At 50.2% G+C, this 66809-nt stretch overlaps 7 protein-coding genes across 12 annotated transcripts in view; 3 read left to right on the top strand and 4 right to left on the bottom strand.

The window, feature by feature from the left end:
• The window catches only part of LOC131919992 (interferon regulatory factor 9-like), a 7387-nt gene extending 3660 nt beyond the window's left edge, over nucleotides 1-3727 (top strand). Inside the window, exons 7-11 of the mRNA XM_059274417.1 lie at nucleotides 224-356; nucleotides 450-524; nucleotides 1820-2161; nucleotides 3150-3265; nucleotides 3394-3727. Of these exons, the coding sequence (XP_059130400.1) occupies nucleotides 224-356; nucleotides 450-524; nucleotides 1820-2161; nucleotides 3150-3265; nucleotides 3394-3507 (780 nt within the window). The 3' untranslated portion in view covers nucleotides 3508-3727. The remainder of the gene's footprint in view (nucleotides 1-223; nucleotides 357-449; nucleotides 525-1819; nucleotides 2162-3149; nucleotides 3266-3393) is intronic.
• Nucleotides 3728-6717: 2990 nt separating this feature from the next.
• On the top strand, nucleotides 6718-14325 carry Rec8 (REC8 meiotic recombination protein). Its single transcript, XM_059273608.1, has 20 exons — nucleotides 6718-7018; nucleotides 7209-7317; nucleotides 7402-7470; nucleotides 7553-7695; nucleotides 7776-7851; nucleotides 8017-8137; nucleotides 9597-9636; nucleotides 10744-10823; nucleotides 10986-11118; nucleotides 11201-11273; nucleotides 11351-11442; nucleotides 12033-12082; nucleotides 12384-12521; nucleotides 12814-12877; nucleotides 12964-13130; nucleotides 13271-13319; nucleotides 13634-13700; nucleotides 13810-13929; nucleotides 14001-14107; nucleotides 14211-14325. The coding sequence occupies exons 2-20, from the start codon at nucleotides 7262-7264 to the stop codon at nucleotides 14294-14296; spliced, it is 1731 nt and encodes a 576-aa protein (XP_059129591.1). The 5' UTR covers nucleotides 6718-7018; nucleotides 7209-7261; the 3' UTR covers nucleotides 14297-14325.
• A 265-nt stretch (nucleotides 14326-14590) lies between these two features.
• Nucleotides 14591-24432, bottom strand: Ipo4 (importin 4). Its single transcript, XM_059273609.1, has 30 exons — nucleotides 24300-24432; nucleotides 24133-24219; nucleotides 23907-23986; nucleotides 23780-23821; nucleotides 23237-23366; nucleotides 22969-23148; nucleotides 22634-22699; nucleotides 22446-22547; nucleotides 22277-22360; nucleotides 22004-22168; nucleotides 21357-21410; nucleotides 21096-21205; nucleotides 20560-20668; nucleotides 20252-20381; nucleotides 19868-19981; nucleotides 19660-19773; nucleotides 19323-19443; nucleotides 19062-19173; nucleotides 18832-18950; nucleotides 18309-18386; nucleotides 18171-18228; nucleotides 17977-18082; nucleotides 17706-17899; nucleotides 17498-17548; nucleotides 17007-17132; nucleotides 16688-16896; nucleotides 16442-16574; nucleotides 16251-16355; nucleotides 15030-15099; nucleotides 14591-14934 (listed from the first exon to the last, which is right to left on the bottom strand). Exons 1-30 carry the CDS (start codon nucleotides 24366-24368, stop codon nucleotides 14804-14806), a joined length of 3249 nt encoding a protein of 1082 aa, XP_059129592.1. The 5' UTR covers nucleotides 24369-24432; the 3' UTR covers nucleotides 14591-14803.
• Nucleotides 24433-24831: 399 nt separating this feature from the next.
• On the bottom strand, nucleotides 24832-31652 carry Tm9sf1 (transmembrane 9 superfamily member 1). Of its 3 annotated transcripts, none has more exons than XM_059273606.1 (6): nucleotides 31528-31652; nucleotides 30516-30877; nucleotides 28872-29493; nucleotides 28433-28618; nucleotides 26505-26778; nucleotides 24832-25398 (listed from the first exon to the last, which is right to left on the bottom strand). In XM_059273606.1, exons 2-6 carry the CDS (start codon nucleotides 30858-30860, stop codon nucleotides 25005-25007), a joined length of 1821 nt encoding a protein of 606 aa, XP_059129589.1. In that variant the 5' UTR covers nucleotides 30861-30877; nucleotides 31528-31652; the 3' UTR covers nucleotides 24832-25004. The 3 variants fall into 3 exon arrangements, with proteins under 3 accessions (XP_059129589.1, XP_059129587.1, XP_059129588.1); XM_059273604.1 differs by lacking the exon at nucleotides 31528-31652 and adding an exon at nucleotides 31052-31276; XM_059273605.1 differs by lacking the exon at nucleotides 31528-31652 and adding an exon at nucleotides 31111-31276.
• Nucleotides 31653-43352: 11700 nt separating this feature from the next.
• On the top strand, nucleotides 43353-45926 carry Tssk4 (testis specific serine kinase 4). Of its 4 annotated transcripts, none has more exons than XM_059274415.1 (4): nucleotides 43353-43809; nucleotides 44185-44354; nucleotides 44869-45262; nucleotides 45699-45926. In XM_059274415.1, the coding sequence occupies exons 1-4, from the start codon at nucleotides 43585-43587 to the stop codon at nucleotides 45879-45881; spliced, it is 972 nt and encodes a 323-aa protein (XP_059130398.1). In that variant the 5' UTR covers nucleotides 43353-43584; the 3' UTR covers nucleotides 45882-45926. The 4 variants fall into 4 exon arrangements, with proteins under 4 accessions (XP_059130398.1, XP_059130399.1, XP_059130397.1 ...); XM_059274416.1 differs by having other exon boundaries at nucleotides 44140-44354; nucleotides 45625-45816; XM_059274414.1 differs by having other exon boundaries at nucleotides 43354-43809; nucleotides 44140-44354; nucleotides 44899-45262.
• A 5783-nt stretch (nucleotides 45927-51709) lies between these two features.
• Mdp1 (magnesium dependent phosphatase 1) lies at nucleotides 51710-53095 on the bottom strand. The gene is made up of 6 exons (XM_059273602.1): nucleotides 52950-53095; nucleotides 52779-52839; nucleotides 52599-52709; nucleotides 52262-52369; nucleotides 52080-52165; nucleotides 51710-51926 (listed from the first exon to the last, which is right to left on the bottom strand). The coding sequence occupies exons 1-6, from the start codon at nucleotides 52984-52986 to the stop codon at nucleotides 51835-51837; spliced, it is 495 nt and encodes a 164-aa protein (XP_059129585.1). The 5' UTR covers nucleotides 52987-53095; the 3' UTR covers nucleotides 51710-51834.
• A 2106-nt stretch (nucleotides 53096-55201) lies between these two features.
• The window catches only part of Nedd8 (NEDD8 ubiquitin like modifier), a 12945-nt gene continuing 1337 nt past the window's right edge, over nucleotides 55202-66809 (bottom strand). Inside the window, exons 2-4 of the mRNA XM_059273603.1 lie at nucleotides 56401-56448; nucleotides 56173-56255; nucleotides 55202-55389 (exon numbers count right to left, since the gene is read on the bottom strand). Coding sequence (XP_059129586.1) covers nucleotides 55293-55389; nucleotides 56173-56255; nucleotides 56401-56448 — 228 coding nt within the window. The 3' untranslated portion in view covers nucleotides 55202-55292. The remainder of the gene's footprint in view (nucleotides 55390-56172; nucleotides 56256-56400; nucleotides 56449-66809) is intronic.

The raw sequence follows: 66809 nt of genomic DNA, 5'->3' as shown, positions 1-66809 counted from the left end.
TCTGGCACCTTCACACAGACATATTTGCAGGGAAAACCCTGGTGTACATAAAAACTAAATCTTAAAAACAAAAAACAACTACAATAGAAGAACTTGATGCTCACTTATTCTTGTCTTCAAGACTCCTTTGATAAAGTGAGTGCTGGGAAGGGGAACAGGAGGCCGGAGAGCGGGATAGTAATCAAAGGAAGAGGTGTGCCAGTGATAGATGTTGTATCTATAGGAGAAAGGGAGGACCAACTGGATTGTAAACCACTCAGACAGTGGCTGTGGTGGAAGCAGCATCGTTGACTGCAGAGGCGGCGGCAGCAGCAGCAGCAGCAGCAGCAGCGGGGGCAGCCCAGAGCCAGAGGAAGGTACTGTCTCTCCTGCCTCTGTCTCTGCCCCACCTTCTGTCTCAGGCTCTTGGGTCCCACTCTGAGTGACCAGAGTCTTTGCCTCTCCTCCAGGTGCCTGCATTCAAGAGGAAGCCTCCATTCAAGAGGACCCAGTGTTCATGGAGCATCAGCTTCCTCTGAACTCAGGTGCTTGGCCTCTCTGACCCTTCCCTCTCCCCTTCCTGCCAGGTCTGCTTCCTCTGACCTCGCCTACATTGTCTGCTCAGCTAGTGCTCACAACAAACTGGGTCCACTTTATCCTAGAGACAACACTTGTATGAACTGAGTATTCCATGTGGCAGGCTGATCATACTCAGAGCTTTTTTCTCCCTCAGGGAAATACACAAAACACCTTAAATACTCTGTTCCTTGGAGAGCTACACTGAGACATTTGTTTTTCTTTTTTCTTTTTGGTGTTTGACAGGGTTTCTCTGTGTATCTCTGTCTGGCCTGGAACTCACTCTGTAGACCAGGCTGGCCTCAAATTCACAGGGATCTGCCTGCCTCTGCCTCCTGAGTACTGGGATTAAAGGCATGCACCTCCACCACCACCTAGTGTGATGTTTATTTCTTTATTGTCCAGAAAAGTCCAGTCTCTGAGACCTTTGCTTAAACTGCACAGCCATGAGTGTTAAGCTCTGATAGGAGGGACCCCTTCAGTGACAGGAAAGCTTTGCCAGAAAACCCTGTTTGCAGGAAGGCATGCACATGGAGAAGGGGACACCTTTTCTTTTGTTTCTTTGTTCCTTCCTTCCTTCCTTCCTTCCTCCCTTCCTTCCTTCCTCCCTCCCTCCCTCCCTCCCTCCCTCCCTCCCTCCCTCCCTTCCTTCCTTCCTTTTTTTTTGGAGACAGTCTCACATTGCCCAGATTGACCTCAGACTCACTGTGCAGGTTAAGATGACCTGAGTCCCTGATCCTCCTGAGTGATGGGCTTACAGATGTGTGCTGCCACGTCAGGTCTAAGGGCTTATGCAGTGCTGGGGATTGAACCCAGGGCTTTGTGCATGGTAGGCAACCATTCTTTTAAAAGAGCCACATTACCCGGGCAGTGGTGGCACTCGCCTTTAATCCCAGCACTTGGGAGGCAGAGCCAGGCGGATCTCTGTGAGTTCGAGGCCAGCCTGGACTACCAAGTGAGTCCCAGGAAAGGCTCAAAGCTACACAGAGAAACCCTGTCTCGAAAAACCAAAAAAAAAAAAAAAAAAAAAAAAGAGCCGCATTATCAGCCCAAAGGTATCTTCTCTAACTCAGAAGGAGCTGCCTGAGCCCTGCAACCTTGTCTTTCCCAGTGCTTGCTTGGATTCCTGCTTTGGACCTCAGTTTTCCCATTATCAAAACGGGGACACTGGACCACACAGAACCTCATGCACCATGGAAGAAGGCCTCTTCTCAGCCTTCAGGCTCCTGCTGCACCTAGTAAAGCTAGACTTTTCTGTCCCCAGACTACTCGCTGCTGCTCACCTTCATCTACAATGGGAATGTGGTGGGTGAGGTCCGGGTGACAAACCTAGACTGTCGCCTTGTGGCTGAGCCCTTACTCTCGGAGAGTGAGATGCTGCAGGTGACCTTTCCCAAACCTGATCCACTGGAGCCTATCCAGCGCCTGCTGAGTCAGCTCGAGAGAGGGATCCTGGTGGCCAGCAATTCCAGAGGCCTCTTTGTTCAGCGCCTCTGTCCCATCCCCATCTCCTGGAATGCACCTAAGGCCCCACCTGGGCCTGGTCCACATCTGCTGCCCAGCAATAAGTGTGTGGAGCTCTTCAGCACCAACTACTTCTATAGAGGTAAGGGTGTCCTAGCTGGGCGTCTTAGCACCTACCCCTTTCTCACTAGTCCTGGGCCTGACCTGGGTTCTCCCACTGCCCTGTCCACCCGCAGATTGTCACTACATCCTGTGCATGGGGCCCCTGCACTTGTGTGGTGCACATTCCGTGTAGCCATATGTTTAGCTCTGGCAGCATTTCCCTAGCCAAGGTGGGGGTAGATGAGCTTCAGCTGGAGTTCAGCACAAGCGTGTTGTTACTCTTGGGAAGCACTGTAGCACTGAAACATGGTTATGTGAATGTGTACAAGTGAGTTAACACAGATTTAAGCCTTGTTACCATCTCTACACACATGGGAACACACAACTCTGTGGAAGAGCCAAGCCATGTTCCACACACTTGCCCCACGCCACCATCTCTACCACACTGTAGGCATGTCCCAGACTGTCCCTTCCTTCTGTCCACTCTTGAAATTCTAGGTACAGCCTCAGACTGAGCACAGGAGCAGAGTGAGGAGCATAGAGGATAGATGTAGATGTCCCTGGGCTCATGTACCCTGGTGTTGGGAGAGTCTAAACAAACAACAGAGGTTGGTAGCCAGGGCTGCTGCTTCTGAGGATGCCAAGGTGCCCTTCCTCCAGCATAAGGGAGGAGAGAGAGAGAGAGAGCTTTGTTCCCAGCATCTCTATCCCATGGCTTCTGCCCGTGCCTCGGTGTCCATGTTAGCCCATTCCCAGCTTTATCTGCCTCCGGCATCCCACAGCTTCACTTTACTCATGGTCCTCTCCATATATTGGTTTTTGTTTTTTGTTTTTGTTTTTGAGAGAAGTCCTCCCACCACTCCAGGTGGTCTGGAACTCACTAAATAGACAGGGCCACTTCAAACACATGGTAACTCTTCTGCCCCAGCCTGAGTGCGGGGGTTACAGGCATACACCACCATGCCTGGCCATGCTGCCATGAGTGTCTTCCTCTTTCTTTCTCCAATCCTTGACCCTCTTTCTTTCAGACTTGGCCCAGTATTACCAGGGCCAGGGCCCCCCACCCAAGTTCCAGGCCTCACTGCATTTCTGGGAGGAGAAGCCTGACTCTAAGCACACCCAGGAGAATCTTATCACAGTGAGGGTGAGTTCCACTCCAGGAAGAGACCCATGTTGGTTTGTCTCAAAAGAATTTTTCCTGAGGGGAGGGGCTCCGGGTAGTGATGTCCCTGCACTGCTCATTAGGTCTGGTCCTCATTCCTTCCCATACAGATGGAGCAGGCCTTTGCCCGACATTTGCTGGAGACAATTCCAGAGGAGCAGAGAGCTGCTTTGTTCCTGGTGCAGAACCCAGAACTCCCGTCCGCTGCTGTATCACTCCATTGAAATGGACTTGTTCTCCACTCCGCTGGTCGGCCTGCTTTTGTGATGGCTCTATCACTGTGATTATACATCATGGCTGGTAGTGCAAGGATCATGTTCATCCAGAAAGTAATTACATTGAGAGCCAGGCTTGTTGGTGAATATTTGTAATCTCAGCACTTGGGAGACAGACTGAATGATTATGAGTTCATGGACAGACCCTGAAGAGACTTTTATTTACTATTTTTTTAAAATGACATACCCTCTTTCATCTCTGAGGAACTAAAAGTTCTTGAATGTGTGATCTCAGAGGGAATTTTGCTCTCTTCCCAATCCCTAACTCTAAATCCAAGCACTTTATATTTCCTTACTAGATCCTTATTAGAATTTAAAATAAAATTTAACTGGGTGGGGTAGAGCACACCTATAACCTTGGCACATGGGAGGCAGAGGCAGGAAGACTGTGAATTCAAGGCCAGCCTTGGTGACATATTGTGACCCTGTCTCCAAAAAATAAAAAAAAAGCTTTATAAAAGAGATCAGTCTGTGATATATTGGGAGAAGGTAGCAGGAGTTGCAGGGGAATTGTAAAGATGTAGACTTGGGTCCCCATTACCTGGGTTCTCTTCCTGATGACACCTTCAGGTTCCTTTGCTTTCCTTTGCCAGTAGGACCAGCTGGAATGCTATCTGGGCCTAGTCTCAAACACAAGGTGATTCTCCTGCCCCAGTCTTCTAAGTGCTGGGGTGACAGACACAGACCACCATGCTGGCCATACCGCCATGCTTGTGTTCTCTCTTTCCTGTAATCCTTGACCCTGCTATTTTGTTTTTCAGACTTGGCCTAGTTTTTGCAGGGCCATCGGCCTCCATCCAAGTGTCAAGGCAACCAAGACTGGGGAAAGGACTGGGAGTCAGTCTCTAGGACAGGCTTACAGACCAGCAGCACGATAGCCACTGAGGTAGTTTGAATGAGAACGGCCTCCATGTGCTCAGACATTGAACACTTTATTTTTTCCTGAGACAGGGTTTCTTTGTAGCCTTGGCTGTCCTGGAACTAACTCTGTAGCCCAGGCTCGCCTTAAACTCCTGGAGATCTGCCTGCCTCTACCTCCTGAGTGCTGGTATTAAAGGCATGGGCTATCACCGTCTAGCACAGTTAGTGGAACTGTTTGGGAATGATTAGGAGGTGTGGCCTTGCTGGATGAGTTGTGTCACTTGGCAGTGGGCTTTGATGTTTCAAAGGACTCATTAGGACAAGGGCTCCACTAACCCAAGCTGAACTTACTGTATGGCCCTGGGTGGCCTTGAACTCTGGCAGTCTTCCTGCCTCAGCCTCCCCTCAGTGTTGGGATAATATGTATGAGTCACTCTACTCCACTTCTCGATCTCTTTTGGTTTTGACCATGCATAGTTGTAAATATAGGGCAACTGCACATCCACTTGACAAATACTGTACTTCTGTAGCTAGAAGTCAGACACAGACTGGAAACATGCAACCCTGCTCCCAAGAGTGCCGGACTGAAGGGGACAGAGAGGGTCAGTTCAACTGCCACAGAACTGGGTCTTAATATCAGAGCCTACCCTGGAGTCAAGGCGGCAAGTCTAAGGCAAAGAAATGGCTTTATGAAGGCAGAGAACCAGGGCAAAAGGTTTTTATGACTTCGATACCATAGTAACCATATGCTTAATTTATATAAAAAGTTATTTGAGGGGCTGACAATATGGCACACCTGCTACAAAGCATAAGGGCCGGGTTCAATCTCTAGGCCTCACATGATAGAAGGATGAAACTGACTCCAGTGAGCTGTCCTCTGATGATCAGATGTGCCCTAGGGGCGCGCGCACGCACATGCACGCGCACACACACACACACACACACACACACACGCACACGCACACGCACACGCGCGCTCACACACACACACACACACACACGCACACAAATAAATATGAAAAAAAAAGTTAAATTTCTGTTTTTTAAAAAAAATGCCTTGAGCCAGGCATGGCACTCAGGAGGCAGAGGCAGGTGGATCTCTGAGTTCAGGGACAGCCTGGTCTACAGAGAGAGTTCCAGACAGCCAGGGCTACACAGAGAAACCCTTCTCAACAACAACAACAACAACAAAAAGAAAGAAAGGAAGGAAGGAAGGAAGAGAGAGAGAGAGAGAGAGAGAGAGAGAGAGAGAGAGAGAGAGAGAGAAAGAAAGAAAGAAAGAAAGAAAGAAAGAAAGAAAGAAAGAAAGAAAGAAAACAAAACAGCAAAACAAAAACCCATGTACTTTGTTAATTCTGAGGTTTTTGAGCTGGGTCTCCGGATGACCCAGGCTGGTGTTAAACTCACTGTCAAGTGAAGGCTTTTCTTCAACTCCCGCCTTTCCTCCCAAGAACTGAGGTTACAGGCATGCACACACCTTGGTTTTTTGTTTTGCTGCTCGCCTGGGAGTCACTGTGTAGACCTTTATGGCCTCAGACTCAGGCTTTGCCTGACTCTGCCTCCTGAGTGCTTGGATCAAAGGCTCTTTTCTTCCGATTTTGCAGTCCTGAGAGTCCAGCTCGGGGCCTTGCAGATGCCCAGCAAGCTCTCTCCTACTGAGCTACACTCCAGCCCTGTTTCATTTTTTATTTTTTTTCTGAGACAGGGTTTCGCTCTCGCTTCCTAACTGGCCTGTAGACCCGGCTAGTCTCAAACTCATAGAGCTCCCCCTGTTACTGAGATAAAAGGTGCGCACTACCACTCCTGGCCTCTGTTTTTGCTTTTTGATTAGAGATATTGTCTAAATTGCCTCGGCTGAACGTGCCTCCCTGCCAAGTGGCAGGTGAGATTTCGGGAGTTTGTAGTTACAGCTCTTGTGGCTGTTTTCTTCCTTGTCGACATGTGGTGATTACAAGGCCACCTCACACTTAGTGCAACACAGACCCTTCCTGGACACAAAATCAGGTTGGTAGAGTTTAGGAGTAAGAACAGGGCTCATGCACAGGCAAGGTACGGTGCCTTGCATCTCTGTATTATAAGCAGCGCCAGGGCATTTGCCCTTGACATGACCCCATCTCCCATTCTAGTAGCTACCCTGCTAGCAAGCTGTCTCCAGGGAGAAGCTGGGTTTTCTTCCCGTTCATTGGCCAGTGGAACCCCTTGGAGAAATCCTTGTTACTACCCGAAAGAACGAGAGCCCATTGGCCAGGACACCTCACAATGCCGCGCTAGCGCTCAGGGTTCTCCTGATTGGCTCCGCATCAGTCTCCAAGAGCCTATGGCCTGGAACTGAGTTTTGCTGCCAGGCACCGGGAGTCAGAGCTTCGCCTCCGCGGCTCCCCATTGGCTGTCCTGGCGCAAAGCCTTGGAGAGCGTGCTCCTGGTCCCGCTGGAGGGAGACTGGACCCAGACCCAGGTCCAGACGCTCGACGCCGTCTCTGTGCTTGGAGACGAAGAAGGCCTGCTGACGAGGACTCCGTCTTCCCTGAAGACTGTCTTTTGTCGCTGCCAGGCTTCCGCTTGGAGCTCCCCATCTCTGTCCAGGACGCCAATCCTGAAGGTAAGTTCCACGTCCTCGAGTGATGTGCAGACCTACTCAGGAATGGCAGGATGCGGGGTGCCCAGCGCCTGCGGCTCTGTTGGGATATCTCCTAATTCAATTAACTGGGCTTTTTGCATCCATATCCACCATGCCCCCTGTCCAAATTCCTACTGCTCTTCAATGGTGCTGGGAATCCCGCGTCCTAAAGAATTCGGATTGCGATCCAAACGGGATTGGTGCCGGGCGTGAAACCGAGAGAAGATGTTCTACTATCCCAACGTGCTTCAGCGCCACACAGGCTGCTTCTCCACTATCTGGTGAGCCAGGGCTGATGGCTGGCGCCAGGAGCCACGTAGCGGGAATCTCAGTTTGACAGGCCATACCCGTCCCCACCCCTCCAGGCTGGCGGCAACCCGAGGCAGCCGGTTGGTGAAGCGCGAATACCTGAAAGTAAACGTAGTAAAGACCTGGTAAGACCCGAAAAGAGGGAGGGGCCTCTGGTTTGGGAGCTCCTGTGAGTGCCGCATTGATCGGAGTCTGTTGTTCTCCCAGTGAGGAAATCCTCAACTATGTGCTGGTGCGGGTACAACCTCCAATGCCCGGGCTGCCCCGGCCCCGCTTCTCCCTCTACCTCTCCGCCCAGCTGCAGATTGGTGTGATAAGGGTCTACTCACAGCAGTGCCAGTACCTTGTGGGTAAGGCTGGGGACCCTGGAGGTGGGCGAGAGCTGAATGGCCCGTGGCTAAGCTGGTTCTGTCACCCTCCCTGCCCACAGAAGACATCCAGCACATCCTGGAGCACCTCCACCGGGCCCAGCTGCGGATTCGGATTGATATGGAGGAGGCTGACCTGTGAGTCCCTGGAACTGGGGCCATCCAGACCTGCTTGGTCTCAGCCTCTTTTTTTGGGGTGTGTGTGTGTGTGTGTGTGTGTGTGTGTGTGTGTGTGTGGCAGCACCTGCTGGGCCATCCCACCCACTCCCAGCCTTGTCCTTGACATCTCACATTCTCTCCCAGACCTAGCTTGCTTCTTCCCAACTGCCTGGCCATGATGGAGACACTGGAAGATGCCCCAGAACCGTTTTTTGGGACGATGTCTGTGGATCCCAGACTTCCCAGTCCATTTGATATTCCTCAGGTAGGGCTCACTTCTCTAGATCACCTCAGGAGTCACAAGATGACAATAAGAAGGGAGAGTTGGTGTCCTTGTGTCCACCTGACACTAAGGTTTGGGGTGGGACCCCGCTAGAGGTTTCCGTAAGAGGCCATGGAGCAAGGGGATTGGTGGGTGTAAACACGTAAGCACGCGCTTACTTAGAGTCAACCTGAGAGAACGGTTTCCCCGGAGAGGCATTCTTCCCGTCTCCACTGTCCCCACCCCTGAGACCCAAATCTAGATGGTAGTTTTTCTTCCCTGTCCTCTCCCATCATCCCCACAGCTTAGACAGTACTCCAGACCCCACTGTCTCATTCAAGCAGTTGGTCCTGAATGCAGAGTATCAGCACCGAGGGATCTTGGTGCCTGGGTTTAGTGGTACCCAGCCCCATTCTTTGCTCTTCTCTAGGCATCCTTAGCTACCAAACACCAGCCCATTTCCCATGTCCCCAAAGTGCCACATCTGCTTGTGAAAATACGTTTCTCAACCCACCAAGAATGGCTTTTCATTCTCTGCAAGTCAGGGCCTACTACTGATCCTTACAGACTTAGTCTAACGCCGCCCTTTCCATGAACTCATTATCCCACTCGAAGCCAGAAGCAAATGATGGTTGGAATCTGAGCGTCCAGCCTGCTCTGTCCTTTTCATTGACTCTGCTGGCATCACACACAGACTGTCCCCACCACCATCTACCCAAGAGGCTTTTCTCTTCATCTCTGTCCACAACGACAGTTGATACATGGATGTTGCGGTACTTTTTGCACAAATTGACAAGGTGACAAATTGGGGGGGAGGCTAGGACAGGAGGGACAACAAACAGGTAGGCTGGTGACTTTATGGCATACTGATGTCAAATGGCACAAAGGTTTGGTTTAGGGCTTGGTGTAGCCCAGTATTTGCTTAACATGCACAAAGCCGTAGATTTGATTCCCAGTTCTGAAAACTCTGGAACACACATGCACACACACACACACACACACACACACATATGCTGGATGTAGTGATATAAGCTAATTTAAGAACTCAAGAGTTTCAAGGAGGACTATTTAAAGCAGGGGTGGGGATTGGGTTGGAGCATGGCCCAGTGGTTACGAGTATCCTGCTCGTACAGAGGACAGGACTTCACCACCAGCTTTCAGCCACCCCTAACTCCAGCTCCAGGGATCCAACATCCAACCCTGTCTTCTGGCCTCCAAGGATGCATGCATACACACATGGATAAATAAAATCTTTAAAAAAAAATTTTTTTTAGGCCAACCTGAGTTACACAGTGAGAACTGTCTCAAAAATAAATAAATAAGAAGAAAGCAAAATTTCTAAAATAAAAAAAAAATAGAGAGACTGCCAGATTGGTGTCCAGTGTCCACTGAATGTTTTGAAAATGAGGACTTAGAGGACTGAAGCTGACACCTATCTTTTGTTCCCAATTTCTTCCCAAAGATTCGACACCTTTTAGAGGCTGTGACCCCAGAGAAAATTGGTAAGGAGACTCCTCCTGAAGTCACCGCAGAGCCCGGTCAGCTGGGAGGGTGGTTCTGATGAAAGGCACAGGGAGCTGAGTAGATAACTCTTTAAGAGGCAGGCCCAGTCAGGCCCAGGGACACATGTCTATAATTCCACTTCCTTGGGAGGCTGAGGTGGGAAAACTGCAAGTTTATATAACTTAGATACATAGTTTATATGAACTGCAAATTTTATAACCTGCCTGGGTTATAGACTGAGTTCAAGGCCAGCCTAGACTGGTTAAGGAAACCGTTTCAACATTTCCTTTTTGGGGGGAGAAAAAACAAAAACAAAAACAAAAAAACAAAAACAGGTGGACACCTGTTATCCCAGCACTCAGAAAGTAGAGGCAGGAAGACAAGAGTTCAAAGCCAGGGGCTGGCAAACTGGCTCAGTGGGTAAGAGTACTGACTGCTCAGGCAGAGGACCCAGGTTCAGTTCCCAGCATCCACACAGCTGCTCACAACTACCTATAACTGCCTCCAGAGGATCTGATACGCTGGCACCCATGTACCCACATAGAGACATATACACATTTACATAATTAACAATTAAGATAAATCTTTAAAAAAGAGTCCAAATGAGGTCAGAATTATCATCTCCATTTTAAGGATAAGGGAAGCAAGGCTCACACGGGTTAAGAAATGAACTTGGAGCCGGGCGGTGGTGGCGCACGCCTTTAATCCCAGCACTTGGGAGGCAGAGCCAGGCGGATCTCTGTGAGTTCGAGGCCAGCCTGGTCTACAGAGTGAGTTCCAGGAAAGGCACAAAGCTACACAGAGAAACCCTGTCTCGAAACCCGCCCCCCCCCCAAAAAAAAAGAAATGAACTTGGAGGCCGGGTGTGGTGATTGCACACCTTTAATCTCAGCAGTGGCAGAGGCAGGCAAGGTCTCTTAGCTTGAGGCCAACCTGGTCTACGTAGTGAGACATGTCTCAAAAACAACAAAAAAAGAAATGCACTCGGAGTATTTGCTGGTAACTAGCCTAGCCTGGGTCTGGCCCGCGGTCTCCAAAGTCCATGCTTTTGCCCCAACAACTTGGAAAGACGTAGTAGCGCTGCTGTGACTTTGCCACCCCTCCAGACAAGGCCTTAGCCACTGTGCAGTCTCCCGAGATCATCACCCTACAGGAGGCAGAGCCCATACGCATGCTGCGGATCGAGGTGAGTTCCCCCTGAGACACAGGGCTCCAGTGCAGCCCCACTGCATCCCTGTAGTTCTGCCTTCTGTTTCCACTTCCCCTCCTCCCACACCCCGGCCCCTGAGTACCCACTGGGCTTCCTTGGGCTCAACCTCAAAAATCCACTCCTTTCCTCTGTCCGTAGGGGGAGCAGGATCTCCCAGAGGTCAGTCGAGGAGATTTGGACCTGCTGATCGCCGAGGAAGACGACGCCATACTGCTGGAGGAACTGCGGCGGCGGCGAGGCCGGCCGCGGAGGGCTTCCCCGGCACTGGAGGGTCAGGTCCCCGCACAGCCAGCCTGGGAGTGGACAGTGCCCCGTTCTTCTGTCTCCTAAGTGTTCTGATCCTCTCTCCGCAGAATCCAAGGAAGAACCCCGGGCCCCGGAGGGAGATGGTGTGGTCCCCTCACTCTCACCTCCAGCCCCTGCACAGTAAGGGCAGGAATCCCTGTACCAGGTAAGGGGGTCCTTGCTGGGAAGGGTTTCCTTATCTGCCTGTTTCCTCGCAGGGTTGAAGGGATACCAGAAGCACTTCCAGGCCGGGTCTTCCCTCCTGAGGTACAGAAGTTGACAGGCTGGGAGCCTGGAGCCCTCCTCACGGGTGAGTGTCCATCACCTGGTGATTCCTTGGGAAGAGACTTGGACACGCGCAGAGACCAAAGTCCTTACTCCTACCTTCTGAGGAAGACACTGTCTGTAGCTGCAAGAATGTAGGGGCTAGCCGGGCGGCGGCGGTGGTGGTGGTGGTGGTGGTGGTGGTGGTGGTGGTGGTGCAGGCCTTTAATCCCAGGGCTTGGGATCTCTGTGAGTTCAAGGCCAGCCTGGTCTACAAAGTGAGTTCCAGGACATCCAGGGCTACATAAAGAAACCCTCTCTCTGAAAACAAAAAACAAACAAAGAGTGAAGGGACTAATGAAGTGCGGAGATTAGACATCGGTAGCCCAGTCACTCCAGAAACGGGTTGGGGCAGGACTGCCAACAACCGTCCCGGGCTAGAGTGCCAGACCTTGTGTTGGTGTTTTGCCATGGGTGTTTCGTCCCCTGGAACTGGAGTTACAGACAGTTGTGAACTGCCATGTGGGTGCTGGGAATTGAACCCGGGTCCTCTGGAAGGGCAGTCGGTGCTCTTAACCTCTCAGCCATCTCTCCAGCCCCACCAGACCAATGAGGGGCTTATGGGTGTTGTTGCAGAGGTGACCCCGCCTCGGGAGCTGCGTCTACCTGCCCCACCTAGTCCAGAGGTGAGTAGGTTCTTCCCAGAGCTGCATCCTCCTTATCTTCCCTTCCTAAATCTCTGTCCTGAAGCCCATGGCCATCGCTGGTTTCACAGTGAGGATTTTGCTTACACAGTAAAAGGTGTCCCTTCCATACCTCATGGTGTGGCTTCTCTTCCCAATGGGAACCTTTGAGTAAGCTAGGAGTTACAAAAGGACCTTACCCAAGCTTCCCTAGACAACTGACAGGGGCAGAGTGTGGGGCCACTGGGAGTCCACTGGAAAGGGGAGACGGACAGCCTGACCCTTGCCTCTCCTTCTACTCCAGAAGAGGCTCCCGTCTCCTCTGAGGCGACCTGGCCGACGCCGCCGACGCCGCCAGCTACTATTCTGGGACAAGGAGACTCAGATCTCCCGGGAGAAATTTGAGGAACAATTACAGCCCGGGGTTCACTGCTCGGAGTATGTGAGTGCGGCTCAAGTTCCCCCTAGGGACGCAGGTCTGGCTGGACTTCTGAACTCCCAAGCAGCCCTGGGCGTTCAACAGAAGGCCCTACTTCCTAGAAAGTGCGTGTGTGTGGGACTGCAAATACCCAGCTTATCCACGGACACCAGGTTACCATCTACCCTTTTAGCCACAAGCACTATGGGCCTGGTCACGAGCCTGCAAAGAGGCGTGGGCCCTGGGAACAGCGGACAGAGGGGCAGTGAGGAGTGACGCTCTCATAAAGGGCCCCTGGCCTTTCACCCTCTTGCAGCCCGTGGTCCAGCCCGAAAGGATGATCACAAGCCCAGCGGAGCTCTTCAGGACCCCGACTGTCTGTAAGAACGGTGACCGTGGGGCAGGTGGGATCTTCAGAACTTGGACTCCTCAGTCTTATGATTTAAACCTTTCTCTTCGTCGTCAGCTGGCTGGCTGGCCCCAGAACTACTAGCCTTATGGACCCACTGTGCCCAGGTGCCCCCAAGAATGCTCAGACAAAGACCACCACTGGAGCCTGTAGAGGCAGCTGAGGAGAGGGGCGTGGCAGAGGAGGAGGAACGAAGAAAGACCGAAGGGCTGAGTGAGATTGAGGTAACCACCTCCACCGCGCCCTGGAAGCCCCTGGGCTCCGGCAAGCTCTAGCCGACTTCCTCCTGGTGTGCACCAGCTGGCTTACCAGACCAAGACCCTGACTGGTGCTTGGGTCTCAGTTCTTGCTCTCCCACCCGCAGGTTCTGAGGGAGGCCCAGGAGCCCAGTGGTCCCCTCATGCTCTCTTCAGGTAGGCGCTTGCACAAGAGGGGCAGGTGGGAACTGCCCCTAACCAGCCCCGGGAAGCGAGCACCCCAGCTGCTGAGGCTGTTTCTGACGGGGAGGGGCATGCTGAACATTAAGGGGGCACAGACTTGATTCTCCAGGGCTCCCACTTTGCACAAGTCTATACTAGGCTGCGGAATGTGGGGAGGGGAGCTCTGTAGTCTTGAGGACTGAACCCAAGGCCTTGTGCATGTCAGGCAAATGCCTCACCACTGAACTACATCCCCAGCGTGGCCCCTTAGAGCCAAGCAGACTCCCCGGTGCTCTCTCCCTCGACAGAGCTCTCCCTGGAAGCAGCTGAGGAGGAAAAGTCCCGTACTAGCCTCATCCCCCCTGAAGAACGGTGGTAAGCAGCCAGGTGGTGGTAGCGCCAGCTCAAACCCGCAGCGGCCCTGCCTGTTGTCACTGCCGAGGCTACCCGCCCCTTCCCTGAGCTGCCTCCCTTGGTCCCCTAGGGCCTGGATGGAAGAGGGGCAGCCAGAGGCCCCTGCACTGCCCATGCTGCCTGAACTCCCTGAAGCGCCCGTGGAGATGCCTCCAGAGCCTGAGCTGCTCACTTCCGAGGCTGTATTTAGGTACTAGAGAGGGGCCCCTCAGGGGGTAGGGCTAGTCTGTCAACCCCAGCTGACAGTCCTCAACCCCGCAGGGCCGTAGCCCTGGAGCTGCAGGCCAACAGGGTGCCTGACTTCAGCAGCCTGGTGCCCCCTCTCAGCCCCCGGAAGTTGGCTTCTCGGGTCTTCTACCTGCTCCTGGGTGAGTGTAGGCCAAGAAAGACAGGGGCAGGCAGGCCAGACACTGCTACAGCACACTCGTCACCATAGTGACAGTGTGACCTGCCTTCTCCTTTCCCAACTAGTACTGTCTGCACAGAAGATCCTTCGTGTGGAACAAGAGAAGCCATATGGGCGCCTCCTGATTCATCTGGGACCCAGAGTCCAATGAGAAAGTTCATTAAACCATATCCTACCTCACTGGACTTTGCCTGACATTTTTTTTTTTTTTAGAGATTTATTTTTAAATTATGAGTGTATGTTGAACGTGCAAATGAGTGCAGTTGTCTGGGAAGGCCACAAGAGGGCAGTGAACCCCTGGAGCTGGAATTAAAGACAGTTTGGCGCCATCTAGTGTGGGTTCTAGGAACTCCAGTCCCGTCTTCTGCAGGAACAGTATGCCGCCTTCAGTGCTGAGACACGCCAGCCCCTTGCCTGTCTCCTTTCTGAACACACACCTCTAGCCTTCGCGCTCTCAGAGCTAGTGTCCAAGCAGGAAACAAGCTGCCTTTATTACAGTATGATGTCACAGCTCTGCTTGTATAGCTCCAGCCCCAGAGACACCCGGTAAGACAGCAAGCAGGATTGACTTCCATGATGATACAGTCTTTGGTGAGATGAGCTGGGCCTGGGCTGACTGGTAGTCTTGGGGCGCGAGGGCCCGGCGGGAGCCCGCAGTCTAAGTGAGGCCCAGCATGGCCTGGAGTTCCTCAGCTTTGTTAGCGGGCAGTGAGCCCAGGGCTGCGTGGAAACTGTCGGCGTGCTGTTTGGCCAGGAAGGTCAGGAGCAGCAGCAGCGCCGCCTTGGTGTCTGGGTAGAGTGTGGAGAGGGGGCCGATGAGGGTCGGGGTCCCGCCGCCCTCCGTCCCCATTTCCCCTTGCCCTTAGCTGTGCCTGTCACCTCACCTGGCGGGATCCTGTTGTCCGCCAGAATCAGGCTGCAGATGCGCAAGAGCTCGGGAGCCACGTCTAGAACCTGTGGAAAAGGGCTGGTCAACTCTGGCAGTGACAGCCTTGGCCCCAGGGCTTAGAGCAGGTGGGTGGAACCAAGGCGAGAAGAAGTTTGAGCTGCCACCCAACCCAACTGAGAACTCAAGAAGGAATAAGGAAACATGGTTAACAATCTCTTTTCGGAGGTAATAACATGTGTGACCAAAGATTAAAGTCAGACCCTCAAAACCAACAGAAATCCAGCATCCAAATACTCACCCCCCCACACAAAAAGATTTAAGACAAAAGGTGACACAAGAATACTGGAGCAAGCCAGGTGGTGGGGGCACACGCCTTTACCCCAGCACTCAGGAGGCAGAGCCAGGCGGATCTCTGTGAGTTCGAGGCCAGCCTGGGCTACAGAGCGATATCCAGAAAAGGCACAAAGCTACACAGAGAAACCCTGTCTCGAAAAAACCAAACCAAACAAACAAAAAGAATACTGGAGCATGTGTCCAAACGCAGGCAGTTGATATACGCAGAATCGTTTCGGAAGCAGATTCCAGTATATGGCAGGGTGGTGATTGATTTCCTAGCCCTGACCTAGGAAATCAGCCTAGGGAAGTTAGGACTGGCTTAGCCCAAGAGAAGTGGGAAAATGCTCCCCGAGAAGCCTGCCCCTACTCTCACATTCTCAGACTGCCTGCCAACTCTGGGGACAGACAGGAGAAAAGAAGCTGCCACAGAGCTCAGTTGGCAGAAGTGTTTACCTAGTGTGCATGAGGCCCTGGATCTGATCCCTAGAACTGCTAGAATTAAGTATAGTAGTGCAGCCTGGGATCCCTGCACTTGGGAGCTGGAGGACAGATGGGGAAGACTGAGGGCCCAAGGCCATCGTTAGCTATAACAAGCTGGGGCAGCCGAGGATACAGCAAAGGAAAAGGTGGCACACTCCTTTAATCCCAGCACTCAGGAGGCAGAGGCAGGCGGATCTCTGTGAGTTCAAGGCCAGCCTGGGCTACAAAGTGAGTTCCAGGAGAGCCAGAGCTACACACAGAGAAACCCTGTCTCGAAAAAACAAAAACAACAACAACAAAAAGCACCTGAAATCCGCCAGCATCAGTTCCCGGTGACAGTTCCTCTGCCCACCCTTAGACTGAGCCTAACACTCCTTGTAAAGCTCCAGCAGCAGGGTACCTGGTCAGGGTTGTTCTGGTGCAGGAAGTTGAAGAGGTGGCCTATAGTGATCCACTCCTCCATGTCTTCCTTCAGTGGCAGGGCATGTAGCAGGGTAGCCAGCACCTGAACACACAGACGTCTCAGGCCCACGTGTCCCGGTCCCTCCACCACCCTTGGCCTCCACCCCTGCCTCACGAGCCTTCCTTCACCTGGGGTTCTGCTTTCCTTGCTGGACTGGCCATCAGCAGCCGGGCAAGAGCCCCACAGATGTTATCACGGACTCGATCATGTCGCTCCCTCGCCAGGAGGGGCAAAAGGAGGCCCAGTACCTTAGGGAAGTGGCTGGCCCCCAGTTAAGGAACACACACATTGGCAGACGTCCCCCTGCAGTAGCACCTCATCGAATCCCTGGGCTCATGTCCAACCCCATCTCCCCTCCTGCAAGCATAGGATACTCCTGAGCAGGGCAGCCCCCATGTTCCGCAAGCACACCCAGCCCAAAGATGGCGTTGCTCCGCACCTCAGGGTCTGCTTCCCGGGCAGCGTTCAACAGCACAGGGAACAGCCGAGACACGAACTGGGCTGAGGCAGTGCCCAGACCCTGAATAGACTCTGCCAGTGTTCCCACCGCAAAGGACTTCTCTGCCACCGTACAGCTCTGTTTCTGTAGGGAGGTTGAAGGGGTACCAATTGGCATGGAGGTGAGGTGGGAAGGGTGCAGCCGCTGGGCGCGTGGCTGGACTAGGATGAGAGGCTGGAGGACAGAGCACTCACCGTCTTAGACAGCAATAACGGCAGGAAACTGGCAAAGAAAGGCGCGAAGGATTGTCCTCCCGCGGCGGCGGCCAGGGCCGGGATGGCCTCTCCAGCATGCTCTAGTAACATGGCGTCATACTCCGCCTGTGGAGCCAGGTGAGGGGCTGGAGCGCCAGGGCCCAGCTCTAGGACTGTGCATCTCCCAACCCCGCTCTGCCGCTGGCTGTAGGTGGTTCTTGGGGTGCCCTTGCTTCACGGACTCACCCGTTTGCAGGCTGGCTCTTTAGAGCCCGGGCCCCCCATTATCTCTCCCGGCACTGCCCAGTGCACACCACTCTCTTTTGAATACCTCACCACCTCACTGGGGTGAGGGCGCCCCGTTCCGGCCGGCAGTCACCGACTTTTCTTAGCCGCCCTGGCTCCCTCCTCCAGGCTAAGCTGAGGGCACTGTCTGCCGCTGGCCCTGCGGGAACTCCATGGTCTAGATGGCTTTCATCTGTAGTTCTCACCTGGTCGCCTTCTTCATCCTCCTCCTCCTCCTCAGTGTCCTGACAGGCTGTCTGTGGAAGACATAACGCAGCCGTCAGGGCACTCTCCCGCCGTCTCCTTCCCACGGTGGTGGTGAGGCGGGCAGAGCCGGACTTGAAGCCTCTGAAATCCACTCTTCTGGGGCCCGACACCTCGTGTGCCCGCCCGCAGCTTCTCTTCCCCGCTCACCTTCTTCTGCAGCACCGTCTTGAGCATCGTGCAGAGCTCACCGAGGCGTCCAGGAGGCTGCAGGGCGAGGTTCCCGCAGGTGCGCAGCACCCCTGTCAGGGCCTCCAGCACGGCCATCACCACGGGGCGCTCCCTCTCCACTTTCACTGCCTGCATGTAGGACGGTATCACCCGAGCCAAGGCGGACCGCAGAGCTAGAGACACAATTGGCCAGAGCCGTGGTCACGCCCGGCCAGGGCCCCGGGCGCCCAGCCTGCTGACGGCTCCTCACCGGCACTGCTGCCTTCTGAAGGGCTTCTCTGACAGGCCTTCTGGAGCGCACAGCAGAACTGTCCCAGAGCTTCGTGAGCCGCTTTCCGCACATTCAGATGGGGACACTGGAACAAAAAGGGCCGGTGTGCGGCTGGCACGTGCGAGGCCAAGACGACCCTCGCTGGAGGTCAAGGATTCCACTCACTGACTCACCTCCAACAGTTTGAACACCTCATCAAATATGTTATCCATGTATGGAAGGAAGGCCACACTGTGGAAAGACACACGGAGTGGGAAAGGGGCCTGGGGACGGTCCCCAGGTCCCCAGCAGCGCGGCAGGCTGGTGCTCACCTGGTGTTCACGGAGATCTCCCCCAGGGCTGTGCAGGTATCTTCTTTCTCGTCGAAGAAGGCGTTCTCCACGCTGTACCTGGGGGAAGGCAGGGAACAGTGCCGTGAGGGCAGGAGCAGATCCGGCTCTGTGGCCACGTCCAGAAGCCAAGTCGACATTCTTGTACATTTTGTACTTTTGGGTGTTTCAAGACAGGGTTTCTCTGTGTATCCCTGGCTCTTCTCGAGCAGGCTGGCCTCAAACTCAGAGATCCGCCTACCTCTGCCTCCCAAGTGCTGGGATTAAAGGCGTGCACCACCACTGCCCAGTTCAAAGTCTATATACTCTTTTTTTGGGGGGGCGGGGGAGTTTCGAGACTGGGTTTCTCTGTGTAGTTTTGGAGCCTGTCCTGGATCTCGCTCGGTAGCCCAGGCTGGCCTCGAACTCACAGAGATCCGCCTGGCTCTACCTCCCGAGTGCTGGGATTAAAGGCATGCGCAACCTGCTTCAAAGTCTATACTCTTAAGTAGAAGAGCACCCCTACCCTGAGATCTCAGAGTCGTCCTCCACCTCCTCCTCCTCCATATCCTCCTCCATGAGGTCTTCTTCCTCTTCGCTCTCATCATCAAACAGAAGGAAGGAGCTGATTCCATCATACTGAGGCTAGATGAAGAAAGCAGAGCAGGGACTCTGGCTCGGGTGGGACCGGGAGACCAATCCCACCACAGGGCTAGTCTGGTCTAACCGGCCCAGTAACACCCAGCCTCTGCTCACCACAATGCCCTCGGTGGACCGCAGTGACAGCAGCATGAGCGTGGTAATTTGCGGCAGGTAGGGTCCCAGGCCCTCTCCCATTAACCCCGATAAGGCTGCAAACAGGCTGTACCTGATGACGGGAGAGAGACTCTGTATGGTGCTGCCTGTTACAGACAGGCAACACGGGAGAGCCCAGGAAACCTGGCTGTGGTCCAGAATCAAAGGATCGGTATCGGTGGGTGGGCGGGAGAGGCGGGGGCACCGGGAAGGGTCACTCACGTGCAGCGCCGTAAGTCGGGATCATCTATGTGGCTGCATAACCCCAGCCCCAGCTGACAACACTCTTCAGCCAGGGGCCTCATGGACTCTCCCAGCGCTCGGGCCAGCACTCCCAGGGTCTCTGTGGGGGCAAGAGCTCAGCCAGCACTGAGATGTGCAGACCGACTGGAGAGCCAAGGGCGGTAGGTGGAGGCACCCTGCTCTCTCAGGTACAACACAAAGACAGCTCTTCATTAAAGGAAGACACCCATCTGCCCTGGGAGAGGTCCCTGGAAACAACAGGTGAACGCTGGCCTTTCCTGGGTGCAGACAGCCCTGCCTGAAAGCCTCTCCTTACCCAGGCTCTGGATCTGCACGAGCTGTTGGTCCTCATGGCCGGTCAACAGGAAGCCCCGGAGAAGCTCCATGATAGTAGGGAAGTAGGGCAGCAGGGAGTCTTGGGCCGCTGTGGCTACAGGACAGGACAGAACGGGTGACAAGGAGTGGGGACACAGACTTTCTGGGTGAACCCGCACCACACTTCACCTCCTTGGCCCTTTGCTCACCAATGGCCCCTATGGCGCTCACAGCTAGCTCCTTGGTCCGGGCTTTGCTGGGGGTCCTCAGGGGCTGCAGCATACACTCCATAAGCTCGGGAAGATAGGGCTGCACTTTGGGCCCTGTGGGAAAGTTTCTTCTTTACCAACCAACCCAGGCCTCTGACCTTTTGCAAAACCCACTTCCTTCAGCCTGTCCCTGCGACCCTCCCACGCCCCCTTCCCACCCCGCGGCCCCCTTCAGCCTGTCCCTGCGACCCTCCCACGCCCCCTTCCCACCCCACGGCCCCCTTCAGCCTGTCCCTGCAACCCTCCCACGCTCCCTCCCCACCCCGCAGCCCCCTTCAGCCAATGCGTATCTCTCCTCCCTGTACTCTCCACTCCCATCACTACCCAGGTTTTCCACGAAGTTCTCCAGGGCGTAGCAGGCCTTGGCCAGGTGCTGTGTGTTCCCGGTGGGCACGGACTTCAGGTAGGCCAGTAGTAGGGGCATGACCTCCTCTGAATAGCTGCTGATGTGGGGCTGGGGAAGAAACCAGCGGGACCCGGTCAGGCTCCCCCGCGGAGCACACACCCCTGAGTGCCAACAGTGGCAAGAAGAACGTTTCAAGAGATGACGTTTAAGGGACACGGGTCCCTAGCCTTGGGGGGTGGGGCGTTCCCTCCTGCGGGGGCAGCCGTCTGCATTTAGCTTTGCTCACCTGTAAGTTCTCTGAAAACTGGCCCAGGGCGAACAATGCAGCATTTCGGACCACCTGGGAGGGGTCGCCCAGGCCCTTGCACACGATCTGCAGCAGGGGGCACAGCAGTCTGAAGCGGGCAGAGGAGAAGAGCCAAGTCTGAGGGGCAGGACACAGGAAGCCTGGTCCCTGCCCTCCTCCCCACTCCTCCGGAGAAGGATCAGGACTCTCCAGAGCCAGACGGTAAAAACCATCCTTTATCTCTGTAATGGGAAAAGCCTTTTCTCTTCCAGGGCACTCCTGAAAGGCAGCAAATGTCATGACTAGCTAATAGTATTAACAATTAAGCTGGGCAGTGGTGGCACACGCCTTTAATCCCAGCACGTGGGAGGCAGAGGCAGGCGGATCTCTGAGTTCCAGGCCAGCCAAGGCTATACAGTGAGACCCTGTCTCAAGCAAACAAACAAAATATAAAACCAACAAAGCGGAAACAGGGTTACTAGGGCTGCCACAGGATGTGACCCGCCTCATCCGGGGACAGGAACTGAATGAAATACCTTTGCCTGATGTGGTCACCAGCACCATCAGACAGGACAGCCAACACGAGGAACCCTGCTTTCCGCTGGTACGGGAACTCACTCCGCAGGGCTTCTTCCAGCATGGGCATCTAGGGAGTACACGGCATGTTTCTGAAAGCCTAGCCAGAGTCTGCCTACTACTTTCCCAACAGGCCCATCACACCTATCTGTACCCAGTTACCCCTGGCTTTAGGGGACCATACCTACCCAGGACAGTGAGAACAGGAGAGTCACACTTACCACAAGGGGACAGAGCTTCTCAGGGGGAAGGTGTAGTGCCAGCATGTCCACGACCTGCAAAAGTTCAGGGAGACTGTAACTCCATCTCTAACCTCTGATAGTCACTTAACCCCTGTCCCATAAACCTGTGGTGACCGGTTCTATGCGGGAGACAGGATGGCTCGGACTGGCCTGAAGCTCACCATCCTGCTGCCTCAGCCTCCCAAGTGCTGGGAGCCGAGGTCATAGGTACACCCACACCTCACCTGGCTGAGATGGTTGATTTTAATTACGAGCTTCAATGTACCGAGAAATGCTTAGGAGATTGTGATGGTGTTTTCAGAGCAAATTAGATCAGGAAGGCCTTGACCTAATGATCAGTTAATTACTTGATGGAGAAATAATCTAATGCCATCACCAGGAGGAGCAAAAGGTAGGAGGTAGGGCTTAGCTGGGGTCCTTACAGGATCTTTCGAGCCCTGGCTCCTTCTTGTATTTCCCGTCTCCGCTTCCCGTCGATAACGTAGACTGTTCTGCTTTGCTTCCTGGTGGCCATGACTTGAACCACGGTTTGGCCATTCCTTTCCCACCACAGTAAACAGAAACCCTTCCTCCCTTGAGTTGTTTCTCTGAGGTGTGGTCCCAGTGGCCAAGAGACTAACGTATACCTGTACAGCAAAGTGCTTGGGGGTCTCCCCCATCAGCCCGATCTCCAACTCATCATCATCAGAATCTTGGTCTTCAGGATCCAACTGGCCTATGGGTGGCTCAGCAGCCATAATTGGGAAAAGGGCTTGTAGCAAGGGAGGCAGGAGGCGGTTCTTCAGTAAGGCCTAAGAGGGGAGGAGACTGCTGTTGGGCCGGGGCCAGAACAGCACCCCAAGAGTATGACTAAGAGTGGAGATGCTGGGATGGGGTACCATACCCCAGAGGGTACTTACCTTACTTTTGACTTTGACCAAGAAAGTGAGGCAGCAGAGGACGCGTACACGAATTGTATCGCCAAGGGCCACGTTTTTAGCCACCTACACAGACACTAACAAAAATCAGGAACGAGCAAGGAAACTCCAGCCAAGCCAGGATCAGGGGCGGCACCCTCGGCAGGCTCACCTCCAGGCAGAATGTGAGGACCTCAGAGAGGTGGGGAGTGATGATGGGCAACTCTAACTCCAGCAGTTCATCCAGGGCCTCGAGGGCCTCACAGGCCTTTACCTGATAGATAGGTAAGCCATAGGGTACCAGACTGGATGGGCCTCCGTTTTCCTCCCAAAAAGGAGATCCCTCCCATCTGTCCTCACCTCATCTATGGGGATCAGAGTCCTCACTGCCGTAACGAGTCTGGGCACCAACATCCGTGCGAGAGGCTGGAGGACACAGGATGGGCTGAATCACAGACAGCACATGCAGCCTAACCCCAGACCCCAGACATTAGCAGCTCCCTCATGGCAATGCAGTCTAAGAAGAGGATCCCAGGCACACCAGTCGGGCCCGGCCCCCCTCGGTATCCCCTCAACTGTTAGGAAGAATGGAAGGCAGAGTGAAAATCTAAAGCATCTCGGGCCAGAACTTCCAAACGTAAGGACACAAAGAGCTGGCAGAGACGGAGGTTAAGGTGTGACGGCCAGGGTCTTACCACATCATCGGTCCTGAGGTAGGGGGCCAAGGCGGTCAGAGTGCGCAGGGAGTAGAAGAGCACTCTAGGGGCGCCTGTCTCACCCAGAGTGTCAGCCAGAAGCTGCAGAAGCCCCCGCTGGTGAGGGTAGAACGCCTCGGGTTGGGTGGACACCACCACACTCAGCAGCAAGAGTCCCACCTGTCCAGGAGTAGGAGGTGAGAGGAGAAGGCTTCCGCGGTCTGTCCAGCCTCTGAGTCCCCCCCTGCTGCCCACGGTGTACCCGTACCTCTTTCTCGGGGCTGTTGGTACTGTGAGTACTTTGCTGAAGCAGGTGCATGAACTGAGGCCAGGCTTCCAGGCCTTCCTTTCGAAAAATGGTGGCTGAGAGCTGTGCCAAGCTGACACTGACATAATGCCTACAGAGCAGAGACGGAGCCATAATCCTCACGACCCTCCCCTGCAGGCAATGCCCCGGGCTCAAGGAGTGCCCAGAAGAGAAGCATCCTCCTTCGAGCACAGTGTCTTCCCTAAGACAGACCCCAGAAGCCAACAGCTTGTGGGGGAGAAAGGAGGGGAACATTGAGATCTGTGCAGCCCCTCTGGACAGGCTGGATTCCAGTCTCATTTTCCGGTTTTGGGTTTGGCAGATCATTTTCACCCATTCTCAAAAACTTTGGTTTTCACAGGCTCCACCTTCTAGGACTGAATGAAATCTCTAAGTCCCAGGCTGGGGTTAAAAAAGAAGGCCGCGGCCCTGAGAGGACCTCAGCCCCAAATCAGTTAGGACACACACACACACACCCCGCAGGAGAGGGCGCTAAGCACTTACTCGGTCTCTCTCTGCAAGGCTGTCAGGACCAGGGTCTTGATGCTGGAAGACAGGGGGCGAACGCTCGGTACCCGGCCTGTCAAAGAATCGACTAGGCCTGGCCCCTCCCATCCCAGACCTAGCCCACCTCTCACGCTGCTCAGGGGCCAAGCGTCGCCAGCGGCTGCTCAGTCTTCTGCGGGTCAGGACGGCTGCAAACTGGCGGATCTGGGGCGAGGAGAGGTAAGCCAAGTCAGAATGGCAGACGGCAGGAAGACGAACAGACCGCAGGGGGCGGAGGCTGGGGCGGAACCGGAGAGGGGGGCACATGGAGGAATGTCAGAATTTCGGGCGAGGAGGAGCAGGTAACTCGCCTGAGGGTCGGCCGCGGAAGCCAACAGGTCGCAGAGAGCAGGCAAGGCAGCAGGGTCCCGAAGGGCGGTCTGGAGCTGCTCCGTGGCCTGGGGGGAGGCTGGGGGTCAAGACCGGGCTTTCCCCCCAGCCTCCCCTTCCCCCACGGCCCGGCCCGGCTTGCCCATACCCGGCGGATGCGCTCGGTGTCCGGCAGCAGCAGCTCCTTTAGGATCTGCTCCAGATCCGCAGGCTCCATGGCAGCAGCTGAGCCGCCGCTACAGGGCCGGGTGGGGAGGGGGGGGGGGGAGGAACGGCACGTGGAGACTCGGACACCAACTTCCGGCGGAAAGGGCGTTATCCTGCGTCTCTCCTGTCGCCTGGGTCATTCAGCTTGTTTCCCTTAAAAAATTCCTGCTGGAGGCTGGCGTCAGTCTGGGCTTCCATCAGGCTGAGCACCGGCTAAACCACAGAAACAGAGCCCCGGTGACGTGGGTTCCCCGCGCCGACAGTTCCCAAGGGTCCAGAGTTTGGGCGGCAGCAGCGGACTCGGTTTTCAAAGGAACTGGGCATCGACAACAGGCCTCGGGGACTCTGTAACTAGACCAAAACCTCCAACTACAGGATCCGTTTTCTTAATAAATTTTATTTTCATTTGTAAAAAGAAAAAAAAAAAATCAGGACCAAAACGTAAGGCAACTTAAAAAGTTCAAATATATATATTCCTTATATCATAGAGATTTTTAATTTCCAGGTCCTCTCTAAAGAAGGGAGGCCCAAGGGAGCAAAGGGGTTAGGAAGACGACAATGCCATCACACAATTCAGTCAGAAGCTATCAAGTGGAATCAATAGGGCATGATGAAAGCAGACAGCAACAGTTCCGTCCCTCAGAACTCAGTCCATCTTGAGGTTCACATAGATATAACGGATGAACTTTAAGGAAGAAAAAAAGGAGATGGTGCCCAGCATGAGGAAGAAGACGTAACCAGTCAGTAAGGAGTAGCCAAAGAACTCGACTGTCTGTACTGCCCCTGACATGTTGGAGCGCCGCGCGTAGTAGAAGACGGAGTAGAGGAAGATGAACAGTCCCGTGGAGCCGACGCTTAGCACGGACCGCCACCACCAGCGGTAATCTTCCCCCGACAACTGGAAGTAGGTGAGTGCGATGGAGATGCAAGCCCCCACGCTCAGCAGGATGGCGAAGACGAAGAAGAGGATGCCGTACAAAGTGTACTGCTCTCGGCCCCAGACTGTGGCAAAGATGTAGTACAGCTCCACAGAGATGGCACTGTGGACGGAAGAGACGGGACACAGCGATAAAGGCGCTAGAGCGCTGTGCCGGACTCACCCACACCCTCCCCAGTGCAGTCACGGAGGAAAAGGAAGCCACCTGGGGACTCTTTTGCCTGATTAGTTGCTCTTATTTCATGAACATCTTCCCTGACAGGCATATGACTACACTACTACTATTTGGGAGGCTGAGGCAGGAGGATTGCCAAGTTCAAAGCCAATCTGGCTACAGAGCAAGTTCAAGGCCAGCCTGGAAAACTTAGACTGTCTCAAAATGAAAGATAACAAAAAGGGTTGTGTGGGGCTGGAGAGACGGCTCAGTGGTTAAGAGCACAGGCTGCTCTTCCAAAGGACCTGGGTTCAACACCCAGCACCCACATGGCAGTTCACAACTGTCTTTAACTCCAGTTCCAGGTGACCTGACATCCTCATACAGACATATATGCAGGCAAAACCCTAATGTACATTAAATAAATAAATAAATCTTTAAAAAATAAATAAATCTTTAAAAAGGGCGGGGGGGGGGCCGCTGGGATATCACTCAGTGGTAGAGTACTTGCCAAATAATGCACGAGGCCCCAAGAGAAAGGAACAAAAGCAGATACTGTACTCTCTTTTTTTCTGCTGTATTGTTGAAAATGTACACAGCAAACTGAACGAGTAAACAAATAGGCCTTAGGCTCTGTAAACACTAAAGAGAAACCAGGTCCCACAGACATTGATACAGGGCTTAAAGCCCGTTTTATTACTCTTTCTGTTGTCTGAGTAGGAGAGAGCTTCACAAGAGAAACCCTCACATCTGAACTGCTGAAGCTCTCCTGTTTAGCAACAGGAGGCTAATCGAATGAGCTCTCTGAACTGGGGATTGTTACTGGGTTATGGTTTTGAGGAAGTGATGGAGGGGAACGCTGAATCAAAAACCCACAATGGCGTGGTAACACTTCTATAATCCAAGCACCCAAGGCAGGAGAACTGTACGTTTTAAGCCAGCCTCATAAGACCATCTCAAAAAAACAAACAAACAAAACAAAAACCCTCTAATGTCCAAAACCAAACCAAACTAAAACCCCCAGGAGTAACGGCCATGGTACGAAGTGAGGATACCTGAAAGGCAAGAAGCCACCCACAGTCATGTGGATGACAGTAGACTTGTACCAGGGCTGGGGTGGGATCTCCCGGGCGATATTCTTGGTGCGACAAGGTGCATCAAAGGGACTAGCGTTGTTCTTCCCGAAGATGCCTCCAATGACAGTGAGAGGGAAGCCTACCAGCAGCCAGACCGTCAGAAGCAGCAGGATGGTGGTGGCTGGCAGAGCCTGTGTCGAACCGTTGGCCCAGTGCACTGAGTTCACCACACTCCACGTCAGGAAGAAGGGTACTGCAGGAGGGAGGGTCAGCAGTAGGAGCAACATCCCCGTGACACCCCACTCTGACTGGACCTAAGGGGAAAGGGGTGAAGTAGCCTGCCACTTACAGGGCCCAACTATGCTCCCAGATGTCCAGAGTTGACTGAATTCACCTTGACCCTTTTATAGCTTATTGTTCTCTGTTCTTTATTTTTTTGAACACCTTCTGCCCCACACCCAATGCCGTCAAGAATCAAGACAGTTGCTTCATCGTGGTCCGAGAGTGATGAAAATCTACCTGCCTTCAGGAACCTGTCTTGCCATGGCCTTGATAATTCCTAGCATGAAACACTCATTTGGGTTAAGGATCTGTTCTCTGAAAGCCATGCTTCAAATATAAATGTAGTGGGGTATAAATCAAATACACCACACTGGAAATAACAAGGTTCAGAATGTAGACTGCTACTGTCTTTGAAAATGCAATCTAGCAGGGCGGCGGTGGCACACGCCTTTAATCCCAGCACTCCAAAGGCAGAGGTCAGCCTGGTCTACAAAGTGAGTTCCAGGACAGTCAGGGCCATTACACTGAGAAACCCCATCTCGATGGGGGTGGGGGAGGGGGAGGCAATCTAGTTTGAAGGCTAGAATGAACCTACCTCCAAAATAAAAAGAATATCAAAAATAAATTCAAGGATGCTCTTTAAGGAGGTTGAGGAAATGGTTCAGTCGGTAAAGCTCTTTCCCCAAAAGCATGAGGATCCAAGTTGGATCCTCAGCATCCACATTTAAAACAAACAACAAAAACAAGTCAGATGTGGCTAGAGCTCATGATCCCAGTCAAGGAAGGCAAAACAGGAGGATCCCTAGGACTCCACGGCCTTTCCACTCTAGCTAATTCAGTGAGCTCCGGCTTTAGTGACAGACCCTGGCTCAAAAACCAAGGTGAGCTCCTGAGGAAGACACCTGACATTGACCGCTGCCTTCCCCATGCGCACAGTTCACAGCACCCACACAAGTGTGCACACACCACATTCTTTAAGCAAGGCGTCTGCGGAACGGAAGGCTCAGTTGGAGAAGTGCTTTGCATGAAAGCCGAGGTTCAGTCCCCAGGTCCCACATGGAAAAAGCTAGGCATAGTGGTCATGCTGTTTTTGGTTTTGTGTTGTGTTGTTGTTGTTGTTTTAGATAGAGTCTATTCAGTCCTGACTGTTCTGGAACTCATTTTGTAGACCAGGCTGGCCTTGAACTCACAGAGATCCGCCTGCCTCTGCCTCCTGAGTGCTGGGATTAAAGGTGCGTGCCACCACCACCCGGCAAGAGATAGATTATTTTTGACGGATTTTTCTTATGAAACACCCACCCGGTTCAGGGACTGGAGAGAAGGCTCGGTGGTTAATAGCACTTGCTGTTCTTACAGAGGACTTGGGTTCGGTTCCCAGCACCCACACGGTAGCTCACAACCATTTGCAACTCCAGTTCCAGGGGGTCAGGTATCTTCTTATGGCCTCCATAGGCACCGTGTGCATGTGCTGCACATGCATACATTCAGGCAAAACATACACATAAACATAAATATTTTTAAAAATCCTCCCTCTATTCCCCACATTGTGACTCTATCCCGGGACCCATGATGTGCTCTTAGTCCCTAAATCTAGGCAGACCCACCACAAAAGGGGACGTTCTCACCAGAGAAGAGACTGGTGGTGAGAATGATGTTCCACACCCAACGCTCGCCTCCAATCTGCCGGTAGAAGTGGCTGGACACATAGCCAGAGATGCAGCAGGTCAGAGCATACAACAAGATGGCGGCCGAGTTAATGGCTCCATGACGGTGCACATTGAACATGCCCAGCAGCGCCATGACAATAATGCCTACAGGGTAGTAGTGGAAAGCTCGTTAGGTCTCACCTACACCTCAGCGTCAGAGAAATCATCCCCCTTAACCCAGATCAAGGGTCTCATGCAATAACCTTTCCCTGGTTCTATGGTCAGAAGAACCCACACACAACCTCACTAGAGCTACCGATTCCTTACGCTTTTCTCTCACCTTGCATAGAAGAGGAGGCCCACTGAACCTTTATAATAACCTATCTATTACCCTCGGAGAGCAATCATATCGCCTCACCAGTGCCAAGGGCCAGGAACTGGGCGCCCACACCAAGCACGGCACAGAGCAGACCACGGTATGGAGGGAAGCGGAAGACGTCTGTATGGATAATTTTCCAGCCATTGTCACCCTGGTCAAAGTCATCGCTAGAACCTCCAGAGCTGGTCTCTTCATCGAGGTTGTACCGAGCCAGGTCATTCCGAAGCACACGCATGAGAATCACAGCCACAAAACCCACCAGTAAAAACACAAGCACCATGGAGTTGATGATGGACAGCCAGTGGATTTCCAGGGTTCGAGGAAAGAAGCCACCGTCATCGCCACGGCGCCTGTCACTCCGACGCTCCACTGACGTCTCAGACCAGCGCACACTGTAAGTGTGAGTAAGGCCTAGGAATTCATCAGCTCGTAACCCATCCAAGCTGTGAGGCTTGACATCCCGAACTGAAACATTGGCAAATATAATTCGATCTCCGTGGAATTCTAGGTGGAAGTCCAAATGTGTCCAGAGGCCTATCTTGTGGCTATGTGGCAGGAAGCCACTCTCTTCCATGTAGCCCACAAAACCACGGATTGGCAAGTCATCTACCACAAATTCAAAGTAATACAATTCCTCAATAGCCTGGCGCAGCTGCTCCACCTACAGAGAATAAGCCAGGGGTCAGTACACAAAGCCTCTCAGAGTTAACTCGGTGTTTCTCAAACTTGGCAGTACTCATATTTTGGGCTGGATGATTCTGTGTTGTAGGGAGATGCTGATCTGTGCATTGCAAAATTCAGCATCCTCGATCTCTACTCACTACACACCATTTTTGATTGTGACAATCAAAAATGTCTCCAAAGCTAGCCATCACATAGAAAGAACATCCTTATTATCCCAGCACTTATAAGGTTCATCTTGGGTTTGAGGCCAGCCTGGGCTACATAGTGAGATCTTATTTCAACAAACAAAACCAAAACAAAAGAACAAACGCCCCAAATCAAACAAACAAAATGTCTCTATGCATTGCCAAAGTCCCTAAGGGAACAAAACTGACTCCCATTGAGACTCATTGATTGATTCTGGTATACCGGTCCCCAAAAAGAGCAAGTATGACTTTGATGGGATAAAGTCCCAGAAAAATAAGTGGGGCAAAGTGTAAAGAAAGACTGGAATCGCCGGGCAGTGGTGGCGCACGCCTTTAATCCCAGCACTCGGGAGGCAGAGTCAGGCGGATCTCTGTGAGTTCGAGGCCAGCCTGGGCTACCAAGTGAGTTCCAGGAAAGGCGCAAAGCTACACAGAGAAACCCTGCCTCGAAAAACCAAAAAAGACTGGAATCAATTAAGAAGTGCCAGAACTTGCGAAAGAAAAAAAGTTAGAAAGTAAAGGAGCTGAGAAAGAGTCAAGGTATGTATGAAAGGAAAGAGAATTACACAGGAGTCTTAAGTAGGACCTGTTACTGACAGAGAAGTTTGGAGTGAGGAGCCCTGGACTCTAATATCAGTTCTGCATCTCAGTATCCATGTAATCTTGAAAAGTCCGTTCTGAACATCTAAGCACTGGGTTGTGGTTAGAGTCCAAACAGATAGTTTCCATAAAGGTACCATAAATGCAAGGCACTGCTAGTCTCTGGCAAGGAGGGGGGTGGGGACCTAAGTGATAACTAATGTGGAGAGCTGACCTGTGCAGAACTGAGCTGCATGTGACACAGAATTCTCTTCTCCGCATTCTCCCGAAAGCGGATCTCGTACAAAGATTCGGCCATTCGGTCCCCATCCAGTACTTCACCCAAACTAAGACTTTTGTGGCGGATCTTCTCAGGACAGCAGACTGGAAGCTGATAGTAGTGGTAAGTTTCCTGGGGGTTGTGGTAGGGTCCCACTTTGTTGACATATAGAATGACAGGGTCGCCGGGCTTGTAGTGTGTCACACCTTCCACCCCTGGCCCATGGCCTGTGCCCAGCAACAGTATCAGGACTGGCAAACACTGGCAGCTCCAACTTCGAGGGTGCCCTAGGACTGTCATCGTTAAGGCAGCAGGACCTGTTGGGGGAATCCCGTGGTTACAGAAACTAGGTGTCAAATCGTGACGCCCCGGGTCTGGTCTCTCCAGCGCCCATTGGCTCCACCTCCTCCCATTGGCCTCCCGATCCCCGCACCACAAGACTTCTATCCCAAAGACGGGGCTCTGCGTGCGCGCTCGATAGTCCTCCCAACCTGGGGTTCACGCCTCTCGCAGGCCTCCCCCACCCGGGACCTCTGCTGCGCGAGCCAACCCGTTTCTATGGCAACGCCCGGCGGGCTCGCTGCTCCCGCAGAGGCACCCGCCGCAGCTTCGGGACCCTCACTGCAAGGGACCGGCTGGCCAAAGAGGCGCCAGCGGCCTCGCAGGCCCCCGTAGCTGCCCTTGGGCTTCTGCCCGGGTTCCCAGAGAGCGGCGCCGGAGCAGTAGGCTCGGCGAGGACCTGGCGGCGGACCTCCTCGGGGTTGTCCGCCTCGGCGCCTGATCGCCGCGGCTGCGGCCGCGCCGCCGCCGTCCGCTCCTGGCTCGCTCGGAGGCTCCCCAGACAGCTCCGGCTCGCCAGCGGTCGGGCCCCCGCTAGCGACTCCGCCAAGCTCCGTCCCCGAGCCCGCGGGCGATGCAAGTGTTCTTCCCGGCGAGCAGCACCGCAGCCCGGACACGTCAGTCTTACCACTTCCGCCTTCGCCGGCGGGGACCTCAGCTCCGGGAAGGCTCCTTCTCCGGAGAACTCAGGGATGCCCGTGCGCCGGCTGCGGGCGGCTTCCCACGCAGGCTTGCGCGTCCCCGGGCTGCCCGGAAAGAGACGGCCGGGGAGTGGGAGCGCCGGCGGACGGGCGGGCGGGCGGCCGAAGGCGGGACCGGTCCCCGGCTGCTGAGGCTGGCCCTGGTGCGGAGAGTTGCCCCTACCTGGGCGGGGCGAGGGTTTATGCCGTGTTCCCGTGCCAGGGTCCTGTGGCCTCCAGCACCTGCTCAAGGTGTCCTTCCGAGGAGGCTTTCGGACATCACAGACCCGGTCACTGTCCTCGACGGGTCTGCGGGAGCTGGGTGAGGGGCACCTGCAGTTTGCCGCTTCACCCCGCATATTGGGTGGACTGACAGGGCTGGTTTGTTTTTGTTTTTTTGAGACCGGGTTTTTCTGTGTAGCCCTGGCTGCCCAGGAACTCGCTCTGCTGGCCTCGAACTCGGAGATCCTCCTGCCTCTGCCTCCCGAGTGCTGGGACTAAAGCCATGCGCCACCACCGCCTGGCTGACACGGCTATTTTTAATCGGAGGTAGGATTTTAGTTTTATAAACCAGGAATCCCAGCTGACCTCGAACTCGGGGTCTCCCGGGTTTCACTTCCAGTCTCTCCGCCTTCGGAGTTTCTAGGTACGCACCTCCATACCTAGCGTCCATCATTTTGTTCCTACGTAGGTCCGTGTGGGACGCTTGGCCTTCTCCCTAATTTTGCAGTTACTTTGAAAACGTTGACTTGTTCTCTGGCTCAGGCCATTCTGGAGGGGCTCAGCCCTGGAGGATTCCCTCTGAGCACTGACTCGCTTGGCAACGTGGAGCAAAATGGGAGGAAGCTGACAAAAGTTTTCTCTCCGAGGGCAAGCAAGTACTGGAGGAAATCACAAGCAGCCGTTCTCTTACCCACTCCTACCACTGTCTTTTTCTGATCCACCCATCGTCCTGAGGCAGTGAGATTCTAGGAAGTTGGGACTGAGTCTCACACAGTGGCTTTTGCTTGGTCCTTTTTGCTTCCCTCGAGACAGGGTCTTGCTCTATTGGCCAGTCTGGCCTTGAAGTCCAGTTGAGGCAACATTCCTGCCTCAGCTTTGGTGGGTAGCTGGGACTGCAAGTGCGCAATGCTTGCATTACTGGGGCAGGCCTGACGGAGTTTTGTAGATAAGAGTAACTTAAGATGTGTGGAGTAGCCGGGCGGTGGTGGCGCACGCCTTTAATCCCAGCACTCGGGAGGCAGAGCCAGGCGGATCTCTGTGAGTTCGAGGCCAGCCTGGGCTACCAAGTGAGTCCCAGGAAAGGCGCAAAGCTACACAGAGAAACCCTGTCTCGAAAAACCAAAAAAAAAAAAAAGATGTGTGGAGTCATCTTCTGCTGATGACCTACCCACTGGAGCCAGAAATCAAAGCTTCTGTTAGAACCTCTCAAATAGCAAGCTCCCCTGACTTGTTCCCTTGTTATCTTTCCATACGTGTTTCCATGATTTTCTTGGTGGAAAGGCCCCATACCATCAACCATCTTGTCAACCATCTTGGTAGTCTCCACTCCCACCTCCCTAGCCCCCACCCCAGGACCATTTTTCAAACTGCTGCTGGAGGGATTGTTGAAAACGCAGTACCTCAGGAAAGAAGGTGCCGAGCATCAGGTTTTGTGGTTGGTTGGAGGTTTTATTGAGACAGGATCTCTGTTGCCTCATCTGGCCTCAGACCTACAGTGAGCTCTTGCCTGAGCAAGGATTGTAAGGGTGAACCACTGTGCTTTATTTGTTTTTATTTCTCCCTTACTCTAGTTTTTAAAAAGGTGTGTGTGTGTGTGTATGCTCCGTGTGTGGGTGCCCAAGGAGGCTGGAAAAGGACATTGGTTCCCCTGTAACCTGAGTTAGAGGTAGTTACATGTTGCTGAATGTGGGTGCTGGGAACGAAAACCTGAGGTCCTCTGGAAGAGCAAGCACTCTTAACCATGGAGCCATCTCTACACCGCACTGTTCTAATAAGCTCCAATTTTTATGTGCAATGTTCTTTGACCATGACATTGAAGACTAGAGTAAAAAAACAGCTTAACATGAGGTCTTACAGAGCCATAGCCTAATACTTCTCCAGTGTACTAACTTTCCGGAGCACTGTCTGGTTCAACTAGAAACCTTGGATGTCATTTCTTAAACCTGTGTATTCTCCCTGTGTAGACTGCTCACTCTGACATTGTCTGCTTACCTGACTAGAGAACTCCACTCGGAACAGCGCGATGACAGTTTTCACGGAGTCCCTCTGTGCCTCCCCTCCCAGGTTTCTTTACATCACTTTATCTCGCTGTGCTGGTGTTTCTCGTGTATCGCCTTTGTAATGTTGAACTCCTTCCAAGACTAATTTATCTCTGTGTTTTTAGAACTTAGTGTTCTTGTATGTATGGGGCAGTTTAAATACATGTGCCTTGAACTGTTGTGGAGTATTATTTTAACTGGGCAAAGATGTGTTCATTTGTTTATGCCGCAGAATATTACTTTAACTGTGTAAAGGTGTGTTGCTTTTGTTTATGATGCATTTTGTTTAACGATGTAAGGATGTGTTGTATCTGTTTCACCTTGCTTGCCTAAGGCACCTAATTGATCTAATAAAAAGCTGAACAGCCAATAGCTAGGCAGGAGAAAGGATAGGCGGGGCTGGCGGGGAGAGAGAATAAACAGGAGAAATCTCGGCTCAAGAGAAGAGGGAGAAAGAAGGAAGAGAGAATGAGGGAGATGCAGCCAGAAGCAATGGAATAAGATATACAGAAGGAAGGTAATAAGCCCCGAGGCAAAAGGTAGATAAAGAGAAACCGATTAAGTTAAAAGAGCTAGCCAGAAATGTGACTAAGCTTGGCCAAGCATTCAAAACTAATAATAAGTCTCTGTGTCATGATTTGGGAGCCTGGTACATTGAACAAATTGGGTTTGCCTTACATTCATGATGAGAGATGGAGTTGTTACCAAACTACCTATCTAGGGCCAGGTGATGAGCAGTTGTAACAAGTCTTTTTCTGTCCTGCCAGCCAGCTCCCAAATACCAACACAGAGACTTGGTAGTGGGTAGCCGTTCCAGCTTTCACTTGGAAGTGCCACCCCCAATTGAGGCTTTGGTAACTGTCATGCCTACAAGGCCGAGCCGAGAGAGGACCCCTGAAGACCCGAGATCCAGATGGGCCGGCTCTCTCGGTTCCTGGATCCTGGACACTGGAGGTACACTGAGTAGAGTTCTCCAGAGAACACCGCTGGACTGCGCTTCACCTTTCACAGACCCTGTAAACTATCCCTTCACTTGTAAGTTACCCCATAGAATAAACCTCCCTTTTAACTACATGGAGTGGCCTTAATATTTAAACCAATAAGACTTCTTGCCAGGCGGTGGTGGTGCACGCCTTTAATCCCAGCACTCGGGAGGCAGAGCCAGGCGGATCTCTGTGAGTTAGAGGCCAGCCTGGTCTACAGAGAAAGGTGCAAAGCTACACAGAAACCCTGTCTCAAAACAAACAAACAAACAAACAAAAGACTTCTTATGAAAGTTCAGCCTATAGCTTAGGCTTGTTCCTAACTAGCTCTTATAACTTAACCCATTTATTTTAATGTAAGTCTATTGAGTGGCTCATTACCTAATCCCATGCTGCTTCCTCCATGTCTGGCTGGCGATTCTGCCTTCTTCTTCCCAAGTCCTCTCTGTCTCTGGAAGTCCTGCCTAACCTTTTCCTAGCTATTGGCCTTTCAGTCTTTTATTACACCAATCACATCAATACATTTTCATAGTATACAACTATCCCACAGCAATCGGTGATGAGCAGTACTGGGTGCATCTCCTTACTATGGTGTCCTCTGGGTAATTCTTTATCTCACTGGTTATAAAGCTGAATTCCAATAGCATTTGGAACTTCAGTGCCAGCAGGGTCACACTCTCTGGTAGGACTTGATAAGTCACTGATGGTATAATCATTTTGGAGGAGGTTCAGGTTTAATAAGAGACTCTGTCTCAAAACAAAAATCACCCAAAGTTGGTGGTTTGAATGAAATGCCCCACATTGTCTTAGTTGGTGGCAGTGTTTGGGGAGGTTTTAGCAGTGTGCTCTTGTAGGAGAATGGCACTGGGGGCAGGCATTGAGAGGCTGCCCCAGTTCCTGCTTGCTGTTCAGGACACGACCCTCGGGAACTCTAAGTGCAAATAAACTTTTTTTCTGTAGGTTGCCTTGGTTATGGTATTATTGATGATGTGTAAATCTAATTAATCTTATCAATAATAACTAGGAGTCAGATATCAGGTAAAAACCTGAAAGACAGAGAAGCAGGGGAGCAGGCACCAGTGACTTCCTACCCCTTCTCTTCCTTCCTCTCAAAGGGCTGAGATCCTGGGCTGAGATCCTGTCTCAGCCCCACCTTATGAGTTCCTGTTTCCTCTCTGTATAGACCTCCAGACTGCTATGGTTAACTAGTGGCTAGCTCTGCCCTCTGACTCCAAGCAAGCTTTATTTGTCAGAACACAATAAAAACATTTTATCACAGCAATAAAAAAAAAGAATACAAAGGTAGAAGTCATCCAATTTCCTTCTCTGACCTCCACATGCATGTGAACCCTCACGTACATGTGCAAATACACAACACACACAAAGAAGAAATTACAGTCCTCTTGCCTTTGCCTCCTGAGTGTTCAGACTGGAGGCCTGCACCGGTCACACCCAAGTCTGCCCCACAAGATCTCCTAAGAACTCTGAACACACCTTCCTGCCTGTGCTGGCTAGTTTTATGTAAGGGACATGAGCTAGTCACTTGGGAAGAAGGAACCTCAGTTGAGAAAATGCCCCCATCAGAATGGCCTGTGGGCAAGCCCGGGGGCCTTTTCTTGATTGGTGTGGGAGGGCCCACTCGCTCTTGGCACTGTGGTCCTGGGTGCTAAAGAAAGCAGGCTGGACAAGCCATGGGGAGCCAGCCAGTGAGCAGCACTCCTCCATGGCCTCCAAAGCAGTTTCTACCTCTAGGTCCCTCCCTTGAGTTTTGCCCTGAGCTCTCTGGAATATGAACTACAAGTTGTAAAGTGAAATAAAACCTTTCCTCCCGAGTTCCCTGTGGCCGTGGTTTTTGGTCACACAGTAGAAACCCTAAGATACTGCCCTTTAAACTTCGTCATCCTCTAAACTTGTTCTTCCCTTCAACTGAGACTTGCAGCCCATCCCCCAGTCTCTTCGGTTTTGCTTCTAGCTTCTTTATATAATTTAGAGTCCACATTCCATCATTTCAGCCACAAACTTTGTTTTACTGGGTGGCCCTGGCTGTCCTGGAACTAGCTCTGTAGCCCAGGCTGGCCTCAAACTCACAGAGATCTGCCTGCTTCTGCTTCCCAAGTACTGGGATTAAAGGCGTGCACCACCGCCATCACCGCCCGGCTTTCAGCCACATCCTTTTTATTTTATTTTGCGGATCATTTTCATTTTGGAAACTAAAAAGTGCTCCCAGGGTCGGTGATCATTAAGGGGAAATCCCTGAACGTACTCTCCAGCCAAGAAGGAAGGCAGGCCTGCCCGCCTGCACGGGAAGAGGCAGCAGCTTCCTATAGCACCACTACAGGCACTGTGAGGACATAACACCACAGAGCAGTTCCTCTGCCCTCCAAAACACAACTTTCCTACCATCGTGGAGGCAGAGCCAAGAGGGGCCAAGGGGAAAAGTACGCCGGTTCCGGATAAAGTACAAATTTCTACCTCTCATCTCTGTAAAAAAGTCCATACTCAGGTCTACACTGGCGTGTAGGGGTTTGAAAAGCTGGGAAGAAAACAGACTCGAGTTCATTTTCAGCTACATTCTTCCATGAGATTTTTGCTTTGTTTTGAGGCAGGATCTTAATGTGGAGCCCTAGCTGGCCTGGAACTCAGTATGTATAGACCAGGCTGGCTTTGAACTCACTGAAATCATCTTCCTGTGTCTCCCCAAGTGCTGGGATTAAAGATGTGGGCTACCACTTATCTGAGTTTTGTTTTTTCTTTAAAGGAGGATTGCATTTATTTATTTGTATTAGTGTTTTGTCTGCATGGATGTCAGATCTTGGAGTTACAGACAGTTGTTAGCTGCCATATGGGTGCTGGAGATTGAACCCAGGTCCTCTGGAAGAGCAGTGAGTGAGTGCTCTTAACCACTGAGCCATCTCTCCAGCCCCTTTTTCTTCCTTTCTCATGTATATGGATGTTTTGTGTCCGTGCACTATGTGTGTGCCTGATGCCCATCAAGACCAGGAGAGTATGGGTCCTATGGGACTGGAGTTAGACAGTTGTGAGCCACCATGTGGGTCCTTTGGGAAAACACCAGTTCTCTAAATCACCAAGCCATCTCTCCAACCCTATCTTGAGTTCTTGATTCTTTTTGTTATGTTTTTCAACACTGTTTCTCTGTGTAGCCCTGGAACTCACTCTGTAGACCAGGCTGTCCTCGAACTCAGAGATCTGCCGACCTCTGCCTCCCCAGTGTTGGGTCTAAAGTCATCCACCACCACTGCCTGGCATGAGTTCTTGCTTCGTGATGGTTTCATTGCAGCTGCCAAGCTAAACTATTACACCGATGGTAATAATTAAATTAATGTTCACGATGCCAAAAGGCTCTCTGTCAGGGACAAGGACAGAATCTCTAGTTAGTGGAAAAATACAGACCCCCATAAGACAGGGAACTAGATCATCTTACAGTCAGGTTGCCTAGCAACAGGACATTGAGGCAGAGCCCTTGACCCTTTCACCCTGTAAACATCCTATACAAACATCCTGTTAGCTTGCCCCACCTTATGCAGATGACAGCTTCTTGCTCCCCTCACCCTACAGGAGCTATATAAACCCTCCTGGAGAAAAATAAAGTTGCACCTTGATCAGAATCTAGACTTGGTGTATTTCCTTGTATCTCCTGTCCCTATCATTCCGTCCTTAGGGTGGTCGAGAGAACCCGTTGAAGCCCTGCGGGCGGGGCAGCTCTCAACACTGTATGTTTCTATAAGTTGTGTTTTCAAAACTCTCAGGCTCTCGGTCCTGCCCTGCACACTGGCTCATTTTACAAACCACCTCCTAGTCCTTCTTTACAACCCGTACTTCTCAGACATTGGATAGGAATGTATGGGTGTGTGTACAGGTATGTGTAGGTCAACTATGCTGGCTCCCTGATGTTTGGCCAGTGAGCTCCAGGGGTCTCCCTGCTTGTGCTTCCCTAGCCCTGGGGTCACAAGTGCACACTAATACCCAGCTGCTTTTTTTTTTTTGTATTTCGAGACAAGGTTTCTCTGTGTAGCTTTGTGCCTTTCCTGGAACTCACTTGGTAACCCAGGATGGCCTCGAACTCACAAAGATCCGCCTGCCTCTGCCTCCCAAGTGCTGGGATTAAAGGCGTGCGCCACCACCGCCTGGCAATACCCAGCTTCTTAATGAGTGCTAGGAATCTAACTCAGGGCTGGATGCTTATGCAGCAAGTAGTTTACTGACTAAGGATTTTTCCAGCCCCATCTTCTCAAACATCTGTCATCCCTCGACTGTTCTGTTGGCCTATAAGGCAGGTGATGTAAGATAAGCAATCACGGCCAGTTGTAGCAGTGTGTGCATAGAATCCCAGTGCTCGGGAGGCTAAAACAGTAGGATGTGGAGACTGAGTCCAGCCAAGACTAAAGAGAGACATTCAAAATCAAGAGATCCTAAGTTCTGAAAGAAAAGCAGGAATTTGCCAGAAACACTAAAAAAGGAGAAAAGAAAATGGAGAAGTATTTCTCTTTGCCTGGAGCATTATGTGGATGTGTGCTGAGCTGGCCTGGAATTGGACCTGGTGGCACAGGCCTGTAATCCTCACTGCTGCGCAGGCCAAGACGATTCTCTTACTGCAGGTTTGGTGCCTGCCTGGTCAACTTAGAAAAAGAAAAAAGAAGCTGGTGTATAGCTCGTAATCTCATTTATTTGCCTGGCATGTGAGAGGCTGTAGATTCAACCCCTGGCACTTATGTACCCACTGAAGCAGAAACTGAAATTCTGAATTCAAGGCCAGCTTGGGATACATAGTGATACCCTTTTTGAAAAAAACAAAAACCAAAATCCACAAACAAAACCAAACAACAAAAGAAAGTCCGAGTCTCATGGAACTGTGTTACACTTGTGAGCCACCATGTGGGTGACTATGATGAGTAAGTATGTGGTGGAGAGATGGGATATCGAGCAGTGGAGAGCCTGGGCCTCAGGAAGAGGGGTGGAACTGGAGGCCAGAGGTGTCCTGATGTGAGAGGCCTGCACTACCACCTGAGGCCATGTCTGAGTCCTTGGCCCTCCTGCAGCTGGGAGCTGTGCTGATGTTGATGTAACAAGGCTTGTGTTACCACCAAAGGCCATCTGGATGTCTGTGGTCTGGGCTGCTGTCTGAAGCTATGGTGACATCCCAGGGCCTTGCTGAGCTGGCCTCACCCCTCACCTGGGCAGTGAGGGAGAGCTGGCACCCGTGCGTGGGCACAGGAGAGCTAGTGGGCTAATTAACTCAGCTACCCCCAGGCTTTGAGCTGGCCTACCCCAGTATCTATTCCATCTATGAGCTGCTGGAACTTGTGTAGGGCCCGGTCCTGCAGAACCATAGCTGCAGGATCTCCCTGGCTCTGGGCAACAGGATATCCGAGAGGAGTCTTAGTGAGGGTCCAGTATTGACGGTGTAGCAGAAGCCAGAGGCCTCGAACCAGACTAACAACTCACTGCAGTGAACATTTGTAACTAAGATGTTTGGGCAAAAGGGTCTACTGCATGACACACTGCAGCTTCCAGTGCCAGGACAACTATCAATATGTGATGGAGAGACGGGAGAGACCAGAGGAGCAGAGTGGTCCACACACAGCAGGACTGGAGACGTGACGGCTGTGACGTGACACGGAGGGGCTGCGGTTGACAGGAGCAGGTCATGCCCAGAGGGGTCGGCAAGATGGTTGGCTTTTTTTTTTTTTTTGTGGGGGAGGTTATAAGGGAGGAGGGCAGATATGGAAAGACTGGGAAATGAGGGGGGTTAGGGTCCATCAGGTGAAATTCTCGAATCAATTAAAAAATTTGTTTTTTTTTTTTTTTTTAAAGCACATAGCTATAACTCAGAATTTGAGAAGTAGAAGGATTTCAATTTTGAGGCTAGTCTAGGATACATATTGAGACCCTAGACCCCATATTAAAGGGACAAAATTGGGGGCTGGAGAGATGGCTCAGTGGTTAAGAGCACTGGCTGTTCTTCCAGAGGTCCTGAGTTCAATTCCCAGCACTCACATGGTGGCTCACAACCATCTGTAATGAGATTTGGTGCCCTCTTCTGGCCTGCAAGGACTCACGCAGACAGAACACTATGTACAATAAATAAATCTTAAAAAAAAAAATTTTTAAAAAAAGGACAAAATTGGAGAGGCAGAGTTATCATAGGGCTGAAGTAAAGAAAGTGGCCAGCAAACAAACAAAAAAACAAACAAGCCAGGCAGTGGTGGCGCATGCCTTTAATCCCAGCACTCGGGAGGCAGAGCCAGGCGGATCTCTGTGAGTTCAAGGCCAGCCTGGTCTACAGAGCGAGATCCAGGACAGGCACCAAAACTATACAGAGAAACCCTGTCTCGGAGGGAAAAAAAAGAAAGAAATTGGCCAGCGTGGTGGGCCTTTAATCCCAGCACTTGTAAGACAGAGAGGCAGGTGGATCTCTGTGAGTTCAAGGCCAGCCTCAGCTACAAAGTGAGTTCCAGGATAGCCAGGGCTACACAGAGAAACCGGTTTTTTTGTTTGTTTGTTTTTGTTTTTTTGTTTTTGTTTTTGTTTTTAAAGTCTGAGGTTGGGGAGAAGGCTTTATGGGTAAGATGGCTTCCTCTGCCAGCATGAAGACCTGAGTTCAAAACCTCAGTAGCCATGCAAAAAGCAAAAAGCATGGCTGCATATGCTTGTAAGCCCAGAATTGGTGATAAAGATAAATGGATCCAGAGGTTGGCCAGCCACACTAGCCAAAATGTCAAGCTTCCAGTTCCTTAGCAGACCCTGTCTCAAGGCTATAAGGAAGAGTAATAGGAAGACACCAATGTCCTGCTCTGGCCTCTGCATACATGGGCACATTTGTCCACACATGAAAGCTTCAACCAGAGGGGAGTCGCAGGCATGCAAGAGATTAATTGACTGGTAGAGAGTTGTGCTAAGCAGGCATGGCAGTGGGTACAGAAGTGAGTGCATTATTTTATGAGTATGGTGTGTGGGTAATTTCGTGTACAAGAAAGTGTACCTGTGTTCATATGGCGGCCAAGGGAAGACATCAGCTGTCCTCCATCCTTCTTTGCGTTCCTCCTTTGAGGCAAAGTCTAACTGAATCTGAAGTTTGCACTTCTGGCATAGGCTGGAAGTCAGCAAACCCCAGCGATCCTCTTGTGCCCACCTTATTCAGTGCTGGGAATGCACCTGGCTTTGTTTGTTTGTTTTTTTTTTTCCTGAGGCAGCATTTCTCTGTGTAGCCCTGGCTGTCCTGGAATTCACTCTGTAGACCCGGCTGGCCTTGAACTCACAGAGATCCACCTGGCACCTGGCTTTTTTGTAGATCCTGGGAATGAACTACAGTCTTCATGTTTGCAGGACAAACAACCTTAACTCCTTAGCCATCTCTCTAGACCAGTCAAGTGCATTAAGAACGAGACATTTAGGCTGAAGAGACAGGACGTAGGCGCCATGATGTTTGATATCTACATTCAGGACAACACGGAAGTCTAAGCGAAGGGAACAGTTGAGTTTTGGAGGTTAGTTTGAGGTGCAGAGAGAAGACATGTTCCTGTGACATTCAGTGAGCAAACAGACCTTGAACTCCAGTGAGTATCTGGGATGGAACTGACCCAAGGAGCCATCAGCATAAATGTGATAACTGAAGCCTGGGGGGGGGGGGTGAGACCCATAAGAGAGGATGGGAGGGTCTGAGGAAATCAGGCTTGTGACGGAATTTTGGGGATGTGATTAAAGGATAAATAGACGGGGGCGGGGAACGTGGGTCGATGGTCGAGTGCTGGCCTAGCATACAAAAGGCCCTAGGTTTGATCAGCAGTGAAAACAAACAAAACTGAGAAATGATGATGCTCCTGTGGAAGAATGGCTGAAAGGATGGGAAGAAAACAAGAATATTCCAGATCATGTAAAGCATGACTGCAGTTCAAGATTGAACTCTTAGACTGTACTTCAATACCTTGCAGTCCTGTATACACGTGTTTCTCATGCTGGACTGCAAAATCTGCTGGCCTTGTTCATTAGTTTACCCTAGTATATTCTGCATGTTATTTAGCACATGGTAGCTAGTAAAATAAAGGGGCCACAGGGGATGCTCACCAGATTGTGTAAAGTGCCTTTCCTAATGAGTATGTTCTGTTGTTGCCTTTTTTTTTTTTTGTTTGTTTTTTTTTTAAAGATTTATTTATTATGTATACAGAAGAGGGCGCCAAATCTCATACAGATGGTTGTGAGCCACCATGTGGGTGCTGGGAATTGAACTCAGGACCTCTGGAAGAGCAGTCGGTGCTCTTAACCTCTGAGCCATCTCTCCAGCCCTTTTTTGGTTTTTTTTTTTGAGACAGGGTTTCTCTGTGTAGCTTTGTGCCTTTCCTGGGACTCACTTGGTAGCCCAGGCTGGCCTCGAACTCACAGAGATCCGCCTGGCTCTGCCTCCCAAGTGCTGGATTAAAGGCGTATGAGTATGTTCTAAACTGCACTTCATTTCAAGCTTTGTGGCCAATGATGAATAAAAGGGGGATGGAACTTGGGACCTTGGAAGTTCTGTAACTAAGACATGGAAGTAGCAACAGCTAGCCAAGACAAAAAGAATGTTCCTTTCTTTCCCCTTCCAAGTTCTTAGTGAAGGGCTGAACCCAGGATCCCAGACTTGTGTGACTAGGTAAATATTAGGAGACTAACTTCACTTTGGTACCCTCCCTTCAGTGGCCTCAAGGTGGCTTCTCGGGAGACAGAGGCTTCTAAGCACCAAAGCGCTCCACTGCGCAAGCCTAACATCATGGGGAAGGGAGACACTTCGGAAACAACATCAATCACCCCAGCCTACCGCTCTGTCATGGAGGAGTACGGTTATGAGGTGGGCAAGGTCATCGGCCATGGCTCCTACGGAACAGTCTATGAGGCTTACTACACAAAGCAGAAGGTCATGGTGGCTGTCAAGATCATCTCAAAGAAGAAGGCCTCCGATGACTACCTTAACAAGTTCCTACCGCGTGAGATACAGGTCAGAAAGGGAGCTGAAAGAGGGAACTGAGGCTTATGAATAAGCTCCTTGAGGTATCTTAGGGGTAAACTATAGAAAGGGCTTGATCCAGAAACCTCCAAACCAGAACTGAAAGTCTTAGGTAGGAAAACCCTGTAATGTATATACACATGACCTCTTTCCTATGTACAAACATCCAGCCCACTATCCATCCCCCTGAGTTAAAATGCAAAATGGAATTTACCCAGACAGCCCTGATTCTGTTGCAAAGTTGTAAGTAGCAATGGGAGAGCAGAGAGGCCAGCACAGCCAGCGTTTGCCAGGCTTGATGGTTCCCTCTTTCGGGATCAGGTAATGAAAGTCTTACGGCACAAGTACCTCATCAACTTCTACCAGGCCATCGAGACCACGTCCCGGGTATACATCATTCTGGAGCTGGCTCAGGGCGGTGATGTCCTCGAGTGGATCCAACGATACGGGGCCTGCTCTGAGACCCTTGCCGGCAAGTGGTTCTCCCAGATGGCCTTGGGCATCGCCTACCTGCACAGCAAGGGCATCGTGCACCGGTGAGGAGAGTCACCGGACCGGGCTTTGGGCACTCAAGGGGGCTGTATGCATATTGCCCATTTTCTGCCCTTTCCTCTTGACTTCTCTCAATATCTAAGTCCACTTGTTCGCCATACTGTAATCACCTGGTCAAGGACACTTGCACCCACTGTGTGGGAGCACTTTATACCCAGTGGTGAACTAGTGGCCTCAGGTACCATCCTCTCTCCCTTTTGGGCTCTGTTCACAACTCCATGGCTTTGGATCTTCTTTTTTTTTTTTTTTTTTTTTGAGATAGGATTTCTCTATGTAGCCTTAGCTGTCCTGGATCTCACTCCGTAGACCAGGCTGGCCTCGAATTCAGAGATCCGCCTGCCTCTGCCTCCCGAGTGCTGGGATTAAAGGCGTGCGCCACCGCCGCCCGGCCCCTCTTTAATTCTCATAGACACCTCCCCCCCTCTCAGCCTGTCCTCAGCTCTAGTCTCTGACCCCTTCCCTTTCAGCTCCCGGTCTAATACTAAGCCCTCTCCCCAGCCTGACCCCCAGCCTTTCTGCTGCTGGTAGGGACTTAAAGTTGGAGAACCTGTTACTGGACAAGCGGGAGAATGTGAAGATATCGGACTTTGGCTTCGCCAAGATGGTGCCTTCTAGCCAGCCTGTGCGTAGTAGCTCTTCCTACCGCCAAATGAGCTGTCTTTCTCACCTCAGCCAGACCTACTGTGGCAGCTTTGCTTATGCCTGCCCGGAGATCTTGCTAGGCTTGCCCTACAACCCTTTCCTGTCTGACACCTGGAGCATGGGCGTCATCCTCTACACTCTAGTGGTTGCACGTCTGCCCTTTGATGACACCAATCTCAAGAAGCTGCTGAGAGAGACCCAGAAGGAGGTCACTGTCCCAGCTAACCTCAACATCTCCCAGGAATGCAAGGTGCTGGCTCCCCCAGGAGGGCTGAGGCCTTAGGGATGACCCATGGGGAGGGGAAGTAAATACTGAATTTAGGCCTCCCAACTCCCACCCCCACCCCCCATCCCCCCGGGGGGGGGGCGCTTTTCTCATGCTAGAGCCATCTCTAGTTCCTACCCAAAATGTCAAGGAGGGCTCAAGAGGGTCTAACCACCGAGCTTCAAACCTTAAATATGCTTGATAGTTAGGTTCCAGTATTGAGCCCTTTGGGGCAAAAGGGATCACACAAAGAGCTCTTCTCGTTTCTTGCAGGGGTCCTGCGTAAAACCAGGGCCCCAGCCCCTTCCACCAGAGTAGTGTGATGGGCTATCCTACTTCTTTCTTAGGTCCAGCTGTTCACTGCCTGTGTGGCCCAAAGAGGGGGCACGCTCAGCCAAGCCCTCTCTCTCCCCTGCCCTAGAACCTGATCCTCCAGTTGCTACGCCAAGCTGCCAAGCGCGCCACTATCCTGGATGTCCTCAAGGACCCCTGGATGCTCAAGTTCCAGCCCGAGCAACCCACGAATGAGATCAAACTGCTCGAGGCCATGTATCAGCCTGTCAGCGCCCCTAACCGGCACCAATCCTTGGAAATCACAGCTTGAAGATGGCTGAGGTGGGGGGCCAAGGAGAAAATCAGGAGGCTCTGGGGGGGAAATCTTTTATATAAAAATAAAGCTAATTAGTTTCATCATGAAGGGTCAAAGACATTCTTTCCTCAACAGAGTCTTAATGGAGAACATACTAAAGGTGGATTTCTGCCCCAAGCCTGGAACCCTTACTCTTGACACATGTAAAAGTTAATGACATTGACTTGGGGAAGCTTTACTATGCCAACTACGTTTGTGGCTCTTATTTCACATTTTTGTTCTCTAATGTTCTAGCAGCAGATGGGACAAGGAGGGGAAAGCCTGGCTTGTTCTGTTGGACTCTGGCTCTGCCCATTTACATGTTCAAAGCAATAGCATTGTTCTTTCTGTTTTGTGTCTACTCCCAACTTTGGGTAAAAGTTTTCACTGGAAAGAGGAGCTAGCAAAGGAGCAGGACAGCCTGTTTCTCGATGCTCAGGCTGCCTGCTGACATAATCCACAGAAACGTTAGGGCTTACTTAGTGTCTTGGTGCGCTTTCCTCCGGTAACACTTCAACCACTCCTGAAAGAATGCTGGGGACCCAGGGCTCCTAGATACTGAAGTAACAGAGTTCAAGCCCAGCCTCATGAACTGTGGGTTCTGGATAAAGGAGAGCTAGTTACCCCTACAGAAGAAAAATAAATAAATAAATAAATAAATAAATAAATAAATAAATAAATAAATAAAAGGGTGTGCCACTACCACCTGGCCAATGGCCATTTCTTTTCTTTTTTTTTTTGTTTTTTGAGACAGGGTTTCTCTGTGTAGATTTGCGCCTTTCCTGGAACTCACTTGGTAGCCCAGGCTGGCCTCGAACTCACAGAGATCCGCCTGGCTCTGCCTCCCGAGTGCTGGGATTAAAGGCGTGCGCCACCACCGCCCGGCCATGGCCATTTCCTAACCTCAGGCACTAGGCTCCTCTATGACGAAAGAAACTGAAAGGTAGGAGAACACAGTCGGAGACGTCGGAAATGACCATTCATTTCCTCAGCTCCCGTTCTTCACTCATCACTTGTCACTGCTGAAAACAAGGCTCTAAGAAGCAGCAGGAAGAACCTCAGGTACAGACAAGACCTGCAGACACTAGGGATCCATCTACCCAGTTTTACTGGAGACAAAAATCAGTCTTCCACTACCAAAAAGAGGGAGCCCAGGGGCTCCTTCTGCAGCAAGACCCTTCTTCAAAGCTCAGCCAAAGAGGGGAGAACAATGGGCCCTTCTGTCACACTGCCACCTCAGCAGAAAAGCCCCAAGCCACGTTCCCTCCGTTAGCTAGCCCATTAGCGCTCAGTGTTTTGCACCCCAAGATGCAGTAGGAAGACACCCCAAACTCTCAGGACACCCCACCTGCCAATTGTGCTTCTTTGTCTTTGTCCTTTCTGGAAGCTTGGGGAAGAAGGAAGTATCAAAGGCTTCGAACTTTCATCCAGCTCCTGCTCTGACACCTACAGGCTGCTGAATCGTCCCTCTCCAGCAAAAACAAGACAAAACCAAAGATGTGCTCCTTGTGCTTGATGACGCTCATTCCCACAGCAGCCCAGCACCAATGGGAAAAACAAACACTAGCACTTGCATTTGCATCCCTAAATGAGGACCCACAGCTTGCTGAGGGGAGCACAGGCTGGATTCGGATTTCAGTCCCCACTTCCTTTCAGTCAGATGCTGTCATGTAGTCAGCAGTCTGGATACCCGAAGCAGCAGCTTCTTCTGCCTGGCTCCTCTGTGACTCGACAGATAATACAGACAGTAATAAGAAGACAGTAACCTTCCCAACTATCTGTCACCCTCTCAAGTCTTCAACGAAGTGTTCTGGGTACCTGGCCCTGCAGGCAGACCTGTGTAAGGTACCTAGACAATCTGACCAGGGGTTCTCCCTCCTTGCTGCCCACACTTCACACTCCTGAGTTACTTCCTCTTGCTCCAGATCCTCTAGATCTTGCAGCAATTCATCCTGGACACACGATGACAGGACTGGCCAAGACAAAGAAGCCAACCAGTCCCCGAAGAGCACGCTTTGGAAATTCCCTCCCAAGGTTGTTCCGAGAGTCTCTCTTGTGTTTCCTTCTGAACGGTCCATGACTTTTTCCAAAATTCTCTGACCTCCTCACCCGGTCACCCCATCCACACCATCTCCAGAACCCATAGGGCAAGGAATGGCATCTGACATGTGCTGGGCCAGCTCCTGCTGTCCTGCAATGTCACCCAGCAGTTCCTCTACCTTGTCAATGTCATGAAGAACAAGACACACTGCCAAGGACTCAGGGGGCACCCTCCCTCCAGCTCCAACCCTCCCATCCCCCTAATCATCATTGGCTTTCTCATCTCACACAAATGAAGCCTTTCCAGCATATGGCCTCACGCTGGATTTCACGCTCCTTCCCTTTAAAAAGCTTTAAAAACGAATGGATTTTTCTCACCTAGAATGCCCTGGCCAGCAAGAGGATCTTTCATGAAGAACGCAAGGAGGTACTCTAACCATCAGATGTATTCTATTTGAGAAGCTTTAGAAATCCGAAGTAAGGGCTGGAGAGAAGACGCGGTGAAAAGGACGCAAGCTTGGTTCCCAGGACCCACATGAGGCAGCTCACAGGCGCCTGGTAACTCCAGCTCCAGAGGACCCAACACCTTCCTCTGGTTTCTGTGGACACCCGCGCACACACTGCACAAACACACATAGACACGCACATATACACATAAATGAAATCTTAAAAAACAAAAACCGAGCTGGAGAGATGGCTCAGCGGTTAAGAGCACTGGCTGTTCTTCCAGAGGTCCTGAGTTCGATTCCCAGCAACCACATGATGGCTCACAGCCATCTGTAATGAGATCTGGTGCCCTCTTCTGGCCTGCAGGCATATATGCAGACAGAGGACTGTATATAATAAATAAATCTTAAAAAAAACACCTCAGAAGACAAAGAGGCAGGCAGATCTCTGTCAGTTTGAGGTTGGACTGGTCTACATAGAAAGTTCTATGGCAGCCAGGGCTACATAGTCCCTGTCTCAAAAAAAAAAGACAACCCCCCCCCCACACACACACAGCACTTAAACAAAACAAAAGCAAAAACAAAAAGAAAAGAAAGTCTTGCAAAGAACCCATTGGTTCCCAACACCCACATCTGACAAGTCGAGACCACCTGTCACTCCAGCGCCAGGGGATCTAATAGCCTCTTTTGGTCTATGTGAGCGCCTGCACTCATGTGTACATACCCGCCCCCCTCACACACAATGAATATGTATGTAATTTTTTTTTTTTTTTTTGGTTTTTCGAGACAGGGTTTCTCTGTGTAGTTTTGCGCCTTTCCTGGAACTCACTTTTTAGACCAGGCTGGCCTTGAACTCACAGAGACCCTCCTGCCTCTGCCTCCCAAATACTGGGATTAAAGGCATGAGCCACCACCGCCCGGCAGTATGTAATCTTAAAAATAAATTCAAAGTATCGACACAAGCCACGCTCCTAGTGCCCAGGTCCCCTTCTACATTGGTGGCATTCTCAATGGCCTCTGGCTGAACATCCAGGGTGGACAACCTCCCATCAGTTTGTGCCAGCTTCTGTTCTAACCTTTTCTTTCTCCACAAAGCCTGCAGGGTGGCCGATGCAGCCCGCACCCTGAACATCAGAGTCAGAAGTACCCACTTCCCCCTGGACCCTCCCCAGCACCCTTCTTCTTCATTACTTTGCTTATTCTTGGTCTCATGCTTTCTGGCTGTTTATCACTCCGGTTGAATCTTCTGCTCCAGAAATTCCTGTTTGATCAGAAGATCTTCTGTCTTCTTCAGTTTCGATATTGCTTCTTCAGGAGTTAGACTCCTCTCTTCCCTCAAGAGTCCGATGGAGCAGACCTATATTGTGTGGGTGGAAAGTATTAGCCACCAATCAGTGAATACACAGTATATGCTAGGCATTACCACGACTGCTCATCTCTAAACGATTCTCTACAATGAATGTATCAGTATCACTCAACAAATGTGGTAACAAGCACAAAGATGTAAACTTTTTTTTTTTTTTTTTTTGTCTAGAGTCATAACTAGTAGGTTGAGTAAATTAAGTAGTAGTCAAAACATTGTGCTGGGTAAGATGGAACAAACCTATAATCCCGGTACTTGGGAACTGAGGCAGGAAGATTGCTGCAAGTTTCAGGCCAGCCTGGACTACACGAATTCAAGTCAGCCAAGGCTGTATATAGCAAGACCCTGTCTCAAAACGCAAAACAAAGCAAAAAAGGAGCAATCAGACTCCAGAGCCCATGTTCTTTTGCTCTTTTTTTAAAATCATATTTATTTTTAATTTTCTGTGCATTGGTGTTTTGCCTGCAAATATCTATGTAAAGGTGTCAGATCCCCTGGAACTGGAGTTGTGAACTGCCATGTGGGTGCTAGGAACTGAGTTGTGAACTGCTATGTGGGTGCTAGGAATTGAACCCTGGTCCCCTGGAAGAACAGCCAGTGCTCTTAACCACTGAGTCATCTCTCCAGCCCCTCATTTGCTCTTCTGAACTTCATTTCAAGTCACATTTTATGACCATTGTCCCACTTGTTGTCTTAGATGTCAAAGATCCTGCTCTACATGCTCAAACTAAAGGATGTACAAGGGACTGGGGTGCCAGCAAGAGAATGTGACTTCAATTTCTTCCTCCATCTTCTATAGTTGAATGATAACCTTTGCACCTAAAAACCTCTGCCTGCTTAAAGTCCTCCCATACGCTCTTCATTGCCAACAGGATAAAAATAAAAATCCTTCTGGAATATACAAGGTCTTTGATGATCTGTTTACCCCACCATCAATGCTTTTACATCCTGTCCTTTTTACACCCTCACATCCCACAATCTCAAAACGGCCAGAAGTTCTATTTTCACTAAACTATTGTACTCCTGCTTCTGGAAGGTTCCTTCCCAGAGTTACCTCAGCGCTGCACCTGGCAAACGGTTAGCCTTTCTGAACAGTGTCCAGAGCTTACTTCTCTGCTGTCTTGGGCTTGTCAGGGTCCTCCCCACCACCGAGTTACCACCCTATACTGCCAATGACTTTTGCTAGACACACCCACACCACCAAATATGAGTTTAAAGGAGATCGTCTTTCTTCTTCACTTCAGACCTCTTTTACTCACACCAAGTAAGCTGCAATACTTTAGAAAAGACTGGAAGCAGTCGCCAGAAATCAATTCCTCCGACCCTGTGCCCAGGGAGCTAACAATTACCACACCTTCCGCTCACATCCCCACTCAGTCGGGTTCAAGGCAGGCTGGGGCAAGGCAGCTGGCCAAGGTTGACTTTCTGGCACCAAAGAATGCTGAGCTTGGTCAAGCACCGGGTTTTCTGGTCGGCCTGTCTCCTGGTCCTCTTCCCCTCTCGCCAGCACCTCCCGGCGGCCCAGTCTCTCTCCGGCTCACCCCTCCCAAAAAGTCGGCGAGCCCATTCCTTGCCACTTCACCTTTCCCGCTTTCCTCCGAGACTACCTTCAAACTGAGACCGACCTTGGCCAATGCATCCAGGGCATAGCCATGACATCATCAACAGGCGCGACCCAGACCAGGGCGGGACCGAGGGTAGAGCTCGGTCGGTTCACTCCTCTTCAAGTAGACACATTACTCTCTACTACTAAAAAAGGCCGGCCCGACCTTATTCCCAAACTGTGTTAGCTTTATTCCCTACAAGGACACGTGATGCAGTGGAAGACATTGGAGGGGGACTCGGGATGGGTTCCCACGTGAGGGAACAACCTGATGCAGCATAATCTTTCACACTCTGGTCCCCAGAGCCACCAAACCCAGTTTACAGGTTAGAAAAATGGAAACAACCCATACTGTGGTTGTAAAAACCTGACTGTCACACACGGACACTTTAATAAATTACAAATGCATCTGACAAGGCTTTCTTGATTTCTTTTCAGCTTTACACCTCAGATGAGGCTTATCCACAGGGTTAGACCTCAGGGTCCAGCCTGGGCCTTTGCAAATGTCTCTAATCCTTGAGTTAATGTTTGCAGACTCATTCCGTTCTGGATGTGAATGCAGGTAACACCTGGAACAAAAAGAAGTCACATTTACCAGCCTTTCAAGACTCCTCGTTGTTACTCTCATCTGCCATACATTATCCACCCTACGCTTATTTCCCTACATCCTCCTAAGAACCCTCTCTCCTCCTCCTCCCCCACACACCCCCGTGACTCAGTACCAAGTTTGCCCACATCTATAATATTCCGCTTCTCATCATCAAAGAAGACCATCTGAGAGTAAGGAACTCCAGTCTTGTGGCGCAACCTGTGAAAGACAGGGCAGGGGTAACCCAGCTGCAAGCTGGCTACCTGACCCCGTCTGCGCTACTCCTCCCGCTCCCGCGCTTGGTTGTCTGCCTACCTCTCAAAGTGTGCGACCTTGCTACCTGGATAGATTTCCCGGTGAACAAAATATCTGACAAGGTCAAAGAGCTCCAGTAGTTGGTTGGCCCCTTCTATCTCACCTGTCCTGGAAAAAAAAAAAAAAAAAGTGCGATGAGTGGCGTTAGGAGAGTGTGAGAGATGCGGGGTATATGGGGGTAGAGGGACCGATTGCATCATTTAAGAGAACAGAAAGCACAGGATAGAAAACCAACGAACTATTTGGACATTTGCACCTCCTAACTTTGGTGCCCAGAGAGTGACATGCAACTTCCTTATGCGTGGAGATGCGTCAGCAGGACTGTCACTTTTCTTACCGTGAGGCAGCCGCGACCGGCACTCCAAGGCTCTGCAACCGTTCCAAGACTTCCGGCACCTCCGGGTACAGTCGGATGTTCTGGCCCCGCCTATCTCGCACAGTTCCATCGCTGGAGAGGGTGACACATGCTCAGCTCCCGCAAAGTCCCTCCTGACCCCATACCTTCCTGTTGTCTCACCTGCTCTTGTGGAACGGGGGGTCTACGTGTGTATCAACCCAGAAAGGCCAGAGCGTGTAATCTGCGAGAGGAAGGAGGGAGAAGGTTCAACCTGGAGGAGCGCAGACACTTAGCCACCGCCGGGAGTGGAAAAGGGAAGCGCCGCACGAAACTCTCCGGGCTGCTCCTCACCCAGGTCAAAAACCGCAAGCTTTGGCAGCGGCGTCATGATCCGCTCGCAAACCCAAACGGCGCCGAGAGCACCCCAACTCTATGGTGGCCAAGCAGCCCGTGGGCGCGCCACAGAGAACCGGAGACACTCGGGTGCCTAGAGCGTCGCCGCCCGACAGCTCAAGAGCGCCTTCGGAGGCTCTGGAGGGAGGTAACATGCAGCGGGTGACCACGCCTCTCTCCAAGGAACCGGCCACAAAACATGTCTACACCACCCAGCTCACCACTTTGCACTACAGAAGCCACGGAAGCTTTCTGTTTTGCACCTTTATCTTAGAATTGAGACCTCATCAGTTTATTACCCTTCGCTTTGTCTTCACATCAGCATCTTGATAGTATAAAAACCAGCCTTCAGCGACAGTGAAAGCAGAGAACGTAGCAGCATCCGCACCCCGTGGTGTGTACCTTAACCTCAGCTGCACAGGAGGCCTAGCAGGGAGTTACTTGTACCTAGGAACTGAGATCACCGAGGGCAACAAAAATCAGGTCTCACAAAAGGGGTGGAGGGTGTTTGTAAAACCTGAGACGTTCTCCAAGCTAGCTTGAAAGTCCAGCAGAGCATGTCTTCCCTAGGTTTCTACCATCCTCATCAACAGGATGCTGCTATTCCCATCAATACTGTGAAGAAAATTAAGCTTCTAAAAATAAAACATGGTTTTACATGATATGTTTTGCTGTTTATTTGAGACAGACCTCAGGGCTGGCTTGAACTCCTGCCTCAACCTCCCAAATACTGGGATTACAGGTATCACAATGCCAGGCTTTCATGTAACACTTTATATCACTGCAGCACATGTTCATTTCAGTAGGCAGACATACATGTACCACAGGTATGTGCAATGTGTAAATGTTCCATCATGGCTTCCTTTTTGTTGTTTTTCAAGACAGGGTTTCTCTCTGTAGCCCTGGCCATTCTGGAACTAGCGCTGTAGACCAGGCTGGCCTTGAACTCAGAAATGCACCTGAGTCTGCCTCCGGAGTGCCCAGATTAAAGGAGTGCACCATCACCACCCATCTTGCTCTAGAATTCTTGCTTCTCATGCCTCGGCCTCCCAAGTGCTTACAAGCCTCAACCACCACACCTAGCTACCATGGCTTACGTCAAGTTACCAAGAGAACCTGGGAGAGTGACAGACAGCACTTGGCACTCATGAGCTAGTAAGAGCTGACTGCAGAACAATACAGGGCAGGCTTTCCTAGTCTAATGATCCTTCTAAGGGGCGAGGCCCAAACACCATCTGAGCTTTTTTCTCAGGTGGAGCACTAAGCTGGCATTTAGAACTTTGAAGAAATGTTTCCTCTGGGTTCAGCATGCCGATCTTTACAAGAGATGACAACATCCCCATCCAGGGTCACTTGGGATAATGGGGTAAAATGTCTTTCAGTTGAAAAGCTATGCTGAAGTCAGTTGATGGGGCATGCCTGTAATCCCACCTACTCAGGAGGCTAAGGCAAGAGGATCAAAAATTCAAGTTTAAATTGGGTGTGGTGGAGGCCAGGACAGCCAGAGCTATATAGAGAGACTGTGTCTCAAAAAGATCAAAAGTTCAAGGACAGCCTGGGACATCTATTAAAAAAACCTGTTTCGGGGCTGGAGAAATGGCTCAGCGGTTAAGAGCACTGGCTGCTCTTCCAAAGATCCTGAGTTCAATTCCCAGCAACCACATGGTGGCTCACAACCATCTGTAATGAGATCTGGTGCCCTCTTCTGGCCAGCAGGCATACATGCAGGCAAACACTGTGTACACAGTAAATAAATAAATCTTTAAAAAAAAAAAAAAAAAAAAAACCTGTTTCAAAATAAAGAGTATGGCAGACTGATGGCACATGCCTTTAATCCTAGCACTCTGAAGGCAGACAAGTGGATCCATGTGAGTTTGAGGCCAACAAGTTCTTGGCCAGCTGGGGCTACAGTTAGGACCCCGCCTCTTCTCAAAACAAACCTAAGAACGGCACCCTTCCACTGTCCTACTTCTACTGGTTACCACTGTGCCCATTTTTTATTTCAGTCATAGGCGGCAAGAAGAAAGATTCGAGGAGGCAAGGAAATCTTTTATTGACAACCAAGGACACAGCCATAGAGAGGGAAGCACACGGGACTGCAGACTAAAACCCAACAGCCAGCAATGGCCATTTGGGCCAGGAACACTGCCCCCTGGGGTCCTCACATTCTCCCACCAGTAGACACACAAGACCGGGCATCCAAGGGAGGGGGCATCCAAGGGAGGGGGCAGTAGTTCTGGTGTCCCAGAGAGTGAGAAGACATGTGATGCTTCATTAGGAGCAACAGGGCGAGGAGGGTCATCACTGCCCAAGAGCACCTCCTCCTCTGAGGGCTAGGACCAGGTGGAGGACCGACCCGCCTAGAATCTTGTAGTCGGCGGCTGTCTTCTCATCATTCCTACAGGGAGAAAAAAGCCCGAGAAATACCATCTACACAGGCACCTGTAACCTGGGCTCTGTGGATCTCCTGGAGGCCTGGGAAGTCGGATGAGATAAATTTCTTCTTTATTTTTATTAACTCCTAAGTGTAATTAGTATTTAATTTTGAACATAGACAAATAGACCCATGGTGTTAACAATATGGTAACTTACACAATAGAAATTAAATATTTTTAAATTTCATTATAACTGTTTGCAGGTATCTTGAAAAATTTAAAAAAAAAAAACAGTTATCAGACCCATCATTAGACGTTACAGTAGATTTAATAAAGAGGGCTGGAAAGATGGCTCAGCAGTTAAAAGCTCAAACCACTCTTGCAGAGGACCTATGCTCAGTTCCAGTACCCACTTCAGGAGGCTCACAATCTTGTGTAACTACAGCTCCAGGGGGACTGACAGATCTAGGCACCTGCACTCCAATGCACAGACCTATAAATACACACAGAACTAAACATAACACACTTTAAAACATACTGATAAAGAAGCACATACATTGCAATTCTATAAATTTGTTTTAGTAGCTTGATAACTGTCTCAACATTAGTTTATAATTCAATATATTTTACTCTATGTCTGGAATATTCTATGCCTTCTCTTATTCTAGAAGAGTCTATCTGCTTCACCAAATTGTCAAAGAACTGAAAGCAGGGACACAGAAGTAGAGACAGGCCTGACACACCTCCAGCCTTGCTGCCTCATCTTCACACAAGACTGCCATGCCCCACTTCCCACCCAAACTCACATCTGTTTGCCACTGTAGATGAGCCGCTGCTGTTGTGGGGGGATCCCCTCTTTCTCTTCCACACGCTCCTTGATTCGCTCCACCTTTAGAGGAACAGAAGCCAGAGGCTGCTTAGAATTACAGAAATAGTAAGAACAAAGGCTGTGTAGAAAGCACGAATACAAAAGGACCAAGGTCCTAGGCACATACAGAGACACAAAGGAAGGAGGGAAGACATGCTGAGCATACCTTGTCTGTGGGTTCAATGTCAATCTCAATTTCCTTTCCAGTCAGCGTCTAAAACAGACAAAGATTTCATAAATCCCACAGCCCAATATCAATTGTCTTCTGTGGTAGACTGAATGAGAATAGCCCCCATGGGCTCCTGTTTGCCTACTTGGTCCAGAGTTGATGGAACTGTTTGGGAAGGACTAGGAGGCGTGGCCTTGTTGGAGGAAGTGTGTCACTGAGGGTGGACTTTGAAGTTTCAAAAGCTCAAGCCACTCCCAGTTGGTGCTCTCGTGTTCTCTTTTTCTGCCTCATACTTGTAGATCGAGGTGTGAGCTCTCAGCTTCTGCTCTAGCCTGACTATCTGCTGCCATGATGGTCATGGACTCACCCTCTGAAACTATAAGCCCCAGATCAAATGCTATCTTTTATAAGTTGTCTTGGTGTGGTAGTTTGAATGTAATTGGCCCCCACAAGTTCATAGGGAGTGGCATTATTAGGAGGTGTGGTTTTGTTGGAAGAAGTGTCACTGTGGAAGCAGGCTTTGAGGTCTCACATATGCTCAAGCCGTGCTCAATGTCTCAGTTCACTTCCTGTTGCCTGTGGATCAAATGTAGCTTCTTATCCACTCTCAGCTCCTTCTCCAGCACCATGTCTGCCTGTGTGGTGCCATGTCCCACCATGATGATAATGGACTAAACCTCTGGAACTGTAGGTCATTCAATTAAATGTTTTCTTTATAAGAGCTGCTGTGGGGGCTGGAGAGATGGCTCAGAGGTTAAGAGCATTGGCTGCTCTACCAGGGGTCCTGAGTTCAATTCCCAGCAACCACATGGTGGCTCACAACCACCTGTAATGAGATCTGATGCCCTCTTCTGACACGCAAGCATACATGCAGGCAGAACACTGTATACATAATAAATAAATAAATTTAAAAAAAAAAAAAAGAGTTGCTGTGGTCATGGTGTCTCTTCACAGTGATAGAAAAGACATCTTCTAAGTACACCATCTTTTTTTTTTTTTTGGTTTTTTTTTTTTTTTGGTTTTTCGAGACAGGGTTTCTCTGTGTAGCTTTGCGCCTTTCCTGGAACTCGCTTTGGAGACCAGGCTGGCCTCGAACTCACAGAGATCCACCTGCCTCTGCCTCCCGAGTGCTGGGATTAAAGGCATGTGCCACCACTGCCCAGCAAGTACACCATCTTATCTTAGTCTCCAGGGTACCCTCTTCTGAGAGATGTGTATTCTCAGCAATAGTACCTGGAGGAATCAGAAAGCCTGCACCTCAGCTGTGGCATCAGGCAGTCTGAGTAAGACGGGATTCTGTGAACCATTCGATTTCCTTAATGCCACAAGTCACCGCCTTCTGATCTTCACCCCACAACCTCAAGTCAGCAAGACTATCAGGAATTCTTTGGACAATATAGCAATGACAAGTTACCTAAGTAAAGCAGTCCTGCAAGTCAGAAGGACTTTATTCCAGTACAGAAATCACTTTTAGATGATGCAAAGAATTCTCAAAGGCACAAAAAAATCACTGCCAACTAGGTTGTTTTTTTTTTTAAATGCTAGAGTTCAACATTATATTCTTTCCTATGTGTTCTAGAATTCTACCTAAATCCTAAACTATAACCAAAAATTCTTGATTTCCACTGGCTAAAACCAGATAACCAAAAATATATATATATATTTGTGTACAAATTATAAACTTGTGTTTCATACAACCTAATCTCTTATCCATCCTGCCTCTGTTTTATTTTGACTAGGCAGCCTGGACTGGCCTCAGCCTAACTGCTGCAATTATAGGTGTGTGCCTCTATGGCTCTTTGTATTTGCCCTTACAGATAGATCTGAAGAGTCTGCAGCAATCCTGACCACAGACACCATGTCTGGCCTAGGTTGGGAGTAGTTCTACTGTCCTCAATGTTCTCCTGTCAGACTTCAAGGATCTCTGACTTCCCTTGGGCCAGGGAGACAGCTCAATGAGTAGAGGCACTTGTAGCCACACCCAATGACCTGAGTTCACCTCGTGGGTTCCACAGGGGAGGATACAACACCAATTCCTGCAGGTTGTCTTCTGACCTCCCTGTGTCCACACAAATATACATTCATACATACACAGTACATATTTTAAAATTTTACATTTTTGTAATTTAAAAATGTCCTCTGTATAATGCTTTTATATGTTCCAGTGAGTATCATTAACACTTTTAACACCAATATGACTTTTTAAAAAAATTCTGAGACAGCTCAGGCTGACCTCAAATTCAATAGATAGCCCAGGCCAGCCTCAAATTTGACATCCTCCTGTCTCTACTTTCTAAGTATTAGAATGTGAGGTGTATTCTATTACCATTGCTTTATTTATTTTAGTTTTTAGTCTTTTTTTTTTTTAATTATGCTGCACTTTTTTTTTTAAAGATTTATTTATTTATTATGTATACAGTGTTATGTCTGCAGGCCAGAAGAGGGCACCAGATCTCATTACAAATGGTTGTGAGCCACCATGTGGTTGCTGGGAATTGAACTCAGGACCTCTGGAAGAGCAGTCAGTGCTCTTAACCTCTGAGCCATCTCTCCAGTCCCAGTTTTTAGTCTTTTGATCTTTATTTTTATTTCATGTGTGTGGGTGTTTTACCTGCATGTGTGTCTGTGCACCACATGCATGTAGTGCCTGTAGAAGCCAGTAGAGGGCATCAGATCCCCTGGAACTGGCATTAAGGATTGTAAGCTGCCATGTGGATGCTACGAATCAGACCCAAGGTCTTTGGAAAGAGCATCAGTGCTCTTAACTGTTGAACCATCTCTCCGGACCCTTCCACCACTAGACTTTCTAAAAGCCCTTGCTCAGCTGGACACAGTGGCACACACCTATTACCCCAGCATTCCAGGGGACAGAGGCTAATAAACGTGAGGTCAGCCTGGGACACATAGTAAGTTCCAATCTCAAAAACACAAAATTAAGCCAGGCGGTGGTGGCGCATGCCTTTAATCCCAGCACTCGGGAGGCAGAGCCAGGCGGATCTCTGTGAGTTCGAGGCCAGCCTGGTCTACAGAGTGAGATCCAGGATAGGCTCCAAAGCTACACAGAGAAACCTGTCTCAAAAAAAAAAAACAAAAAACAAAAAACAAAAAAAAAACCCCACAAAATTAGTGGATGTAGCGCTGTTGGTAGAGTGCTTGCCTATGATACCCTGGGCTCGGTCACATAAACTGTATAAACTGGATGCAGCAGTGCACCTGCAATCCCAGCACTTGGGAGGTAGAGACAGGAAGATAAGGAGTTCAAGATCATCCTTGACTACATATAGGTCAAGGCTAGCCTGAGATAATTGAGATCCTGTCTTAATAAAACAAACAAACAAAAAATTTAAATGCAATAATCCCTCACATGACAAAATAAGGTTTGTAATTCTGTGTTGTCCATAAATCATTTTGTTTTATTTATCTTAATACTTCAAATGCAAAGACTAGAGAATTTCATTTCTAGGTCATTAACTTAGAAGAAGCTGGCCTTTCCCCCACACCTTTAATCCCAGCACTCAGGAGGCGGAGGTAGACAGATCTCTGAGTTGGAGGTCAGCCTTGTCTGCAGAGTTCCAGGATAGCCAAGGCTACACAGAGAAACGCTGTCTTGACACGCACCTCCTAACCCCTGGGGCGGGGCGGGGGACCTGAGAAGAAGCTACCCCATGAGCCAGTAAGTCAGCTCAGTAGCTAACAGTGCTCACCACACAAGCCTGACTCTACTCCCAATACAGGGGCTGGAGAGACGGCTCAGTGGTTAAGAGCACTGACTGCTCTTCCAGAGGACCTGGGTTCAATTCCCAGCACCCACAGGGCAGCTCACAACTGTCTGTAACTCCTGTTCCAAGAGACCTGACACCAATGACAAAACACCATGCACATAAAATAAAATATAAATAAATAAAAACCTTTTTGGGGAGTCAGTTCTCTCCTTCCACTATGAGGTCCAGGGGTCAGGCTTGGTGGCAAGGCCTTTACCCACTGCGCCATCTCACCGGCCCACAATGTGTGCTCATTTGAAGACTATATAATTACTTATCATTTTCTAGACCCTCACACATGTACACACATGGACAAAAAAAGAAACAGATCCTTCACAATAGTGACTCTAAGAAGTGGGAGATGGATGGGGGAAGACGCAGTGGGCTTTGTTTTTTAGACAGGGTCTCACTATACAGTCCTGACTAGCCTGGAACTCACTCATCAGACTGGCCTTGGACTCAGAGATCTGCCTGCCTCCACCTCCAGAGGACTGAACTACCAGCTGAGCTTTATTTATTTATTTATTTATTTATTTATTTATTTATTTATTTATTTATTGTTTTTCAAGACAGGGTTTCTCTGTGTAGCTTTGAGCCTTTCCTGGATCTCACTCTGTAGACCAGGCTGGCCTCGAACTCACAGAGATCCACCTGAGTGCTGGGATTAAAGGCCTGCACCACCACTGCCCGGCCTATTTATTTATTTTAAATAAAGCTCCCCATCCCACTCCTTTCCTGTTTGAGACAAGTCCTTGCTATCTGCCCAGGCTGAACTTAAACACTTCTAGACTCAGATTCTCTTGCCTTAGCTTCCCAAGTAGCTGAGTCTCCAGGTTCAAGCTATCCCACCACACAGGCTCTTGTTTCTAGACTTCTTTTCTTTTCTCCTCTCTCCTCTTCCTCCTGCTCTCTCTCAGCACATGTTAGGGAAGGGCTCCATTGAGTTATATCCTTGGGCTACTTTTGCACTTGGAAAAAAAAAAAAAAAAGAAAGAAAGAATTTTTTTTTGGGGGGGGGGCAGGGTCCTACTACGTGGCCTGGTCCAGCCTCAGACTCCTGCCTGTCTTCTGAGTGCTGGTCAAAATTATTTATTTTATTTTACGTGTCTAAGTGCTTTGCTTTTATGTATATAAGTGTACCTAGTATATGTCTGGTGCCTGTGGAGGCCAGAAAAGAGCACTAGATCTCTTGGAACTTGAGTTACAGATGGTTGTAAGCTGCCACATGGGTGCTAGGAACCAAACCCAAGTCCTCAGCAAGAGCAGCTAGTGCTCTTAACCACCAAGCTATCTCTCCAACGCTCCCCTCCTTTCTCAGTGTTTTGCCATGGGTGTCAGGCAGGAGGTCGAGACAGTTGTAAGCTGCCATGTAGGTGCTGGGAATCGAACCTGGGTCCTCTGGAAGAGCAGTAAGAGCTCTTAACCACTGAGCCATCTCTCCAGCCCTCTCCAACCCTGTTTTTCCACGGCTCTAAGTTTCACAGGTTGGTCTTGAGCTAACACTGTGTCTGAACTGGGCTCCTCTTCCTTCAGTCTTCTGAGGACTCACTCAGGGTTACAGACCCGCACTACCAGACTTAGCTTCCCAGCTCGGTTTTAAAATTTAAATTTAAACTAATTATAATTAAACTTTAACCCCTCAGTCTTCCCAGTCACACTTCCTGTAACACTATCTGCTTCCATTTGGAAACAGCTCAAACATTCTTGCTAATAGATGAAGCAACAGAATTAGAATGACTTCATTTTGTTGTTTCTAGCAAAATCCTAGATATAATACATAAAGAACAATCTAGCCTCTAGGTCTATCCACCAACTGATAGAAGATGGAGAAGAAAGTGAAGTATATTGAAAGACAGCATGCGAGCCAATTGAACAATGGGTCATTCGTGATAGTAAGACATCGTGTAACTTTGTTGCTTTTTGAGACAGGATCTGGACTCTTTATGTACATCAGGCTAGCCTTGAACTCGGAAGAAAAAAGGCATGTGCTAGCATGCCCACCAGTCATTTAAACTTTTCTGCGTGGTAATTCTTTTTAGAAATAATGTATGCTGTGCTTTCTGGGCTTTATTTTTTAAAAAATCAGGGAAGAGAAGTCTTAGTTTTAAGTATAAGAATGTCTGTGTGATAATTTGAGATGATTTGGGTCTATGGGTATATAATACAGGACTTTGCTTTTTGTAATAAGACAGGATGTTATGTATTCTAGGCTGTGCTATGTAGCCAGGGATGATCCTGAACTTTTTTTTTTTTTTAATAATTTGAGGATAATTTTACTGACGTTTAAAAGAAAAAAATCCAGGCAGGTAAGCTGTAAGCTTAGCAGCTGCCTGAAGGACTCCAGAGAAGGGAGAAACCATGCTGTCTGTGAGGAGCCAAGTGGCATAAGACCGCGACAAAGAGAGAAAGATCCAGAAGTCCAGGAAAGCATGCTGAGGCTATGGCCAGACTCTCAAAGAGAGACAGAAAAGAAAGAGAGAAGTCACACTTTTCCGAGTCCCAATGACTCAGGGTTTGCTTTGTAATGTACTGCCAAACTTGAACTTCTGACTTTCCTTGCCTCTCCCTCCCCAAGCGCCAGGATTACAGACAGGTGGTGCCACAGCCATGTTGGTTTGGTTCTCTGTACAGGTTTAGACCAGGCTGGCCTTGAACTCACAGAGATCCGCCTGGCTCTGCCTCCCGAGTGCTGGGATTAAAGGCGTGCGCCACTGCCACCCAGCGTTCACACACACATTTTGAGACAGTCTCACTACTGGCCGATGTGAGCAGCCATGATAGGCTTTTTTTTTTTTTTTTTTTTTTTTTTTGGTTTTTCGAGACAGGGTTTCTCTGTGTAGTTTTGCGCCTTTCCTGGAACTCGCTTTGGAGACCAGGCTGGCCTCGAACTCACAGAGATCTGCAAGGCTCTGCCTCCCGAGTGCTGGGACTAAAGGCGTGCTCCACCACCGCCCGGCATGATAGGCTTTCTATACAGCTGCTGGGATTGAGGCCACGATTGCCAGGCAAGTGCTCTTCCCCACTGAGCTGAGTCCCCAGGCCTAAAAGACATTCTTGATACAAGATTATCATCCTGTGGTGATGAATGAGCCACACATTGTGGATTGGAGGGGTTTGTTTGTTGTTTTGAGATAAGGCCTCACTATGTAATCAAAGCAACTGGAACGTTCATCTACTTACTGCAGGTGGGAAGGTAAAACAGTAGACTCCCTGCAAGGTGGGCTGACAGTTCTTTTCAAGTTACATATAACAACTACATGACTTAGTAAATCCCAGTCCAAGGTATCCAAAAACAAAAAACAAAAAACGAACGAACGAACGAACGAAAGAAAACATCTGTCCACAAAAAGACTTGTATCAACAGTGGGGATCACACAGTGATACTCCCCCCCCCCCCATGACTGCATTTATTGAAGACACTGGCCATCACACCTGGCTTTGGCTTTATGTATTTCCCTCAAGTGTACAGTCTTGCACCATGTAGAGCAGTGTTTCTCAACCCATAGATCTAGACCCTCTGGGGATCAAATGACCCCTTCACAGGGGTTGCCTATGAGCATCAGAAAACACAGATTCCTATCAGTGGCAAAATTAGTTATGCAGTAGCAATAAAAATAATTTTATGGTTGGGGGGGCATCACAACATGAAGAACTGTATTTTTGGCCTCGAACTCACAGAGTTCCACCTGTCTCTGCCTCCTGAGTGCTGGAATTAAAGACGTGGATCACCACCACCTGGTAAGGAATTGTATCAAAGGGTCAAAGCATTAGGTAGGTTGACAAGTACTGCTTTACAGAAAGCATGATAGAAGGAAAACTTGGAGGCATCACAGAAACCAGATCTGAATGGGAAGAAAAGCAAAGCAGAAATTGATTTCATACAAAAAATAAAAATAAAAACCTACAAAAAAAAATGTGACTCAAGAATTGTGTTCTAGCCAGGCAATGGTAGTGTATGCCTTTAGTCCCAGGACTGGGGAGGCAGAAGCAGGTGGATCTCTATGAGTGTGAGGCTAGCCTGGTCTACAGATCGAGTTCCAGGACTGCCAGGGACACACAGAAGTTTCCTGTCTTGAAAAACAAGCAAACAGAAAGAATTATGTTCTAGATACCTGGCAGACCAACAGGATTAACACATGATCAAGGCAATGGGAAGGTAACTTACAGTAGAAGACGCACATTTTATGGAATGAGGGAAATAACAGATTTCACTCAGAAATGGTCTGGGCTAGGGATACAGCTAGCATACACAATGCCCTATCTTATCTCAAACCAAACCAAACCAGGAAGGACTTAACTGAGAAGGAGAAAAGAGTACAGAAAGATAGACAAGTTATCAGCAATATAGAGAAACAGCTGAAAATGAATAATCTACAAAGAACCCTACTAAAAGCTGTAAGCCCTACAGAAGCAGCTAAATATTGCTTTCATATATACTTGATACATAAAGAAACAGCAAACAAAGATGGAGGATGGAGGGATTGATATTAGACAGAGGCAGGGCTAACAAGATGGAGGATAGAGGGACTGACATTAGACAGAGGCGGGGCTAACGAGATGGAGGACAGAGGGACTGACATTAGACAGAGGCAGGGCTAACAAGATGGAGGACAGAGGGACTGACATTAGACAGAGGCGGGGCTAACGACATGGCTTAATAGTCGAGAGTACTTTTTCAAGGGTCCTGGATTCGTTCCCAGGACCCAAATGGTGGCTCACAACCACGTGTAACTCCAGTTCCAGGGAATCCAGTGCCCTTTTCTGGTCTCTTTGGCACCGGGCACACAGTGGTGAACAAACACACAAGCAGACCAAGCACCATGTACACAGACATGATAAAAAGTTATTTTCTTAAAACTAGGCAGATTTTGCAGACAAGGAGGACGGTGATGCGCACCTATAACCTTAGCCCTCGGAGGTTAAGGCAAGAGGAATGTGAATTGGGGAGCAGCCTGGGTGGGGGCTACCAACACCTTGTCTCAGCCAGCAATTAGGAGGCTAAGACTGGAGGATCTCCACAAGTTTGAGACCAGCCTAGGCTACCCTAGTAATAAAACACACACCACCACCACCATTACAGACCTACTGAGCAGGGACTGTCATTTAGCAACACCCTTAGGGGATTCTTAGCATCCATTAAGTCTGAGGAGCATACCTGGAACACAGTATTATTTAAACTGTTAGATCTCAACCCATAGTTAACAAAAACAACCTAAAATGGTTTGCTAACATGAGAGCACATCAAATAGTAAGCTCTATGGGTCATGAGGTAAAATCTCTTAGTACAGGTTAATTTATTTAAATTTTAAAGGAGATTTATCTTATTTTTATGTGTATTGATGGTTTGCTTGCATGTATGTCAACGCAAGATGCACACGCAGTAACTGAGGAGGCCAGAAGAGAGCATGGGGTCCCCTGGAACTGGAGCTACAGACAGTCAGTCAGCTGCTGTGCGGGGCTGGGAATCAAAGCTGGGTCCCGAGGAAGAGCAGTCAGTGGTCTTAATGACTGAGCCATCTCTCCAGTCCTAAATTGTTTTTAAAAACACTAACCAAGTAGGGAATAACCTCTCCTTGGGTGCAGGTGGTGATGAGAAAGCAAAGCCCTCGTCCATTACTGTGTCTCAAACACTGGACAGCAAGTCACATTAAGGAATACATGTACTGGGGCTGAAGAGATGGCTCAGCAGCTAAGAGCACTTACTGCTCTTGCAGAGGACCGGGATTCCATTGCTGGAAACCACATGGCCGCTCACAATCACCTGCAACTTCCAGTTCCAGGGGATCCAACATCGTCTCTGGATTCTTGGGGCACTAGACAGACATAATACACTGACAAACGTTCAGGCAAAACACCCACACAGACAAAACAAAGGTCCCTCCCCCCAAGGTAAATCCACATGAACTAGTAACACATGTGTAACAGATAATGAAACCCACCAGTACACCCTCTTTCATCTAGCAAAGCATAAGCACATATATTCTCTAACTTTAAACTATTAATCAACGTCTATACTTTGTGGTGTTGAGAATCAAAGGAAAGGCTTCACAGATGCTAGGCAAGTAGTCTAGTACTCAGATCCCGGCCTTCTCTCCCTTCCCTTTCTTGTCTTTCCTTCCAGTGTTTGTTTGAGACAGGGTCTCTAGATGTAGCCCAGACTGGCCTCAAACGCCAGCCTCAGCCTCCCGAGTCCTGGAACTGCAGACATCAACCATCATTAATATTTCTGGTTTTTTTTGTTTGGTTGGTTGTGTTTCTTTTCTTTTTTCTTTTTTTTTTTTTTTTTTTTGGTTTTTCGAGACAGGGTTTCTCTGTGTAGCTTTGTGCCTTTCCTGGAACTTGCTTTGTAGACCTGGCTGGCCTCGAACTCACAGAGATCCACCTGCCTCTGCCTCCCGAGTGCTGGGATTAAAGGCGTGCGCCACCACTGCCTGGCTGGTTTGTTTTTTTTTAAGACAGGGTTTCTCTGTATAGCTCTGGCTGTCCTGGAACTCACTCTGTAGACCAGGCTGAAACTCACAGAGATCTGCCTGCCTCTGCCTCCCAAGTGCTGGAATTAAAAGGCTTATACCACCACCACCTGGCTAATAATTTCTATTTTTGAAACTGGTTGCAGAAGGGGGCTATTTGAGAGGAGGAAAGGGG

Source organism: Peromyscus eremicus, chromosome 9 (genome assembly GCF_949786415.1).
Source record: "Peromyscus eremicus chromosome 9, PerEre_H2_v1, whole genome shotgun sequence".
Taxonomy (NCBI): domain Eukaryota; kingdom Metazoa; phylum Chordata; class Mammalia; order Rodentia; family Cricetidae; genus Peromyscus; species Peromyscus eremicus.
This window is presented reverse-complemented; position numbering and strand designations above follow the sequence as displayed.

Coding starts and splice junctions, on each gene's coding strand:
- Tssk4 (XM_059274412.1), top strand. CDS start 43,585: ATGGGGAAGGGAGACACTTCGGAAACAACATCAATCACCCCAGCCTAC. Junction 43,810..44,139: donor TCCTACCGCGTGAGATACAG/GTCAGAAAGGGA, acceptor TTTCGGGATCAG/GTAATGAAAGTCTTACGGCA. Junction 44,355..44,868: donor AGCAAGGGCATCGTGCACCG/GTGAGGAGAGTC, acceptor CCCTCTCCCCAG/CCTGACCCCCAGCCTTTCTG.
- Rec8 (XM_059273608.1), top strand. CDS start 7,262: ATGTTCTACTATCCCAACGTGCTTCAGCGCCACACAGGCTGCTTCTCC. Junction 7,696..7,775: donor GCAGTGCCAGTACCTTGTGG/GTAAGGCTGGGG, acceptor CCCTGCCCACAG/AAGACATCCAGCACATCCTG. Junction 13,131..13,270: donor AAGGGCTGAGTGAGATTGAG/GTAACCACCTCC, acceptor TCCCACCCGCAG/GTTCTGAGGGAGGCCCAGGA.
- Tm9sf1 (XM_059273606.1), bottom strand. CDS start 30,860: ATGACAGTCCTAGGGCACCCTCGAAGTTGGAGCTGCCAGTGTTTGCCA. Junction 29,494..30,515: donor TGCAGCTCAGTTCTGCACAG/GTCAGCTCTCCA, acceptor TATTCTCTGTAG/GTGGAGCAGCTGCGCCAGGC. Junction 28,619..28,871: donor GTTCCTGGCCCTTGGCACTG/GTGAGGCGATAT, acceptor ACTACCCTGTAG/GCATTATTGTCATGGCGCTG.
- Ipo4 (XM_059273609.1), bottom strand. CDS start 24,368: ATGGAGCCTGCGGATCTGGAGCAGATCCTAAAGGAGCTGCTGCTGCCG. Junction 23,367..23,779: donor GCCTTGCAGAGAGAGACCGA/GTAAGTGCTTAG, acceptor TCTGCTCTGTAG/GCATTATGTCAGTGTCAGCT. Junction 20,669..21,095: donor GGTGACCACATCAGGCAAAG/GTATTTCATTCA, acceptor TGCCCGCTTCAG/ACTGCTGTGCCCCCTGCTGC.
- Mdp1 (XM_059273602.1), bottom strand. CDS start 52,986: ATGACGCCGCTGCCAAAGCTTGCGGTTTTTGACCTGG. Junction 52,840..52,949: donor GCTTGCGGTTTTTGACCTGG/GTGAGGAGCAGC, acceptor TTCCTCTCGCAG/ATTACACGCTCTGGCCTTTC. Junction 51,927..52,079: donor TATAGATGTGGGCAAACTTG/GTACTGAGTCAC, acceptor TTTTTGTTCCAG/GTGTTACCTGCATTCACATC.